Source organism: Pithys albifrons, chromosome 4 (genome assembly GCF_047495875.1).
Source record: "Pithys albifrons albifrons isolate INPA30051 chromosome 4, PitAlb_v1, whole genome shotgun sequence".
Lineage (NCBI taxonomy): Eukaryota > Metazoa > Chordata > Aves > Passeriformes > Thamnophilidae > Pithys > Pithys albifrons.
This window is the reverse complement of record NC_092461.1, coordinates 41,928,421-42,000,509: the sequence shown is the minus strand read 5'-3', so window position 1 is coordinate 42,000,509 and position 72,089 is coordinate 41,928,421. Positions and strand designations below refer to the sequence as shown.

Sequence of the window (72,089 nt, the reverse complement as noted above, 5' to 3'; positions counted from 1 at the left end):
AAAAAAAAAGAAAAGAGTAAGAGAAAGGCAAAAGCTGGCAATTTGCTCCCTGTTTCCTTTTCTAGGCAACACTCAGTTCTCTTCTCAAAAAGATGGGATTATTTTCAATGAAAATAGCCCCATGGCAATGGCTGTCTTGTGCCGCATTCCTGAAAAAGCTTTTGAGGTACACAGCAAGCTGGCATATATGGCAGTTAAAAACAGCAAAGTGTGAGGCATTTTCTAGGAACAACTTGGTTTTAACTGGGTTGTTGTGTCAGTGCTAAAAACTTACACTAGGTAATGCTGATCCACAGTTGAGTAACTGGGGCAATAAAGGCCAAGTTGTGTAATTCATCAGCTTCTTGGATCCAAAGAGAACCAGATCAAGCATGAACAAACCAATGAATTTCCAGGGCAGCAAGGTGCTTGGCCTAGTAAAACTAGTCATGGCCCTATTGCTTACTTTCTATCCTTGCAAGGCTGGAAGCAGGCTGGCTATTACTGCTGCTGAGAAAGGGTGTGGAACTATGGGGAGGCAGCAGCTAACACAGTGAGAGAAAGAGCATCAGTTGGTGGTCCATGCCCTGTGGCAGCACCAGAAACACCAGGTTCTGCTCTCCTGGGCTCTGCCTTCCAGGGATGTCCCAACTCTATCCTTTTTTCCAGCTTGCTCTCACCTAAAGACTGCAAGCTCAGTTTTGTTTAATCTGCAAAGGAAGTCTCAAGTGGTCTGTTTATACAGACAAGATGGGATTTGACCTGTTCTGAGTAAACTGATAAGCAAGAACATGAGGGTAGAAGTAAGCAGAGAATCTAAAACTTTGACTGTCTTTAAAAATGTGATTTTTAACTGTCATTAAAAATGTGATCAGAGGGAGAAGACTAATGGAGTAGGGACTGGCTCTGTGGAAGCTGATTTCACATGGACTCATGGGAGCTCAGCACTTCAAAAGACTGGCTCTAGATCTTGCTATCTGTACCAGGTCCCAGCTCATTTCCTTTGAAATCCAGATGCAGGAACTACTAAGGTGTTGGATCAGATCCAGGTTGAGAAACTGGAATGAGATGAAACCTGAAGAGTACTGGGAGTTTCCCATAGCAATTTAAATGAAAAACGTTTCCTTATCATTATTTCTGACAAATGATGCTTATAAACTCTGTGACATTGGATGGTGCCCCAAAATAGCATTTACTGTGGTCTCCAGTATAGATGTCCATCTCTCAGCTTTAATTGCACTTACGCAATTCCACTCTTGGAAAATGACAAACTCTCTCAGAAACCAGATATGCTGTTATGCACATTTCCTTCTGAAAATATAAAATGTTTTACCACATCCTATAAGCTGTTCAAATCTATAACTAAACTTCCCTCTTAGTGCCTCAAGTTTGATCTGAAGACCCTTTAATTTCAACACATAATTCTATTTTTCTTGGTTTTAAAAATTCCTCATTTTAGTGTACATTAAATTTCTGAAGTTTATCAGCCTGAGCTACAAAGCACATATGTGGGGGTTTAAATACATAAATTCAAAAGATAGTGAGTCTACTTCTTACTGATGGCAGTCTAATTCCTCACTGAAGCCAACAAAATTCATGGGTCTCTGAGATCATGTCAGAATGGCAGGGACACAGGCTGGGAAAATTAAATCAAGCAGATCGGGTAAAAGGAGAATCAAGAATAATTTAAATTATTTCTGTGTTATTAAAGAAATAATGTATGTTCCATTCATTCCCATTTTCAAATAATACAAGTCAGCAGAGGTTCACTGAGCCTACTGAAGGCTTGGTATGACTCAGGCAGTGCAATAGGAGAGGAGGGTGTTTCTATTGAAGTCAATGGATGTTTAGATATGCAGATAAATAATTTTTGTCTTGAAGATTCTATTTCACAAGAGAAGGGACACTTGCCTAGTTTGGACCTGGGTGAAAAAAGACATGTCTGAGAATGGTGGAATATGAGGGAGCCCTCAATGTTCCTGCAGGACACCTGGGAGAGTGGCCATGGCTACAGTTTCACACTACAGCTGCACTCAACTTCCAGGGTTTCTGCCAAAAAAGGAGGCCAAACGAGATCTTACACTCTGACCATGTTGATCTCACCTTCACCTTGTGCTGGCTCAGCTGTTTACTCATCGTACTTTTCACTACACTGAGTCAGCTCACTCACTGAAAATGTGTATTTGCCTTATTGATATTTCTCTGTTTAGGGAGTTAAATTCCTTCAATGCAGGGTCAAAAGAGTGTTCAACGTAAGGCAGAGGGGAGGGAGATGTGCAGGACAGTGCTGGGAGCTGAGGGGAGGAGGCAGGACAGGGAAGAGGGTACTAAGTCAGACAGGAAGATGATGTTAAGAAATCCTGTCCTCACTAGCCATATATAGTGCAAAAGCAAAAATATACACTGTTATAGGAAATTTGCTAAGGACACTGAAAGTGAAATTAGAGCAAATCTTGAGTCTTTCCATTGATGTAACTGTGACGTGTTCATACACTGGAAATACAAACTGGGCTGTTTGCTTATTTCTTAAAGTCTGTGATTCCCTCTGGTGACAAACTCTCTCAGTAGATACTGTGCATGTACAAGTGCTGAAAACATTCTCCCTGTTCAGGGTCAGTGAGTGTGCCAGGCTGCAAAGGTAATCCTGTGGCTATCTGCAAGGTTATTCCAGGAGGTCAGGGCGTTCAGTTGCTCCTGCAGGGTTCTCAAGGCTTCAGGATTGTGCACATCTCCTTATCCCTTTACTTTAACACCCTGGACAGGCAGAAATCACCAGTACTCTTCACACTGTCTCTGGAGGTTGGAAGGGTCTCTCTATTGCCTCAGGTGGGACTAAGAGCATGAGTCATGTTGCTCAGCAGAACTGTGTCATGTATGATCAGAGGGTAAAACTGCATATCAAATTCCACACAAATCCTTTGTGATGGGACACTGGTTATGCATAGGAATGATAAATTCATCCAAGGCAAGCTGTGGAAAGCACCCATGTGATATACTAATGAAGAGTAAACATTCTTTGCCCCTCACAGCAGATTAGTCATGGCCTGTGGCTTCTCAAGGACTTTTGGTTGGTAGTGGGCTTATTTTTCATTTCAGAGTATCTGATGTAGGAGGACAACTGTGTTGTAGCCCAGCACAAGCAGTGTCTCATTTGAAAGGGTGGGCATGCCCTGGAGTGTGGAGGAAGATAAGAGAGGATGAGAGAACATTAACATTTCTGCAGTATTTTTGCCCAGGAGGCAGGAACTGGAGCTGACCTGAGACAGTGACTTACCAGAACACCTGACAAAGTCTCTCTGTAATACCCTGCATGGACCCAGGGAGTCTCTGAGCAGAGTTCCAAGAGAACAGACTATGTGCTGAGGAAGATACACATGTGTGAGCCCAGATAGGAATCTCCTCCTGGCTTTAGCCCTTAGGCAGCCTGCAGGTGTGCTCTCACCCTGAAACAAGGCTGTCTCTAGAGATAAATGTGGGCTCTCTAACCCCCAGGAATCATACCCTGGTTCTCTAAAAAAACAGAGTCAGCCATTGATCACAAGACTTGGAGAGTTACTACATGTGTGTGAACAATATATATGAACCTGAAAACATCTTCAATTCATGAATACAAACCAGATAAGGTGACTGCGAAAGATTCAGCAGGGAAGTCTAAGCCACTTGAAGGTTGGTAAAATCTTACTAACTGTTACCAAATGTAATCTCTCAACATTGCGTTCTTTAGTGAAGTCCTAAAAAGGCAGAGTGCCTTTCAACTGCCTAAATATCCTGCTGGTGTTTAGACCTTCAGCATTTTCCTGAGCTTGTTTATAGGAAAAGGAAGGTCTGTGGTTCCCTCTCAATTGCAATCAAAATTTTCTAATGGCTGAAAAAGTCACTTTGTGCTTATAGTTTCTTCTTTTCTTTTGCCTCACACAGTCTCAAGCTGGAAGAGTCCAGTAATTTACTGCTTCAGATGTTCATTTTAGGAATGTGGTATTTTAAACCTATGACACAAAAGAAATTAATCAACTTGAGGGAATACTAACAAGGCTTAGAAATGGTCTTACTTCAGTTACTGATTCCAAGTGCTTCTTCCCCTATGCTTCAAATGCCAGTGTAGTACATTATCTGACATCCTTGCAACCACAGTTTTAAGGTGAAGAGAGAGGGAGCTGAATACCCCTCCTGTATTCCAGGAGGAAATAGTGACCGACTTACTGAGCCAGCTGGATCCTAACAAGTCTATGGGACCAGATGGGATCCATCCCAGGGTGATGAAGGAGCTGGCAGAAGAGCTTGCCAAACCGCTCTCCATCATCTTCCAACAGTCCTGGCTCTCTGGGGAGGTCCCAGATGATTGGAGGTTGGCGAATGTCACCCCAATCCACAAAAAGGGCTGCAAGCAGGACCCTGGCAACTACAGGCCTGTCAGCCTGACCTCTGTGCCTGGCAGGGTTATGGAGCAGTTCATCCTGAGTGCAATCACACAGCACCTTCAGGGTGGACAAGGGATTAGACCCAGCCAGCATGGGTTTAGGAGGGGCAGGTCCTGTCTGACCAACCTGATCTCTTTCTACGATCAGGTGACCCACCTGGTGGATGAGGGGAAGGCTGTGGATGTGGTCTATCTGGACTTCAGCATGGCCTTTGATACTGTCTCCCATAATATACTCCTGAAAAAGCTGGTAGCCCATGGCTTAGACAAGTGTACCCTCTCCTGGATTAAGAGCTGGCTGGAGGGTCGGGCCCAGAGAGTGCTGGTGAACGGAGCTGCATCCAGCTGGCGGCCAGTCACCAGTGGTGTTCCCCAGGGGTCTGTGTTGGGTCCAGTCCTGTTTAACATCTTTATTGATGATTTAGATGAGGGGATTGAGTCCATCATCAGCAAATTTGCTGATGACACCAAGTTGGGAGGGAGTGTCGACCTGCTGGAAGGCAGGAGGGCTCTGCAGAGGGATCTGGATAGACTTGAGAGATGGGCTGATTCCAATGGGATGAAGTTCAACAAGGCCAAGTGCCGGGTCCTGCACTTTGGCCACAACAACCCCCTGCAGCGCTACAGGCTGGGCACAGAGTGGCTGGAGAGCAGCCAGGCAGAAAAGGACCTTGGAGTACTAATTGACAGGAAGCTCAACATGAGTCAACAGTGTGCCCAGGTGGCCAAGAAGGCCAATGGGATCCTGGCCTGTATCAAAAATAGCGTGGCCAGCAGGACCAGGGAAGTGATCCTTCCCCTGTACTCTGCATTGGTGAGGCCACACCTTGAGTACTGTGTTCAGTTCTGGGCCCCTCAGTTCAGAAAGGATATTGAGATGCTGGAGCGGGTCCAGAGAAGAGCAACAAGGCTGGTGAAGGGACTGGAGCACAAGTCCTATGGGGAGAGGCTGAGGGAGCTGGGGTTGTTTAGCCTGGAGAAGAGGAGGCTCAGAGGTGACCTCATCACTGTCTATAACTACCTGAAGGGAAGTTATAGCCAGGTGGGGGCTGGTCTCTTCTCCCAGGCACTCAGCAATAGAACAAGGGGGCATGGGCTTAAGCTCTGCCAGGGGAAATTTAAGTTGGATATCAGAAAAAAATTTTTTACAGAGAGAGTAATCAGGCATTGGAATGGGCTGCCCGGAGAGGTGGTGGATTCACCATCCCTAGAGATCTTTAAATGCAGATTGGACGTGGCGCTGGGTGCCATGATCTAGTAAATGAGCTAGAGTTGGACCAAGGGTTGGACTCGATGATCTTGGAGGTCTTTTCCAACCCAATCGATTCTATGATTCTATGATTCTATGATTCTATGATTCTATGATTCTAAAATCTTCTAATTAGGTTAAAATTTAACCAGATACTGCCATGAGTGTAAAGCAGCCCAAAGGACAGGCTAACCTCTAGGTATAGATTACAAACATGAGGTCAGAGATCAGAAAACTCATGTTGCACAGCACAATAGTGCAAAATTTAAAAAACCCAGCTCAGAGTACTATCAGGACAGATTTAAAAAAAAAAAAGTGGCTAATACAGTAGGATGGCCTGTCCACCTGAAGTCCCAAAGGAAAGAGAGGGATACTTATTATAAATTAGAAACAAAGCCAGCTCAATCACTGCTCAAAACAGTCACTCAACCTCTCACAACCCTTTTCAGGTGGTTGCAAATCATAGCGAGACCACAAGAGGGGAGCACAACCCAAGAGTTCATGTTACATGCCAAAATTTGAGATCACTGTACACAACAGCTAAAGGAGGACACAACACATTTTAACACCATATTACCAAGCACTGGGCTTAATCCGGTCTTAAATTAACAATGAGATGGTACCACCAACTAATACGGGTTTGTTTCTACCCTTGTTTTGTAATGGCCTACCTATTCTCAGATGAAATGGGAAGAAAAGAAGGATTGCCCTCCTTTACAGACAATTTACTCTTCTTCCCATTTTTCTGGATAGGGAAACTAACACCGAGCATAATAGGCTGCATGCCAAGGTGATAAAGTTTAATTACCTCTCACTTAGGCTTTTTGATGTTTTAAGTAAAAATTTGAACTATACAAGGTATCAATAAAAGTTGAGGTACTCCATAACCTCTCAAAATCTCCAGAGCAAACTTTCCAACAGCCTTCATTCCTTTCACCTGTTGGCTCTCAGTCTCATGGTCCATACAGGACAATCTAACTTCCTTTCCCTCAGCCCCACAAGTGAAAAGCTTGCTCCAATGTCTCTCAGAGACATCTGTAGCTTTCATTGGCTCAAAATGTTGGAACTGAGATAGGAATGAAACGTATTTGGAAAGTAATCACAGCTTCTTCACTTGTATATTGACTTTTTTTCCTGGAGTCTATTTCTAAGATTACTGTCTAAGCAATGCTTCTTAACAAAAAAAAAAAAAAAGGCAACTTGCACAGAGGTCTTCCTTATGCAACTAACAAGATCCTTTAACCCCATGGAGCAGCCTGCAGGCCACAGGGAATGTAACTAGCCAGCCTGAGAGATGATGAGGACTGCCAGAGTGAGAAGCCTTAGTTTGAAAGGTCAGGAGGAACTTGGTGTGATTCCCACAGACCAAAGAAACTCCCTCAGCAGCTTCTAGACCAGACCCAGAATTACAGCATATCTTACACAAAGGAATTCACTGCGCAGGGAAAGGCTGGACATGAAAAGCCTCCCACATTTCCCTCCCTTGTTAGAGAGCACAGTCCACTTGTTAAATATTCTCATATTGTATTTATAGTCAAGATTCACCCAGCTTTTCCAGCCTAGAATCACACCCTGCTTCCTTTCTATTATCACACATTTTTCCTCCTGTAGGATTTGCAGACCATGACCAAAACACCCCTAAACCTCCTCCCGGAATTTCATTTCACAAGTCATTTGTCAGCCTCCGGGAACATTTGCTGAACTTCTAAACTACTGAGAAGTGACTTTTATATCTTTCTCAGGGGTTCCACACATGGGTTTGGAAAGGAAATTATCTTGTTAACACTGAGGTCAACAGCAAAATTAAACTACATTTTCTAGCTCTTCTGTTTGCTGATCAGTAGAATCATAGAATGGCTTGGGTTGGAAGGGACATTAAAGATCATCTAATTCCAATGGCCCCTTAGGATAGGCAGAGACACCCTTCACTACACCATGTTGCTCACAGCTCCACTCAACCTGGCCTTGAACACTGCCAGGGGTGAGGCTTCCACAACTTCTCTGGGCAACCTGACCCAGTGCCTCAACACCCTCACAGTAAAGATTTTCTTCCTCTTATCTAATCTAAACCTACTCTCCTTCAATTTAAACTCATTCCCTCTTGTCCAACCACTACATGCCCTTGTAACAACCTTCTTCATCTTTTTTGTCGGCTCCCTTCAGGTACTGGCAGGCCACAATTAGATCATCCAGGGCCTTCTCTTTTTCAGGCAGAACAATCCCAGTTCTCTCAGCCTTTCCTCATTGGAGAAGTGCTCCATCCCTCTTCTGCACTTGCTCCAACAGGTCCTTGTCCTTCCTGTGCTGGGAGTCCCAGAGCTGGGTGCAGCATTCCTGCTGGGGTTCACCAGAGCAAAGTAGAGGGGTAGAATCCCCTCCCTCACCCTGCTGCCCAAGCTGCTTTGGATGCAGCCCAGGACACAGGTGCCTTTCTGGGTTGCAAGTGCACATTGTCAGCTCAAGTCAAGCCTCTCATTTACTGGCACCACCAAGTCCTCCTAAGCAGGGCTGAAACCCAGTACAAGCAGACATCCTTCATCAGCTTCAGGCTCAGATCCACAGCTTCAGCTGGATATTTAAGAAGCTTGGCTTTGGAAATTTATACTGACTTTTATAGTATTTTAAAGACCCAGTGAAAATAGAGGTGTTTAAAATTTCTCTTGTTGACTGCTTATAGCCTTTTATCTTCCAACTTTGTCTTGTGGCAGCTGGTGTTAAAAACAAAGTGCCTGAGTGAGCTAGCCCCCACACCACATCATGTTTCCTCCTTGTCCACCCCTGTAGCAACTGCTTCCTCCCTCCAACACAGACTGAAGTTCAGCCCTTTATCTTTCTCAGCTTGGACCACTGAACTTCTCTCCCAAAAGGCATCCTGACCAACAGGGTGTCTACCCTTCACAAGATAGTCCCAACACTGAAGGGTTTTTTTTGCATAAAGGGACAGACTCAGTCCATGTAACTGGCATGGAAAGGTGCCAAACATCTAAAACTACATTTTATATGTTGCAATTAATATGCAGCACATCTCATCTGGTATCATTCCACAGATCAGCCCATGACATGGGCTACAGAAGTGGAAAAAGGTAAATCAGGAATAAGCAGGCAGTATTTCTCAGAAAAAAACGAGACAACTGTAATGATCAGTCTTAAATCAACCATGGGAAGGTACTTTCTCTCCAGCACATAAAAAATCACTGAGCTCTTTGACACAGGATAGTTATTATAAGGGCCAAAATTACACATGAGTTTAAAAGGCACAAGGCTAATCAGTGGAGGGAAGAATCAGTAGTTCATGAGAAGTCTGGATGCAGTGCTTGGCTCAGGTGAGCCCTTAAACCACTGCTTGTGAGAGGCTGGAAGTGGCTGCCTGGGTCATCGCCATCCTCACTACACGCAGTTCCCCGAACACCTTCTGCTAGGGCTGGAGGCACCATCCCCAGTGAGACAGATTATTGGTCTTGTCATGAACTGGTGTTCTGTCCTCACTTCTCATTTGCTGACATCCAGGCAGACTTCCCTCCCTTGGCTCTCCATTTGCTGAATCAAAGCCTCTTCTTCCCTTATGGGCTGCAGGCACAGACACAGCTGGCTGTAACTAACATGTGAGATCCTGGCTGAGCCAAGAGGCTGTGACACAGCTTGCCCCTGCACAGCAAGGCTTATTGTCAGCAAGGGCAGGGAACAGTGGGAGAGGCTTTGGAAGGCTGCCTGAATTCAGTCCTGCCTGTTTGGTGCAGGTGGGTTGGGTCACATCCTTGCATTTTGCAGGGATAAAAAAAAGAAGAAAAAAAAAGAGAGTGAGCAAGCATCTTCTTGGGATTTGGCTCAAAACTAAAAAGTAGAAACTAAGAAAATCAACTTTAGTTGTGCCTCAAATTTTCAGCATAATGTGAAGCAACATTCTGTGCTACCTATGGAAGGAGGTAACATTTCTTTCCAAATAATGGCTGCTTTGCACTTTTACACTGTAAGCTGCACAGAGAGAGACTGTCTCTTACAACATTGAAAGTGCTTGTACAGCACTATTCAGGAACCTGTGTAATAGGGTCTTGACCTCATTTGGAGAAATCTCTGTACTACTGTAATAAATGCAATGATTTTGCCTCTTCCAAATACATTGGGTATGACCTTTTCCAAATAAATCATTGGGGTAATTGCAAAACAAGTTTCTTATATCAACATACAAATGTCATCTGTCAAAAACTGAGGGCAAGAATTGTGCCATAGCATGTACTAAGGTCTATGTTCGTATCTATTTCAACATATTTACATTCCACACATTCTGAAAGCATCTGCATACCTTGAACACAGAGTCACTAGGAAGAGAATCACTAGGAAGAATTAATAAACACCTATTGCCTCCCCTAGCAGTTTGTCTGTGTGCTCGCAAGTTTCCCCAGAGAGAATGATTGGCTTATTTATCTGCTTTATAGCTAATGAGGCTTAAAGTGTAGGAGTAGAAATTTGTGTTGCAGAATTCTCACCTTGTAATAGCCTTCCTGAAAGGGAAAGTTTTTAGCTTTTCCTGATGATGGTCAGATTCATCATCTCTTCTCTGGAAATTTATACCATGACTACTGTGCCTTCAATGTGAAATAAAAAGAGATTAGTAGGAAAAAAACCTGTGAATTTGCTTTCTGAGCATGTAGAGTGGTACTAACTGCACTGTGAGAAATGTATCATGTTGCTTTATTTTCTGTTTCTTGGAAGGGGATGAAGGTGGAAAAGGAGACAGAGGAGAAGTAGGCAAACAAGGAAAGGTTGGACCAAAAGGACCAAAAGGTATTTATGACAGTTTGTGGGCTCTTACTGGTATATGAATATCATTATACACAACTGTGCTGGTGCTTATGATTGGTGATGTTTAATGCTTTTCACTCCTGTTGCACCAGTGGATTTCACAATCCTGTCAAATATTAATCAGTGAACCTAACAATATTAAGAGAGCTTGGTGCAATTCCTACCAATACTTAAGACAACAATATGGCTCTCATGAGTGTGATTCAGAAAACCCAGATCATGTGTATAATCAGAAAGATTACTGATTTCTTACTCAAATGATCCTTTAGTTGAAACTAAATTTTGAGAGTTATTTCCTTGTAACTCATCGGGATGCTCAATAAAATTGGGTCTCAGTTGTCTGTATTCCACAGAAAAGCAAACAAAGCCATACACTAAACAAAGAACTTCCTTTGATTAAACATCATCTGAGCTGAGAAAAAGGAGTCACAGATGTTTCAGGACTTGGCTCAATTAAACATCCCATAGCCACAGCGTGACCTGTGGAGAGCATTTGGAGACACCAAATGTGATGGTGTCAGCCTTGTTTGCATACTGTAATTCAGAAGTTTAATTTACCCTTAGAGTTTGATGATAATGCATATCCACAGTCTTTATTCCTTGACAGTGGTTTAAGACTAATCAGGAAAGTTTCTACTTTTATAGAAACTTTAAAATCATCCTGTTATAATTGTTACAATAAAAAAACTTTTTCCATTTTTAAATGCATTCTTATGATTTTGCTTCTTACCTTAAAATGAACATCAGGTCAGACACAAGGGAATCAGTTAACCAACTATTTGCAAAACATCTTATTGATGTCGAATTCAGTGTGCAAACTGAGATGCTCTAGATTGTCCTGTCATCATTAGACAGCTATTTTAGAACTTAAACTATTAATCCATTAAAAAGTACATCCATTATTTTGGTGCTCTGAAGACTGGGAAAGTACATACAGCAAAAATAGCTTCCTACTTGCAGTTCTGCTTTGAGAATTCCCAGCAAAGCTGCAAGGACATTATGTCAAGGAAGAAGTAAAGACTTTTGTCTGAGGTGAAGAAAAATGAAAACAAAATCTGATGTCAGCCTGGTTTAACTGTGAAGTGGAATTAGTATTTGAATATTTACTGGCAGTTTTAGTTTGTACTTTCTGTAAGAAAATATGATATTTCTGGGCATTTGAACAGGCAGTTCTACTAAGGTGACTTGCACGTTTCTGCTGTCATACTCCACAGTAGCAGAGATCTGTGCTTTACTGCTCCAAACACCCTCAAGGCTGCACTCATTCTAACTTTGCCACACATGCAGACTGGCCACACTCAGAAAAAACAGCACCAGTGGATACCTAAACAGTTCCTTTGGGAAAGAAATTACAGAAACAATCCATATTCATTTCCTCTTAATTTCTTATCTTAGGAGACAAAGGACCAGCAGGGGATATTGGTGAACAGGGAATGCTTGGAAAAATTGGTCCAATTGGTGGAAAGGGTAAGCTCTGGTCTGGGAGTTTTCTTGGGTTTTTCCCCTCAAGGTAAATATGTGTTTTGTGAGAGTTCCAGAGATGGAGTAATATCAGATAATGACTGTGATCAATGCCCTCCAAATAAAGTTATGCATAAAGATTGGTGATGAGAGCTAACTGAGATACTCTTATTTCCCACCTGCGCTATATCTGACTTACTTGGCTAAAATAAATTGGTTTATGAGTTAAAAAATCAATCCTCTTTGATGGATCTAGTTGAAGCTGTCTCTGCTCATTGCAGGGGGCTGGACCAGATGATCTCTGAAGGTCCCCTGGAATCCAAACTATTTTATGGTAAAAGAGGAAGCGAAAAATCCATCCCCTGTGAGATAAATCCTCTGAATGTTCTAAAAGAGAAAAACAAATTTGTGTCTCTGATTTGGATGCTGAAGGCCTAAGTCAATGTTCTGCTGCTGTTCAGGATGCCACACCTTGTCATCTGCACCATTGTGGGTCACATGAGCACAGGACAGCTCAGTAAGAGAGAGATTTAGGAATTTTAAGGAGGCACTTATATAGGCATGGATGACAACTGCTTGCAAATCAAGGTAGACTCCAAGTCTACTTGGAAAAAATTTCATTAAATTATCCTCTATTTGTCTAAAAAGATGCTACTTAAGAAGGTATATTGCTTCTGCCACAAGGAGAACTGCCTTGAAAGCTGCTTAGGGGCCCCATCACCCCCAGGGGAACTCTGTGGTCTCTAACTAGGGCAACGACCCAGGTACCTGGGTGAGTGGGTGGAACAATCTGGTGAGTTTCTCAAACCAGTGTTTTTAATAAACCTTTGATGGCCTCTAGCCAGCCTCAGTATCAGAGAAGAAGAAAAGACTGTGGTCTGAGGGACTAATTTTCAGAAGTATCCAGATAACTGAAAACTCAGAGAGTTATCTCCTAAGATGTCTTCAACCAACAAGGAAACAAAAAATTAGGTATCTCACAAATTACTTTTCTTTATCTGAAATTAAACCAATCTTCTGAGCCTTTAAATCAAGCTCTCTTTTAATCTGAATGCACAATTTATTGTCCCCTTAAAGTTTTTCTAATTTTCTTTATTTTCAGAAGCAAAGGTCACTAAGTCACTGTTTAAATCTACAGTTAAACATTTGAGTTCTTAATGAAGCAACCCTGAAATTCAAGCTTGGAAGTGTGCAGTGTCGAGCAATGCTAATTATAATAACAGCCAACATCTACATTCTTAAAAAACCCACAATCATATAAAAGTAAAAAAGTTCAGCAAAAGATGGCTCTCAATAAGGCAGAGCAAGCACTAGTATTTTTTGACCTCTAAATTCATAAAAGAAGAGCTGGCATGAATTTCAGATAAAGTCCAGCTGTTCCTGATCCAAATTACAGGTGAGATCTTTTTAAAAGCTAGTCACCTCCACTGATAAAGTATCAGAGCGTGTGGATAAGTATTTCCATCATTTCTATGATTTACAAAAGAAGAGGAAAGCAGTTGGATGAAAATAAATCACATTTCCATAAACTGTAACTGAAATGAATTGTTGCTCCTTACTGACCTCCCCCTGGGCAGCTGCCAACTGCTGCCCACACATACAATCTGTTGCACACATAAATTCAGTGGCTTTAGTGCACATCAGCCTCGTCTGGTGCCTCAGCCCACCACTGAGGTACCAAAGTCAGGGAAGGGCTTGGTCCTGCAGCCTATGAGAGAAACCAAATCTCACTTCTCCAAGATTTCTTGAGTGCTTTCAGCCTCTCAGGATCATTTTGCAGTTTATATTTAAAGTAAGCAGTACCAGGAACCAGCAGCACACAAGATGCTTGTGTTATCAGTGAGTTAGCTATTAAGGGTTCTGATTTCCATACACCAGAATTAATCATGGTTTGTTTAACTTGGCATGTCTTCCAGTATAGTACATCAGAGCTGCCTATCAGAAGCACATTGTTAATATATTATTAAACAGGTTTTCAAGTACACTGCCCTGACAGGTGCACTGTCTGAGATCTGAGAATATATTTTCGTCTTTATTCAGGTGACAAAGGAGCCAAGGGCTTATCAGGCGTTTCTGGAAAAAAAGGAAAAGCAGGTACGCTATGCATCCTTCTCTGAAGAATGGTCAAGGCTGCTGGAGTTTTGATTTCAGGGTTTGTTTGTCGGGATTTCAGGAAATTTTGAGGCCTATGGGAAAACTTAAGAATAAACAGGAAGAGACTGAGAAGGTTTTCTTGAGCAAAATGAGAGCTAGGGTAGGGGCATGACTGATGCCTATGCATCCACCAACATACACAAAATATGAAAAGTCACCCAAATTAATGAGCAATGTTTGTTATCACAAAAACTAACACACAGATAGGCCAGCAGTTTACATTTATACTGGACACTAGAAGGAAGTTTCTTAATACTAAAGAAATTAAGTCCTTTAACAGTTTCCTAATAGGACCATGGGGATAAAAAAAGAAAATAAAGCATAATCTCTTGTCAAATGAGTGCAATGCATTTTCTTACATGAGAAAAATTTGAGTCTGATGAATTAGAAAGTTCTTCTGAGTTTTGATGACCTTGAATGGTTACCCACCTTGAACTTACACTTGTGTTTATTTCTAAGAGATTATATAGGTAATGCCAGTTTGGTTCTTAATGAGAGACCATGAGCAACTTATTTTCTTCCTAAGAATAACAGAAGAACAAACAAAACCTATACCAAGACAAATTTCAGTTTACCAAAAAACCAAACCAAACCAAACAAACCCCCAACAAATCCAAAACCCAAAATAACTGAGACTTCAGTGCTTGAAAGCTATTAATTATTTGAGCCGATACTGACTTACTGCTGTATGACAGCTGCATGTAGCAATTCACTAACATAGTCCTCTACCAAAGTTTTGCTAATTCCACCCCCATGCATACTTGCAAAGTTCATTCACTGGGAAAGCAGCAGTTCCCCATTTCATGGATGCTGTTGTTTTTCTTAGAAGGCTGGGGAACCTGTGCTGATTAAGCATACAAAGGTAGACCTTTGGTATTCAGATGTAAGGTTGTAGTGATCCCCCTGACAAGCTACACCTCTGAAGCTAGACAGAATCAATAATGAGAGGGGCGGAGGATGTGTAAATTCCACACTGACATGGGTCGAAAGAAGATGACCAACTCTTCCAGCCACATTTTTACAAGCAGAGATTCTTAAGCCAGTTAGCAAGGGATTGTACAGAGTCAAAATATTAAGCATTTTGATCAACAGAAGTATAGCCAGTGAGGCAAGGTGAGACTGGCTGCCGAAAAGTAGAGCCTGGGTCTTCAGAAGGTTTTGAAGTGGGCTACAGGTAATTCTCCATGCACACGCACAAATCCTTCTAAACTGATGAATCCTCTATCCTTTGTATTGCATCAGGCACAGTCTGTGACTGTGGAAGATATCGCAGGTTTGTTGGACAACTGAATATCAATGTTGCTCGTCTTAACACATCCATCAAGTTTGTAAAGAATGGTAAGGATCCTTATGTATTTGATGGGATTTATTTGGCTCCAATAACAGTTATCACACAACATAAGGAAAAAGTTTGTGTCAATCTCCTCCAGAAAGGCAGGAAAAGCAAGAGGAACCTCTTGATCTTTCTGCACCCTAGGAAGGCTGGAGACATAGTACTGCTAGTGCTCCCCTCAGTGCAAGCATCATTTTCCTGTAACAAGGGACCAACACTCAAAAACATGGGTTATGAGAAGCCACACTGCAGTGCAAACTGGCCCAATGAAAGGAAGGAGGAGAGTTTCCTGGCATAGCAGAAATTTTGAGAAGGCTCCACCACTTCTTCCAGGACTAGGACTGTGTCAGTAAATTAAGTGCATTTGAGACTGTTCTCTGTCACTGTAAGTATCCAGCACAGAATATCTATACTGTAAATCATACAAAACTAAATAACACATTATCAAGGAGTGTCCCTCTAGTAACATCTAAGCTGTGCCTGGGGTAACTCCTGAATTGTTTGGGAGAGTGTTAATTTTTCTAGGCCAAACACTGCACAGGCCCCATCCAGCAATCCATCAGCAGTGACAATCAACTTTCAGCTGCCCAAGCATGTTCCTTGGTACTGCTTGGTTCACTAGGTTATACCCTGGTTGAGAGGTCTGCCTTTTAAAGCTGCTGAGCAGCGACAGTTTTCTTCCTAGTCAATGCCACATACTGCTAAAGCAGTTCTGAATATCAGGCTGTACTGGGGTGATCCAGAGTTAGACACTGCTATTTGACCATTTAGCATGCCTTAATTTGGTTACTACTAGAAGTCATAGGAGACACTCCAATCAGGACTGAATACTTCTTGTCCTAATGCGTGCAAGGTGCTTGCCAGTCCCATTAGTTGCATTGCACTCTGATCATGTCCTCATTGTTCATCACAAATTCAGTGGCGGGAATACTTTTGCTCCTTTCCTTTTATTGATTCTACTGTAAAAATAATCTCACTGTCATGTTAGAATAGCAACACCTTCAGCATCTGTTGACATGCCATTAAGCAATTTTTCTTCTCCTTTAAAGTAATAGCAGGTATCAGGGAAACAGATGAGAAATTCTACTACATCGTGAAAGAAGAGAAGAATTACAGAGAAGCCTTGATCCACTGCAGGGACAGAGGAGGAACATTGGCCATGCCTAAAGATGAGGCAACCAATGCTCTGATTGCTGACTACATCTCCAGCAGCGGCCTCTTCAGAGCCTTCATTGGGCTGAATGACATGGAAAAAGAAGGACACTTTGTGTATGCAGACAACAGCCCAGTGCAGAACTACAGTAACTGGAAGCAAGGGGAGCCCCACGATGCAGGTGGCCGTGAGGACTGCGTGGAAATGCTCAGCACAGGAGAGTGGAATGACTCTGAGTGCCAAGTCACCATCTACTTCGTATGTGAATTCCTCAAGAAGAGGAAATAAAAGTGACAGAGAATGTGCCTGGCACCTCCTGTACATACAATAAACCATCCTCATTCATCTGCTGTAGGGAGAGCAAACCAGGAATAGCAAACTGGGAATAGGCCTCAATCCAGCCTTCACGTCACAGGGCTAAGCAAGAGTAACTACTGTTTACTCATTAGTGACGATAAAGTCAGCAGGGGGCATCCAGCCAGTTGCAAATTTTTATTACATTTCTACATGAATTTTAGGGTGGGCATTTTTATGTGTAATTTAGGGGTAAATTTAGAGCACACAGAGGAGAATATAATCTCATGCATGCCAGAAATAGTAAGCTCATTGGTATATTAATTACTGATGTGATCTGCAAAGTCCACAGATGGAAAGAGTATGTTTTTCATTAATCTGTGACCTGTGCAAGAAGTCCCAGTAATCTCCCTGGTGACTTCAGTGCTGGGAGAACAGGTTTTCAGTTTCTCTTGTAAAATCAACCTTTTGTTAGAATTGTAGAGTAATTTTAGGTGGAAGGGTTCTCTGGAGGTCATCTGGTTGAATCATCCATGTAAGGCAGGGCCAATTTCAAATGCAAAATTTAGAATACTCTCCTTCATTTGCCTGTGCAATTATGTTGCCTGATATGCATTTATCTGGACTTCTATAAAGTCTTTGACATGGACCCCATAACATCCTACTCTTTAAATTGAAGAGAGATGGATTTGATGGGTAATAGATGAATAAAGAATTGATTGGACAATTGCATCCAGAGGTTAGTGGTCAGTGGCTCAGAGTCCTGATGGACATCAGTGACAAGTGGTGTCCCTCAGGGGTCCATATTGGGACCAGTGTTATTTCATTGCTCCATTAATCACATGGGCAAAAGGATCGAGTGTACTCTCAGCGAATTTGCAGATGACACCAAGCTGAGTGGTGCAGCTGACAGACCTGAAGGACAGGATGCCATCCAGAGGAACCTGGACAAATTTGAGAAGTGTGCCCATGGGAATCCCATGAGGTTTAACAAGACCAAGTGCAAGGTGCTGCATGTGGGTCAGGGCAACCCCTGGTATCAAAAGAAGCTGGGGATGAACAGATCTAGAGCAGCCCAGCTGAGAAGGACTAGGGAATGCTGGTGGATGAGAGGCTGGACATGAGCTGGCAATGTGCACTCGCAGCCCAGAAACCAAACATATCCTGGGCAGCAATCCAAAGCAGCGTGGACAGCACGGCAAGGGAGGGGATTCTGCCCCTCTACTTTGCTCTGGTGAGACCCCACCAGGAATTCTGTATCCAGGTCTGGGGTCCCCAGCACAGGAAGGACATGGAGCTTCTGGAGCAAATCCAAAGGAGGACCATCAAGATAACTGGAGGGATGGAGCACTCCTCCATTGAGGAAAGGCTGAGAGAATTGGGATTGTTCAGCTTGACAAGGAGAAGGCACTGGGTGACCATGGCCTGCCAGTACCTGAAGGGAGCCCACAAGAAAGATGGAGAGAGACGTTTTGCAAGGACAATGGAGAACGAGTTTAAATTGAAGGAGAGTAGGTTTAGATTAGATAAGAGGAAGAAATTCTGTACTGTGAGGTTGTTGAGGCACTGAATCAGGTTGCCCAGAGAAGTTGTGGATGTCCCATCCCTGGCAGCAGTCAAGGCCAGGTTGGGTGAACCTGTGAGCAACCTGGTCTCCCAAAATCTGTGATAAATACAGAAAAATCTACGACAAAGAGAACAGCTCAAAGAAAGCACACCATTCTTCTAGGGTGTATACAGGCATGTTCAGGGTAAGTTACGCCTTGTGTGTTGCTGGTTTAACAAGTGATTCTAGGAAACACTAACTCAGAACGCAGTGACATTTGATGCCTCAGGCTAAAATCACCTGTGCCTTTGCAATGCAGGGAACAGATATGGAACAGGTTTTATCCCCCAAGAACCCAGATTCAAGTGTGGATGAGCATGCACTGCAGAGGGACTCCCCAAAAATGATGAGCAGTGAATATGAAGGCTCTGCTATCAGTGCATGGCTGCTCAGATCTCCATGTCAGAAGGCCCACAATGGATCACATTTTCATATATTTCACAATATTGACAGCTTTTTTTCTTCAGACACAGCAACCACTTTGCCTTCAGAAGTGAGCTTGTTCTTAATCATGTTTTGCCTTTTCTCGGAGCAGGAGATGGCAAGAGAAATCCCAGGGCCATTGCAATGAAAGTTTTCTTTCCCATTTGACACTAAAAATTAAGGAATGGTAACTGGAAGATAAGAAGAATACTAGAAACTAGGCACTGTGCAGCAATGGACCCTGCAGATCACTCTGAGCTTTAGTTGCACAGTCTTTCTCTGGATATATAAAGAGCTTGTGTCATGTGAAAGGGAGGAGGGAGACAGAAATACAAAGATTTCTAGTCTTAACTGTATTAATTAAAAGTTATTAGCTGTAAGCGCTTTCAGACAATCAAATCCTTATGTACCCCAACACTGTCTTGTAACTGACAGCACACAGGTTGGAAGGGGTTCTGACCTCTGATATGAAGCCACACTTCAGCCAGGGAGAAAACTATTAGCAATAAGCGCTTCTAGACAATCAGAGCCTTATGTTTCCAACGCTGTCTGTCAACTAACAGACAGCCCACAGGTTGGAAGGGTTTCTGACTTCTAATATGAAGTCACCCTTAAGCCAGAAAAGAACTTTTCTCACAACCGCTCCTGAAATAACATTTATTACTACAAATATGTGACAGTTATTGTGGGTTCTGCTTTGCCAGCGATAACGTCCAGCTGCAAGATTGTATTTAATTGATATTAAAAGACTCCGAAAGAAACCAGCACAAAACACATTCTACAGAGACAAACACACCAAACTCAAGTTACAATACAGCAATGTATCCCATTTTCACAACAGACAGAAACTAGCAACAAAGAACTACTAACTAAAAACACAGCCACCTAAAGCATTTATCTAGACACTCAATAACATAGGACAATAAAATATCTTGCAAACCACTCTCTCTGTAACAAAAAATGAAAGAACAGAGCTTCTTTTTATCAATACACATGTTGAAAAAGAAACTGCACATTGAAAGTAAAGCAAGTTACTGTAGTTGCAAAACAGAGCTGGTCTTATAAAGTAATAGCACAAACCAATAACCAATATAAAGTAGCAAAATGTGAAGCAAGTTACTGCTATTAGTATTAGGGTAGCAAAACACATTTAGTAAAGGAAATGTTTTTAAAGTAAGAATCAAAGTAGCTGTTAGAAAGGAAGAAAGTAAAGTTAAGAAAGTAAACTTAGAAAAAATAGAAACACATGGTCTTCTCACCCCTACATTGTTCCAGGAGGAGGAGGAGACAGGACAAGCTGCAGCAGTTACCTTCACAGAGACACTGGCATTTTCCCCTCTCTGCTGGAGTTTGAACACACACTTTTTATACCTTTTTTTTTCCTTCATGTGGCTTTGTGACCAATAGTCAAACTATTGGGGGTGGGGGGTGGGGGGTGGGGGGGGGTGTGATGGTGATGCAGATGCCTGAGTCAAGGTGGCTCCTAGAGCAGTCATAGAAGATATCGCAAAGGAAGGCTGTGCTATTTCTTAACACTTCATCCTTTGTTCATCTTATCAGTTTGAAAGCCTTTGTCTTCGGCCAGGACCATCCCTGCAGGGGGCTGGGGCATCTCCCTCAACCCATCAGGCTTTTTCAGGGGCCGTCACCCCACAGCTTGCCGTGCCATCAGCTGGTAAAGCAGAGGGTCAGTTCCAAGTCTTCCTCCTGTTGCTTTGTACAGCACTGCAAAGGCAACCAGACAACAGTCATACTTCCTTAACCTCACCCTCAACAGGAAAATACTCCAAACCACTTACCTGGTTGTTAGTTTGACTCCAGGCTCACCTCTTAGCAATGACCAATGCAGGAACATCCCAGAAGACTCTGTGACTCAGAACCACTCTGGTAATCCAGTTTCTCTAACACTTGTTCCTCCAGAAAACCACTTGTTGCTACCAGCAGTAAATTATCTGTGTTGCTACACACCCTCCAGAAAACTAATCAGACCCATGAATGAAGGGTGGGACCACATTTCATTTCTTCCCTATTGTGCTCTGACAGTATTTGGGCAAACACGTTCATTTAGCACAACATAACACAACCTGAATTGTTCTCTCTCTGGAAACTGACATTCCCAAAAATTAAACAAAATTACACTTTTAGGAACTACTAATAAACTCATTAAGCTAAACACTTCTGGTTTAGAATCATTAATGGATAATGATGAAGAGTTAATGACTAACTCAAGGCTACGTTTCTTGAGGAAAAGTAATGCCATTTAGAAGTTCAAGCTCAGGGCTGCCCACCTCACTCACAGCAGATCAGTTCCTATCATTCATGCAGCAGTGGCATAGTAACATGTCTGTGGGTTGGCACCATTTCTCCTCACCTTCTCTTTAGTTCTGACCCAAAAAGCCAGCAACCCATGATTGTCAGACTGGGGTGCTATATCCTAAAATCCTCTAGCCATACTGAGACCACTGGGTGACAAAATTTAGAGGTGTCCTTAATGCTATACCCATCATGAAAAAGACATATTCCTGTTCTTTAGGAGGAAATTCAGACTTGGGAGAAGGTGAAGGAGAAGCAATACTTTGCTGCAGGATCAAGCTCTGCCTCAGATTAGACCAGGTGCTCTCCTACATATTCAAAATCAGGGACTACATATCTAAATCAAAACCTTAGGGTTTTCTTAGGTGACCATGAGTTATGAGTAATCCTGGAGCAGCTCCACGTACAGGAAGGAATGACAGTCACAGCCTCTGGCTGCACGGCTGAGGGAAGTGAGCGAAGACCTTGTGTCAGGTTTCTACAATGGAAAGGCTGGAACTGCCCTCTTCCACTCCTACCACACCAGCTTCATCCTTTCTTTAACAGAAAAAAGTAAACAAAACCAACCCCTTTACACACTATGTAGTAATGTAACATTGGGCAAGGCTAAGCCAGCTGAAACAAGCAGACTTGGGGTGGCAGTTCCTTTGCTAACTACAGAAGGACAGTAGAGGGGCACAGCAGATGTTTAAGCCATCCAGGCATTAAGTGTGATCAGGTGATTATGCAATCCATTTCTGCAGCACCAGGTCTCAGTTAATAAATTCTGCCAAGAAACCTAACTCACAGGCCAGGCCAAATAAATAAGGCTATCCCAGAGGGGAAACCTGGCAGGCAGGTGCATACAGCCCTGCATCAGGCCATGTGGACACAGGCTTGAGCCTTCACTAACTGAAATATTATAGCTGTGTTTTGCAGGAAAAATATGCTTGTTATAATTAGGAATTTGGAATATATTAAAAGTTTCACTGCTAGCCAATGGAAATTCACTGTGGTGGATAAAGTGTCTTAGGCTTCTGTGCTAAGTGGATGAAACAAGGAACACAGGAAATCGTGTCTGACTACTCATGATTTATGGTCTGTTAGTGCTTGACACCTAAACCATTTTATCCAATCCAAGTATTATTTTTTCTCATGTTTTTCTTTTCATTATTGCCAGACCGAACATTTCTCATTTCAATTTATACCTGCTGTTTCTTGTCCTCCTACCAGTTACCACTGTGAAAAGCCTGGCTTTGTCTTCTTGAAGACTCCCTAATAGGTCCTGGCAGGCTACTATCAGGTCTACCCAAAGCCACCTCTTCAGGCTGAATAAATCCAGTTCGTTTAGCTCCTCACATGGCTCTGACTCTAACCATCTTGGGGAGACTCAGCACAATCTGGCTCCAATTTTTCAATGCCTTTCCTGAAGGGGCTCAAAAGGACATAGTGTGGTCTAACAGGCACTGAGCGGGAGCATAATCCCTTCCCATAAGCTCCTGGCTGAGGTCCCTTTAGCACAGTCAGGATGCTGTTACCTTCTTTGCTGCCAGGACACACTCCTGACATACAGGCAGGCAGCATGATGTCTGCCAGGACTCTCCAAAGCCTTTGCAGTAAAGCCAGTCACCTGCAGCATCTATTGATGCAAGAGCTCAGCACTCCCAAGTGATGGAAACTTTCATTTGTCCTTGCTGAATTTCATAAGGTTCCTCTTGGCCCATTCCTCCAGCCTGCCTATGTTCCTCTGCCCACTGCATATCCACTGTTCCCTCCAGCTGGGTGTCATCTGCAAACCTGAAGAAAGTGGACTTCATCACCTCCTCAAGGTAACTGGTAAAGATGTTAAACAGGACAGTTCCAGTATTTAGATCCCTGTGGCACTCTACTAGGAAAAGAGGTAAATGTTCTCTGGATAGAGAACAACTCATTTAACCATTCTCCTCTGAGCCAAATCATCCACAGACAATAAAATCCTAACTTGGATATAAGAATGTTGTTGGAGACAATACCAAAAGCCTTGCTAAATTTGAGGTAAGGTACATCCACTGCTCTCTCCTTATCTACAAATCCAGTATGGAATCATAAATACAATCAGGTGGTCAGGCATGATTTACCTTTGGTAGATCCATGTTGATTTTTTCCAATCACCTCTTCTCCTTCATAGGCTGAGAAATGTCCTTCAAGAGGACCCATTCCTTTAAGTTCCATAGGGACCAAGGTGATGCTGATCAGTTTATAGCTCCCCAGATTGTCTTTGGCCTTTTTGAAGAAGGATGCAACATTACCTATTTCCAGTTATTAAGAACCTTCTATTACCTCCACTACTCTTCTGATGTGATAGAATGGCCCTGCAGAGACATCTAATCAGTTTTTTTGGCACCTTGGATGTGGTCTGTGTGATCCCATGGACTTTTCTGTTCCAACTCTCTCAAGTAAGTCCTCTTTGAACCCTTTCCCTAAGCACAGAGCAATGGGATAATTTACTAGTAAAGATGGCAAATAAACCTTTGAACATCTCCATTTTATCCATGTCTGCTGTCACTACATCACCTCCTCCATTCCACAGCAGTAGTGGAAGCTCTTGTTGCACTTTCCGTATCTCAACTCTATTTAGGCTTTGGAGCTACTGAGGCTACCTCTACAAACTCAGGGAATGTTTCTAAATTATTGCATTGTAGCCTGTTCCTGCTTCCATTCCCTCTACACTCCATTTTGCATTGGAGCTCCACCAAGCTCCATGTTTAGCAATGCAAAACTCCTGATACATTTGCTTGTGGATATACAATGAATCCAAGGCAGCTGCTTAAGATCTTGCTACATCATAGCAGGAATACTTTGGCAGACTTCCTGCTCTTGGACAGCCAGGAATTTATGATGTTCTGTGTTCTGAAGACTGACACCTGACTCAGTGAAAGCATTATCATCCTGTTCTCCCCAGGCTCATAACACACACAAGGCACAGATAGCTATGGTAAATCTAATGTTTTAAAAACTAATTCTAATGAAAATGGTCACAGAATTAATATATCCTATTAAGAATACATTTTTCTCAAGCACTTAAAGCAATCTCACATGGGCATTCAGCAGGCCCACTTCTTTCTTTCTTTCCACTTCTTTCACTGCCTTTAATTAATTAAAAAAAAAAATTTAGCACTTAGAGCAATGGATTGCCACATTCTTGACCACAGCCACAAGAATATAAAGACATCCCTATTTAGTTTCACATATAGTCTTAAATAGTACATTGCAGTTGGCAGTTCAGCTGACTGAAATGGTTAATGAGATCCAGTTTGACACTATGTATGATGATAAAAATAGTAAATGTCTCACAGACAGAAGGATTAACACGGTTATTTGGAAAGCATTGCTCTAGATTGCCTTGATTTAATGTTTGCACAGGTACAGAAGCTGTGAATTGCTATTTCTTTTTTTCCTCTCTCTTTTGACATTTATTAAAGTCGTATGTAACCTACTCAACATGGGGAAGAAAGAATGAGCAAGATCAAAGCAGTAACTTAATCTGGGTCTCTTTTATGTTTGTGGTAAGGGAGAACACTAAATTGTAAGACTTCTCTGCCTACCTGCTGCATGTAGCGTGCCCAACTGCAGACCCAAGGCCCCACCCATTCCTGGCCTGAAAAGGTTTCTCCATGTGGATCTTTCAACATAAGGAGGAAAAGTTTCACTTGATTGTCATTAGGTGGGTGGGACCAGGAACTTGCGCCACCCTGTTTTGCAGAGAGCAGCGGCAACCTACCGAAGCAGATTGGCTCACCACACAAAACTCTCCATGCCTGGGCAGTGCATGTGGACATGTGCATTTTTGAGTTCTGAATCCCTAGGACCCTTGGTGCTGTATCTCAGCATCCTCAGTGATGTACTTATGCTTAAATTCCATGGAGGTCCTGTGACTGATCAAGTGTAGATCTGCAGAACCTGGGGCAGTGAAGGGACTGTACCTTTTCACTGGTGTGATACATCATGGGTGCATCTGCAGAGCCATGACCCTCTCAGATGATGCAATTTCATTAAACATCTCCTCTTTTGTCATATTTATCTTTGTTCATGTGGTTTACAAAATAGACATAACTTTATAAAAGTGGCCAGATGCCAATCATTGTTTTGATTTTATTAATGCAGACATAGTTCAATCCTTAAGAGTATGACAAATGTAAGTAATGCCTTTTTGGAAACAGATTTCAATCATGAATACCCTGTTCATTTTTACCCCTTACTAGATGTTTCAAGCTTTTGTTATCTTACTAATCCCTCAGCAATGAATTGTCTAACAGGAGAGTCTAATTTTCCCACCTTCATACAACAGAAGGCTTTATATGAGTTGCCCCTCAACATTCCCTGAGCACATGGAGCACTCCACTATGTGGAAGGTGGAAGGAGTAACAATGATGATCAATCATTCAGTAGAAGATTAAGTAAAGGTGCTTGGCATGTGAACTCGTCAATTTTTTTCCCACTGTGAGCCAGTTTCTAGGTCTTGAAAATGCTTTAAATGCAAGCTCACATATGCAAGAGAGAGCTTTCTCAGAACCTGAAGAAGCAGAAATACATTTTCTGCAAAACCAAGGACAAAACAGAGCACAAATGATTCATATGATCTGTTTTGAGATATGTATTTTAGTACAAAACAAATTGTTCCTCAGAGGTGGCTATTTCTTTCCTGTTTGTAGTGGGGGATCTAGCCAGGTAACTAGAGATACACACAGGCACTTGGTCAGCTGAAACCCAGCTTGGTGTCTTTCTCTATGCACCAGAAACCCAAAAGGAATTCATGCAAGGTAAAGTATTTCTTTTTGAGTATAGCTAGATGTAGAAATGCATGAACAAAACATTAGTCCTGTACAAAAAATTGCACCTTCAAAGTACCCTATAAACACTAGCTACACAACAATTAGACTATCCTATTAGTAAAATAAGGCACAGCATACTGACCTATTTACTCTTTTGCTATTATGTAAAATTAATGAGCTGTGTTTTTTGACCACTGATTCATCCTTCTTCCAAATACCTATGGATTAAAATTTAAGCTACTTAAATAACTCCACAAAACTACTGGGAAGCAGAAAATGGCAAAGCCATTCAAGTATTTGAAATGCACTGCTAAAGATTGTAAACACTTCAAAGGATATGGGAACATAAGGTCCTATTCCAAATCAGATTCCAGGGTAGAAGAATAATTTCATTTAAAGGTGCAGGAAGGCTGCTGTTTAAAGTTTGTTTAGTTTTATTTACTAATTACTGCCTTGTAAATGAATTATAAAATTTTCCAGATACATAATTCTCTACCCTCATCCAGTACCTCTGAAAACAATGTGCAAGTCTATTGTGAGGAGGTATTTACTGTAGTGTATGAAAACACCCACTACATAAGAGCATGTGCAAGAAGTGGAAAGATGTCAGGAAACAAAGCATAAAGACATTAATGAATACCAGAAACCATCAACAACTGTGAAAGAAATAAAATATTCATTACATGTGTGAATAAATTCTGTGATTGGCACATTTAAAGTCATGGAGGGAATGTGAGATAGTTGGTCTTTAACTTATTTTTCATAGTCTAAACCACATCTTTGCAGAGTGTGTCTCCACATGAGGACAGCATGAACCACCTCACCTTCCTTGATGATTCATAAGCTAAACCTGCTAGTAGAACCACAGATTGTTTTCTATCCAGAAATTGCATACATACTGTGTGTAACACTTATTTCTTCATGAAGGATGCCAGGCCAACAGGAATGCAGTTTAACTGGTTTAGGATTTATGAAAGAAAAAAAAAATAAAATCTGTTTGCCTCCCTGTGAATCAAAACCTACTCGATCAAATGCTTGAACTTACCAAAGCATTGTGAAAGAATCTGGGCTTGGGTTCAGTAGGAACTAAATAGATGAGATAGGCCTGAAAACATATATTCACGGTAATTCCCTGAAATAAAGATACTGTTCTTATGTATATTAACTTCTGATGTAGCTTCAGCACTTAGTGAATCAGAAACAGCTACTATTTGGAACTTGCCATCAGTATCAGGGCTGGTTTTCAGAGGATGTAAGCACATCAATGGGAAGCATTTCTCAATCTGACATCAGAAAATCAAGCACTAGAAATTGGGTTCCTGTTCTATAAGGAGTATCCAGCTTCTGAAAACTCCCGAGTGTCCTATGGGCAGGCAAGTTCATAAGCTAAAGTTCAAGGTTACAGAGTGTGTATTTGTGCTTACTCTAAGTAAAAAAAGTGAGATAAATGCTGTATATTGTGATCCATTCATCTCAGTTAAGACCCTTGGAGTCCCCCAGGATGTAAAATGCTGTAAACTTCATTCAAGAAAATACACTCCAGATAACATTTTCCCTAAAATCACCTATACAAAAGAACATTCAAATACCTTCTTATGAACAGTTTGAATTTCGTAATGAAATCAATTTCTTCCAGTACAAAGAGATCACTGTGATAATTTAATTCTTCCCTTTACTGCATATGGGCACAGCAGTAAAGTGTCTAAAGATGTAGAAGCATTGCTCAGACCATCAGCATTTCTTATCTAAAATAATCCTAATAATGGCTTTCCATCTATCATCTTAAAAGAGAAAAAGCATCCATGCACTGTACATTCCATAAAGAAAATAGAATGTGGCAGGGTGTCTGACTGATAAGTTTTGTGTTTATTTTTAAACTGTTCTGTTAGTACTAAAATTAATTAATTTCAGCACAAACCTTATAAATCGAAGAGAAACAAGGAATAGTTTTGCCTTGATCTGACCCCCTCTGTACCTTTGCTTTCATTAGCTTTGATACAAAGGAGGCAGAGGGAAACCATGGCTGGGGGAATGAGGTCACTTCATTGGGCAGCAGCTAAGTTACACTGGCTTATGTGCAGTTTGACCTACCACGAGGAAGTTTGTGAACACCAGAGGCACTGGACGCTTGGAGTGATGCATAGTCAGTAAAATGATTTCAGGTCTGTCTGTGATTCGGTAGCTGAATACTCCCTCTCAGCCTTGTAATTCCAGTAGTTACTCTAAGTAACAACACATGTCAGTAGAATAAGACCTTGCTGTTTTAAACAAACTGAAACTAACTATCAATATTGATTGTATATCCCTCAAAGATGTTCATACATACAAATAGCTCTTTCCCATCCTACTAACAGTCATCAGATAAGGCCTAATTATATGCATACATTTTAACAGTGAAAAGTCCTTCTTATTTACAACTAAATGTCTTGAGTGCTTTGAAATCTATAGGCTCACCCCTCTTGCAGCAGCATTTTTATATTTACAACCATTACTGTGCTTTTTTTACAACCATATTTTAATGTCTCCCTGCTTCTCCATCCTGAATAAATTCATCACAAAATAAAGTCACCATTGTCTTTTGCTCAATTATCCTTTGCTATCTATTGGATTTTTAGCCAGGAATTTGCTCAATAAAACAAACAGTCCCCAAAAGGCAAACAAGCTGCAACTGAGGAAAAGGGTGACTTCCCATCATTACTGATAGTTCACCAAAACAATAGATTCATACTCCTGACCAACCACAGGTAAGATTAGAGGCCAGTACATTATGAGTAAAGATTAGTACATCAAGTCTTGAGGAATAACAGAGTAAGTAGAGACCCACACTACCAGCAGTGCCAATAGCATGGTGCTGTGATGCATCCTGCACTGGCAGCACTTAGCACATGCTGCTGAACTTCAGCTACTCTACAACCAGCTGGACTGGTCCTCCTTTACGTCGTGAAGCAGGAGGGGGACAGGGAATAACCGAAAACATTACGTATTGCTGCTGTGCAGGCCATCTGCTGGTTTGCCTGGGCAATTCTGTCATAAACAGTTGGTGCCATTTACTCATCTCTCATCTACAAGAAAATTATGCTCCCAGTTTGTAACTCTGAGACTTCCACATTCCCTTCTGGGGATGATCTGTACAAATAGTTTTTCCTGTTGGGTCACCTATGCCAAGAGCAGCACATTGACTGCTCGAGTTGTTTTCCCATTAGGCAACTTTGTTCTTCTCTGCCATGCCTGTCTCTACATACCCCATCTCCTGCACCATGCCAGTTCCAGATTCCCTCTCTGCTACTATGACTAGGCTACTATTTTGCATTTTTACCTTTGCTGCACCCTCACACATCTAAAAGCAGTTCCTCAAAGTTAATTAATGGAGAATCCACCCTTTGACTGCACCTTTTACTATGGTGGTAGAGAACAGCAGTGCCACCAACTCAAACAAATTAAGTGCTGGTGACCTTAGGAACATGGAAATGATGTTATCAGAACAGGTCAGAAAACTCAGACTGTTCTGAGTAACACCAGCTTACTCCTCCAAGGAGGGCCCCTGGCTCGACACCAGCCTCCCAGCTATGTGATGATACCTGTGTGAAAGGACCCTCAAATACCCTTAACCAGCCAGCTAAGGATTTCTTGGTTTAAAGGGTGTCCTGAGACTGTGGAGAGCCAAAGCAGCCAGGTCAATGCCTTTTATCCCACAACTCCGGGCACAGAACACACTTCTGTGGGAAGAGGCCATATTCAGAGTACCACCACAGCCTTATGAGCCAGCCAGAAATCCATGCTTACAGCAGCTCTGAGACTGCTTTAAGCTACTCTAGGGATTGGTTTGGTAACCAGCCATCCCTGGGACTCAAGGACCAAACAGGTGGCACATTTATCTTCACCTCCTCTCTTTAGCACACATTCCAAGCTCAGTTTAACTGGATGAAGTGAGAGATTTCAACAGCTATTTCTCCCTTTTCCTCAACACTGTAGTCGTATTTGCACACTAATTCATTATATGCATAGGTGCCACCCTGACCCTGAAGTTCTGTTACCACTGAGTAAATACAGTATACAAATGACGCTAAAAGGTTTCCTTATCACTTATCTTATGAAACAAGTTCTATGCCTATTTAATTCACTGGCTAAAGAAGTATGACTCCAGAGTTTGTACCAGTGTGAGATCAGAACCCTGCATGCAATTTCCAGGAGCATGTTAAATTAATTCATCCATAAACAAAACAGTCTGCATTTTATATGACCACCCTCAGGCTTTCTGGTTTTTGATGTGTAACTAATTATGGGATTTAAGAGAGTTGGTATTTTTTCTTAAGAAAGAGCAATTTTGCAAATCTAAAAGAAACACACATGACTTTTGGAGGCAACTTCCTCCAGAACAAGAAAGTAACATGAATCAAGAAGCAGAGCCTAATACTATCAGAAAAACCTTGCTTTGCTCTCCTCTGGCTTGGGAAAATCTGTTTACGTGTAAACAGAGCCACAGGAGAATAAGGTTACTGTCATTTATTGTTTTTTTCTTTACTAGCCCTTAGGCCATTTTGACAGACCACCCTTGTGCACACTGCAACATGGAACATGAGATTACATCTCTTCCTGAAGTGCTGCTGATAACGTACTCAGATAAGGTGTTAAGGACCATGAATTCTTACATGGACAACACTTTCTCCTGTTACTCTAGTACCCTTACTAGTATTCACCTTTTCCAGAAGTGTCATGCCACACATCCCAAAAGGTAGTCTGAGTCTTGCAGCATAGGACTACTGTATAAGTAATTTTCACATTGAGCATGACATATGTCTATGGTTTTTCAAAATACTGTTTTATCTTTTATTATGGCTGACTACAGATTTTAATAGCTTCTGCATTTTTAATGGTTGCTCACTTGGGGGAGAATTACCACATTCCAAAACAGATATTTTAATTTCTATATATAAGATATGTGTATATTACATCACTATACAAGGAATTTAAATCATCAATTATTCTTCATAATCTAAAATTGATAGCAACTGGTTTTGTAGTTCTGTGATGATGCCAGCTTGGTGTTAGGTTGCCATAACCACAAGAATATGAAAAGGAGAGAGTGTGGACTTTACATTACTGTCATTTTAGAGCAGATTTTAGTCCCTTTGGTTGTATAGACAGACCTTCCTATGGAGAGTGAATCAATATACTTCTGTCTACTTGGTGACTCTGGTGGACTTGAAGCAGTATCATTAGTTTACCTTGTCACATGCCAAGATGCAATTAGTTATATAAAAATGCTATTAAAAAGCAGTCCAACACAAACATGTGCTTTTGACATGGAAATTTAAAAACGCAATCCTGACACTAATCTCTTAAAGAATCCAGATCTTTGAAGATTCAAACAGTTCATGAATCCATAAAAAAGCAATCCCACATGACGCTGTAGTGCATCCTGACTGAACACAGTTAAAACAATTTAAATAGCCAATTTCATTTAAATTATTAGGATTCAGGAAAAAGCACTGCAACCAATCTTTTTAGTATACCCATAGGCACCTTCCAGTGAAATCTAGACTTCATTGTGAAAACATACTAAAATTCTAGAACATAAATGTTAAAAGGAATGTGAAGGTTAAAAGGAAGGGTATTTACAAGCAAGAAAAAGTGAATGCACATGGTACGTAATCATTAGTAAAATCCAATGCTGTTGGAGTTCACAGACATTTGTTGCGCAGCTGAATAAGAACACTGGAAATGTTTATGATCAAGTCTTATTTGTACTTCCTTTGTATAAGATAAGGATAATCATAAACTGATCAACTTAGCTTTCCACCCACTCAGATTTCTTCCTCTGCAGGGTAGTCTCAGCAGATTTAGGGCCAGACTGTGAAATTAATTGGACATATGGTCTCCACAATGCAACCCCAAGAACAAACCACCTACACCTAATTACTTAGGCACAAGTCTGAATCGCTGCTTTCCAAAAAACACCCAAATCAGGTCCTGCAGGCATGTACTTCAGAGCCTGTAGTCCTTTCCTGAAGATAAAAGGATGGGACACAAGGTTCACTTTTAAAATAGGTCTAGAGGAGAAATATTATGTCATTGGATTACTGATGGGGTAAAGCACTCAGAAAAGAGGGGAGGCTGAGCTAAGTGCCTTTCTCAGCCTAACATGGATTTAATCCCACATCTCCTACCTAAGAGTGCAAGAGGCATCCAGCTACAAGAGGCATAGGGACAAGAGAGCACAAGAAAGAATGTAAACTGTTGCATCTACCTCCTTTAGAAGCCATTATTTCAAAGTCAAGCAGCTATTACTGCATTTTAAAAGCATCACAAACCTCTTTACATTCTTGGTATGGTAGAAGCATAGAAGCATGGATGAGTCGTGTTTACTGGAGCCAACTGCTCTCCACCTAGAGCTTGGATTGGGGGTGGAAAGACAGGCGTCAGGCTGTGGCATTTCTCACATGACAAAAGGACATACCCTTGCATGAAACCTTCTTAAAATGTAATCTTTAAAAGCTGTATGTGTTGAAGATAAACATCCAGAAACATAGCATGGGATAACAGTGGGTGACACAGTGCTCAGTTATCCCGCAGTCAGGACACCCCTTCCTAAGTCGCACTGGGAGAAATAACAAAACTGCTGCATAATGCCCCATCCTTCATCTGGGGAAGATGTGAATGCAAAGAAGTGTAAAAAAAAATGCATTATAAGTGGTCTCTGGTGAATGTGTACCCCTTTAGATCTTCACCTACCCAAAACTTCTACAATATTTTTCATTTACTTTTAAGTAGTTGTGCACGGTTGAGCTGGACTGAACTAAAAGAAACACGTGAAATGTTTTCAGTATTTTGAATGAGCAATTAAGTAGTTCCTTTAAACACAAAAACAATGTGCAACTTGCAATTTCGAAGCCCCAAATATCTTTAACAGGAAGGGAAATAACAACCTTTTGCAAGGTGACACTAGGAAATCACGCCCCAAGACTGGAGGGGCTGATTTAGGACTTGTGAACGCGGAGCGCTGCACTCCGAGGAGGGGAACTGGCGCTGGTCGGGTCCGGCAGCAGGTGCAGTGCCGAGCGTGGCGGGGGCGGTGCGGGGGCCGGGCCGGGCCGGGCAGGGGCGGGGGCGGTGCGGGGGCCGGGCTGGGGGCCGGGGCGGACGGGACCGACTCGCCCGCACCTGCCCCCGCCCTTGCCGCCGCCTCCTCGCCCACCTGGCCGCGGCACGGGCGGCCCCGCCGCGCTCGGCACCGCTCCCGCCGCCGCAGCAACATGTTGCCCAGGGGAGCCTCGTCCATGCCGCCGCCTCCCAACCCCGCTCCCTACTTCCCGCCTCCCCGGGTCACGCTGCCCTCCGGCCTGGAGATCCTGCGCACCTTCTCGGGAGCCGTCATCGTGCTGGAGATCGTGAGTGCGCTGAGGGGACCGGGCAGGGGTGGGGAGAAGCGGCCACCGCCTCGCCTCGCTCTTCCTTGCTCTCCGTGCCGCTGCCCCGGGGGCGGCCGAGCCGCAGCTCCGCGCCCCGCGCTGCTCACCTGCCATTTTGTGCGCGGGGCAGGTGCGGGCGGCGGGGCCGGGGTTCGGTGTCCCGGGGTGGGGGGTTGTCCCGGGGGGGGCGGTGTTCGGGACCCGTGTCCCGGGGGGGCTCGGTGTCCCGGGAGGGCCGGGGTTCCGTGTCCCGGGGACGGAGGGGGGGGCGGTGTCCCGGTGGGGCCGGGGTTCGGGACCCGTGTCCCGATGTCCCGGGGGGGCCGGTGTCCCAAGGGGGCTGATGTTCGGTACTCGTGTCCCAAAGGGGCGGTGTCCCAAAGGGGCCGATGTTCGGGGCTGGTGTCCAGGTGTCCCGGAGGGGCCGGTGTCCCAGCGTCCCAGTGTCCGGGGCTCTGCTCCGCCGGACGCGCTCACCTCGGGCCGGGGGCGGCCCCACGAGGGTGGGTTTCGCGGCATTGTCGAGGACTTTTAACCCCGCTGCGACCCAGACCCAAAAGCGCCCCATGGAGAGTTGCTCCGCGTTTTGCCCGCGCGTGTTATGGGTCCTGTGCGGGCTCTTGCAGATGTGTTTCATGTCATACGTGTGTAAGTCCTCACTGGTGTACACTGGGCTGAGACCTTTGAGCTATGGCCGCGTATGAGGCTCTGCAGTGCCCTCCTACTGATTAGCAGGAGTAAAAGGAGAAAGAAAAAATAAAAAAGAAAACCCAAAACCTTGGTACAACCTACCTGATTTTATTTATTGTTTTGCTTTTTTTTTTTAGGGTCAGAGCAGAATGCTGCTTGGGTCCCAGCTTGTGAGCTGCATCCCACCCTATAAGATATGCAGCTCCACCTGAGCAAAGAGCTTGAAACACAAGTCCAGGCACTATATCAGGCCCTGAGTCAGTAGGGACAAAAGGTTAAATAGGTTGGCCCACCTATTGTGTTTCTGACAGCTGAGCTGAAGTGGACAGGTGTAGTGTGAGGGAAATAGCACAACACTGGGTGTTGACATTAGCAGTCTCTACAATACCTTTCTAAATTTATTTTTAAAGAACCCTGCAAGTGTGCACATTCAATATAATGAAAATATTTCATGTCTCTGTTTTTTTGTTTAACAGACACTTTCTCTGCTATCCCTTTTGCTTCCTCACTGTCCCTTACTATCTGGTTACGGAGTAACAGATTTGCACCTGCAGTCTTCTGAAACTAGAGAAAGTTGGTTCTTTACAGCAGCTAAAAAAGGAACCCTACAGAACAACTTTTAACACATAAACCCTTGGGAGTTTTGAACTGAGACTAGCAATGCATCTTTACATATATGTTACTGCAAAGTAACGTGAGAGAGGAACCAACTAATTTTATAGCAGGTGTTTTTTGAACAGTATCTCTCATCCAGCCGCGATACAAAAGAAAGGTTCTCTGATTCTGAAAATGTAGCCTCTGACTTCCTGGTTGTAAATCTGTAGAATTTAAACAGGAAAGGAGTCACTTGCTTGGAAATTGGTTGTAGTTGTCGCTATTCAGCAGATCGGATTATAAAGTTAAATATTTCTGTAATAAATGAACATACTTCAGATGGCAATTGTGATTTCACTGCATTTATCCTTTTTTGTTAAGAGGCAGGATTTGCAGGAAGGAATAGGATCTTTCCTTATGCCCAGAGTTTATTACACCAGGGAAGTCTTAGAGTACATATAAATTCTTCTTCTGCCCATCATGGCACAGCATCCCTCTCACTCATTCACTGTGATCAGTATGCTGAAATGAAAATTGGCAGTACTGAATTCTTCCTCAAGTTATGAGATTCTGGAAAGCTGTATATTTTTTCATGTTTACAACATCATTTACAACATGCCTTATTCTGTATGCTAGTTTTCTCTTTCACTTTATTGCTCAATGTGTTCTCTTTCAGTTTATTACTACAAAGACATTGAAAAAGAGAAGTAGTTTCATCTCTTTTATATCTCATCTGATTAGGACTACAAAACTAAACAGTATGAGATTAAGTCAAAGTCTGAAGTATATCCTTCTCATGATAATTTTTTTGTTTTCACATTTCTTTTATTTTCCTCCAAACTAGAGCAAGGGTAAAATTTTCAGCAGCAGCAGCACACACGTCACCTGGGTTCATAAATCCCATTTTCAAGACTATTTTAAGAACTTTCTGGATTTTCAGAGTGGCTTCATCTTATCACCATTTAGTAACTATCATTTCTGAGAAGAGGATTTTGCCTCCATGAGTACTTTGAAAGTACTTGATGATGTGTAATGTGTGATATCAGTTCTTAGGCAGAAAGGACTGAAGAAAAGTTCTCTCTCAGTTCATTCTCTGTATTCCTTCCCTTGCAGCTGTTTGGAACAATAGCCTGGATTTTGGTTGCTTCTACCCAAATCCCACTGCCAGTGTTGCAGGGATGGGTAATGTTTGTCGCGGTGACTGCCTGGTTCCTGTCCATTGTGTTTCTCTCTGTGTTCCTCTTCGGTTATGCAAATAGAATTGCTGTCAACTGGAACCAGGCGGTAAGATTTTTTCTCTGTTTAAGGATTCCCTTTGTTTTATAAACTGAAAATCCTTTAATGAGAAAGTGCTGATCCTAAGTGTTAATGCCTGGCTTTCTGTTTCAGTGGAAAGATTTTCAAAACAGATGAATTCAAAACTAGAAAAAGAAAGAATAGGATTCCAAAGGTGACAGAGGAAATACAGGACCTGTTTTATGATGGAGGCTTTTGACACTCTTTGAAGGAGTACACTTGTCCTCTGTGAGCACATAAAATGCTTGAGCAGCAGGAAGAGGACTAGTTTAACAGGGCATGACAACAAATTTGTTTAAATGGCCAGAAATTATTGTGGACTGGAAATCAGAGAATTTCTTGCTATCACAGTAGTGATAGTAACACCTTGTGAATAATGCAGTGTAGAAAAATACATCTAATATTGTAGAGGAAGGGATGTATTTGTGAACATTCTGTGTGATCTGGCTGTCTGAGATAGCACAGACTGGACTTTAGCACCCAGAAGGTCCCCTCCATTTCCTAAGAGAGTCTACGAGTGATGTGTGGGTTGATTCCTTAAAACTAAGGCAGCAATGGTGAGTGGCTATCAGACCTTAGGTGGTCAAAGGCAGAATGATCTGCAGTATGATATAGCTTAACATCTTATCAGGGTACTTGAGGTTTACCTTTCTTAGAGGAAGCTTGGTGAGACTACAGCTATAATTATACTCTACTCAACTATTCTTCATTATGAAGACAAAACCTGATTCCTGCTGATTCCTCAATTGTTGTGGCTTATGCTAGTGGTTCTCACAGATTGTACCTTCCTATTAAAAAAGGGAATTTGTTTACTCTAGTTTTTGCCAACCACATGGGCACCTCAGGTTTCTGACTGCTAATTTATGTGCTCCTTTTATGTCATTAATTGTTTTTTACTTTGGGTTTTAGTAGCCAAATAATTGAGCATGAGATGATATCACACACTCTCTTATATTATTGAAAGTGAGGAATAAGGGCTGGCAAAACTGATCAGAATTGAAATTTTCAAAAAATCTTCCCAAAGGACTGCAACTTTTAAAACACTAAATTATGGCTGTCTGTAATTGCTAATCACCTTCACCTTCCTCCTCCATGGCTTAGTTTTCCTGTTGACACTTTCCTTGATCATAGCTGGAATTGCATGCTTAAGTGTTATCATCTGTGGAATCTGTTTGGTTATTCATGGACAGTCCCTTAAAACAAAAGATCTTTAAAGCAAATCATAGAGCTTCATGAGTTTGGACCTCTGATAACTTCAAAGCCTATCAGTGATAACAGACTGGATTCTATTAAAAACAAACTTTAGGACTTTGACAGTGAATACACATAAATACAGCATCAGCTTTCCTGCACAATACAGGCAGTAATTATGTTAATAATGAGTTATGATCCTAGAGACCTTTACAGGGTTTTATGCTGCAACATCCTCACAAATTATGATGCAACAAAGCCCTTGAGCATGTGCATAACTGAAGTAAATTAATAGTGTCATGGGTTTCATTGAAACTGTTTGCCAGTTTACAATCATGCATCTATTTAAGAGTTGCTGGGTAAGGACAAAGGCTTTTATAGGTTGAAAATACTATACGAATTTCATCTGATGACAACTGTGTGTGTGTTACACATTGGCTACTTCATATTGACAGTGATTTGTTGTACTGTTAATTTATTTCTCTTGTATATAATAAATTACTGGAAAACTTTCTATGTCAGGAAGTTGCTATATGACTTGTATAAAGGCTGCATCTGTAGCTTCATCTGAAAAGGTGTCATAACTCAGTCAACATATTAAATAAAAAATCTCTAACTTGGTAGCTGAAACCCAGCCCTTTTCAGCTGTCAACAAAATTAAGATTAGATAGATCATTTCACCACTATTTTTAGGTACCCAAATGTTATATAGCTTCTTGGCACTAAACTCTTTAGTAGCATTTGACAGGTTGGCTTGAGGTTTTTTTTACCTTCTGTTGCAAATAAGTAATTAATTACTGGAAACACTTAAACTATTTTTGTTACTATAAATGCAGCCCTGCATATATTAATACCTTATGTTGTAACATTTATGCTAATAAAGATATTTAAAAAGTAAGATGCTACACAGTGGAAAAGATGGATTTTATGGAGAGCCACATCACTGTACATCACAGTATTAGACCAGATGGTATGACAAATACTGTCCTTTACAGCCTGACTCACAACATAATCATTTACAAAATTAGATATGAACCATCTTATCATATAGATCTGGACGTATTTTACATACACTTTGTATGAGGTTCTAATGATTATACAAGTGTGGAGGCAAGGGAGAGTTGGGTACCATGCTGACAATTACTAAAACCAAAAAAAATTTCCTCATAAGATCTTGGGGTTTTTGATCACAGAAACCATAACCACATGAACATGAAGCCTTATTGATGCTATATAGCTTCACTGTAATTGCATCCAGGAGGAGGAAATTAGAGGGTTTTGCAGGAGAAGGAAGGAAATGAGTTTGTCTTCTGAAAGTGTCTCTTCTGAATGCAGTCTGTCCTGATCTAGGTGGAATGGGGAACTGTAGTAGCAGCTTATATGGTAACTTACCAAAACTGACAAGGGTGTGATTTAAGTAGCATTAGCTGCTATCAAAAATGGGACAAGTACTGAGTTTAAAAAGAAAATTTTTTTCAATAAAAAGAAAATCTCACATCTACAAAGGAACCGCGTGTTTCTAAACAGGGAAATGCAGCACATTCTCACTTTGAAATCAGGCAGGCAGTAGGTCAGGATGTAACAGGGCAATTTCTAGTGCATAAAAATGCTGTCTGCTGCTGTGCTGGACACACAGAGTGTACCCTGTGTTCTTACTCTTGGCATACCTGTAGTCCATTACAGTCAAGTAAAGTTCATAAAGAATTCATTATGCTGAAAATAGACTCCCTATCATAATATAATCAAAAAGCATATAAATCCTTGTGTATAGTCTAAAAATTGTGTCTGTAGCTTTTGCAGACTTGCACAGTTATAGGCACAAAGTATATGTTGTATGGACTCAGGAATTGAGTGCAGTGCAAATGTCAGCTTTTCAGACTCAATAGCAGAAGGAGATGTTGGAAAATATTTTAGACATTTTAAAACTGTATTGGCATGTTTTTTTAGATCTTGCTGCTGGAACACTGGACTCTGAAATAGAACCTGCAAAGATACTTAGGCACCAGACTCTTTTCATGTGTGTCAGTAATAGAACCCAGAATTCATAGGTGTTTAAACCTTATGTTCAGTTAACGTTCACCACAGAGGAGAGAATTGCCTAGAGAGGTCCAGGAGAGAAGCATATTTAAAGGAAATCCTAGCACCTGACCTCTCAAGTCACAGGCATTTTATTCCACAGTGTCATGAAAATTTTTTTTAATTACTGGCTATTGGGTAGAGCCAAGTCAGGAAGTCTTGAGGAAATGCCTCAATTCTAGGTTTCTGATTGTATTGGGAAGTAATTTTCAGCTGTGTCAAGGGTGAGGTGTTTCTGGGCATTTACAGAAACAAAATTTAAGCATGGAGGGGGTTATAGCTAAGGAGGGATTTGTGGGACTACAAGATTGTATTGTACTGCTTGGTATGTGATAAATTTGGCCTTTATGTCCCTTCTTTTTTATCTAAGAGGTTAGTATGTGTACATAGACATGAGCACATACCTCTAAATGAGAAAGAATACAAGGTTTGGGGAGAGGGAAAGCTGCCTATTATCACTAATAATGTGAGTTGCTTATAATTGCAAGCTACTGTGGAAACATGTCCAGGTTAAGCTCTCGGATGGATTTAACACAGCTTATCTAAAGTTATCAGTGCTCATTTCATGTTTCAGTGTTGGATTTTGTTCGTACTGAGACGAGAAGAATTACATGTGTGTTGCAGCCCAGACTGATTCTGTTATTTGCTCTTTAGGACTTTATTTTCCATGGGGCTACTTTTGTCTTTTATTTTGGAGCTTTTCTACTGCAAGCAGCAACTACATCTCTGCATCACTTTCCCCGCAAATTCAATTCGACCGCACAAGAGAGGATTCTAACTGGTCATGAGTATAACATAAGCATAGCAGCTTCGGTATGTATTTTGTGTATTTGTATCAGGGGAACAGAAGTCCTTGTAAGTCCTTGTAGCCAACCATTTGACTTGGGAACTTAACAGCAAGCTAGAATAGAAAGAGGACCTGTGAGAGAAAGGATTGTCTTCAAGACCAGCAATTAGTGCCTAAGAACAACATGCAAAAACTGTTGGCATAAGCTAATGTGATAGCTACTCTTCACTGCAGTGTAGAGTTGCTACTCTTCACCATAGTGTTTTAAATATATGATCCCTACACTTTATAATTTTTAGATAAGGTAATTTGTAAAAAAAGGTGTGGTTATTTGAATCAAAATAAAACAACTGAGCCTTTATCAAGGAATGAAGTATGCCTGTGCTCAAATTTTCAGTTGCCTTTTTTGGTACACCATTTAGATAGTCCTGAGCATGCCATAGAGAAAAAAAAAACTTGGATTAGATCTTTGTGAAGCTCCACATATGTGCTTACTACATCAGACATAAAATTTATCTGTCAGGGCCCTGCTGTCTCTTATGGCAATTATTAGGGTGTTCTTCTTGATATTCTAAGCTCAGAATGAATTTTTGTCACTGTAGTTGCATTATCACTGAATCACTGTATCTGCTAATGTGGGTGTGCATAGCTGAATCAGAAAATACACCAGGCTCTAGTGCTCTCCCTGGCTGGACTCCTCAGAGGCAAGTAGAGATATGCCATGTAGACTTAGCTTAAAGAACTGAAACTAATGCTCTTACTTTTTTGTTCAATCCAGAGGGTCTTGCATACCTCAAGGAACAGTATATATTTATTAGGCTTCTAAAACCCTTTGCATGTATCTTAAAACAAACTTAAACTTAAAAGTACACCAAAAATTTTGCATGGTTAACACCTTCAGTTCATCTTAGGATAAAAACAGATGAACACTCTGAAGAGTTGAAGTGGGCATGTCAGTCTTCAAGTCCAGAGTTCCTCACCATTACCCACCTGCCAGTAAAACATTCAAGCACATCTGATCTGTCTGGCCATATGGCACAAGGACAGAGGTGATGTCTCAGAGCTATGACTGTAGCAAGGGAGATCTTTCTACTAAGTAGGTATCTCATTGTAGTATTCTACCCTGAAGTGTACCTCTTCAATCCTAGTTTAGTGTGTGCAGATCCCACTGAATATTTGGTCACTTTAGTAATTTTGTCTGACAACAGGATACTGAGGACTCCAAGTGACCCTATCCCCCTTCCATGCTACTTTTTTAAGAGAGAATTCAGTTCTTCAAGCCCCTCAAATCCCTGTCAAGATGGGGAAGGAGGAGACTCTTTTGTAACCTGCCTCAGTATCTTCGATTATGAGATGCTTGTAAATGGTGAATCAGATAACTGTAGTCTTTAAGTGTCTCTGCATTTTTTTTTTGCAAAAGTGTATATTTAGCAAGTCAGAACATGCAGAAAAAAATGTAATCCTTTGAAATACTTCATTAAAACAGTCCTGTAAGCTACCTGGCAAAAAATATAAATTATTGCTAACATCGTCTTTTAAAATTGCTTTCATATACCATGATTTAAAGAATATGTGTTCATTTTGTACAGGTGATACTTGTGTAGTGTAGCATCTGTTCAAGACTTTATTGTCAAATTAACACTTGTATGGAAAGGAAGGGGTAGGTTATTATGATTGAATTTGTATCCTCAAAGAGACAGAATCCATCATTATGTATTCTGTTTCTTTGTGGCATAACCTTCAGTTCAAATCTGTCCAATTCAATTCTTGGAGCAGGAGCGGTTTCCTGGTATTGCTCAGGAAGTTGTTCTGATGGCTGGATATCTGGTCAAGGAGGCCAGATTCATAGTTGTTTCTGTATTTCTACAAGTAAAAGAGCTCTGCTGTTTAGAGGGATGTCTTCTTAGATGTTTGATGGTAAAGGCGTTCACTTGAAAACAAATATTAGATTAATGTTTGATCAGTCTAGATAAGAGAAAACTGAGAAATGCAGTGCATGTACACATGTTTTCTTTGTACTGTAACTTCGCAGAAATTCTGTTTCATATTCTATTTCAAAATGTCTTCTGAAGCAAGCAAGTGGAGGGTAATAATTTTGTGTAGTAATAAAATGGGGTTATAACAAAGAAGTTCCTGAGAGGACTTCAGAGGGTCCCAAGCCTCTTTACCTTAAGCATTTTGATTGCGGCGGGAGTGGGAGGGCAGGGGGGTTGGGGGTAACTTTTGAATCACTTGTGTTCCTATATTCATTTAGAATAGAAAAAAATTGTAGAAAAATGTGATTAACTTTTTTCTTTTTTCTTCTTTTTTCCCTTGCTCCTTCTCTAGATTTTTGCCTTTGCAACAGCAGTTTGTTACGGTTTCAGCACAGCCCTGGCACTAAGGAGATGGAGGCTAAATAACAGTTGAAGAGAGGTTAACACCCATGTGTTCCACTTCAGATCAAATTAAGTGCTATTTGTCTGTTTTACTGTAATCTAATTCCAAAAAGACTTTTTTTTTTCCTGCTTAAAATCAGTTTTAAATGCAAATAACCCCTAATCAGGATTTTCTCAACAAGTTTCTATCTCTTCCCTTTCTAATATTTACTTTTATTGTGTACACATTATAAGTGTACTCATTGTATGGTATTAGGGAGTTCAGGGATAAACAGATGTTTTTAGCAGACAACAGAATTCTAGTGCTACATCAGTAGAGGAAGAAAATGAAAACTAAGCCAAGATGTTAACTGCATAGGCAGCTAAAATGCTTCCCCCTTGTTAAATCCTGGGATTGGGCCTTAAATGTTTTGCAGCATTACCATGCACTCCACACAGGTCTAGTCTTGAGGTTCCATGTAGAATCATGGATGTTCTGTGTGCTGCTCTTTGCATGGTCAGAGCCCAAGCTGGCTTTGAGATACCAACTTAGTATGTATTTATATATATAAAATTAACTTGGATGTACAGAGAAAATATTTTAAATAACCATCCAGTGAAATCTTTTTATACTCTTTTATAGCTATATTTGGCTATGGTCATCTGATCCTTAAAGCTTACTATGTTCCATACAAGAAAAAATCTTTTGTGGGCTGTTAATCAGTAGTTCATTAGTTTTAGGAAGTTAGCTTAATCAGATCTATTTATACGGCAAAACAAAACAGTGCATTTGTGTTGTGTGTATATACATGATATATTTTTGTTTAACAGCAATATTTGCATTGTTTTACTTTGTTGAAGTACAGCTTTGTTTTGGTTACTTCAGCTGCTGCATTTGTTAGGTATTATGTGAGTCAATGTCATTTGAATGGAATGTTACCAAATGGTGAATAATGTCGGACCTCAATACTTGCAATGTGTTACTTGCTGCATTCTAAACCTGCGGTCTTGTAAAGGTGTTTTTATTTGGACAGATGCCTGTGCAACATCTCACTGAAAGCAGTGGAATGCAAAGCAGTCCGCCTACTGTGGAATTTGCTTTTCACACAAATGAAGTTTAACTGATCCTTTCGTGAGCATCCTGTTGTATAATGACATGCAATATTATAAATAGATAATTGATTTAGCAAAACTAAATGATGACATTGTGCTCCGCTCCCTTACACTCATGCCCTTTTGCAGATGGTGAAACATATTTTTTATAATGGTAGCAAATAATTTTTGCTCTTGTGAATAGTGCCAAATAGATAAACTGGGAGAATAAAAGCTCCCTGTCTTTTTTAAACACATTGCTCACTACATCTTGCCAGTTCACCTGAATATTCTGCAGAGGCCAGCAATGGTTGGGTAAGGGAAGACAGGATTCCCTTAATTCCTGGGCTTACTCATTCTCCTTGAGCCAACAACAGTGTCTGCCATGGAAGTTACTTTATCAAACTTGTCAGGTACAAGGATCTGTAAGAGGCAGCCACCCTGAGCAGTGCCCTGCAGTCCCTGCCAACCCAGGACAGGTTCTTATGGGTGACGCAACAGTGAGTGGCAGCCGATCTGGCTACAGAACCACTTGGTCATCCTGAGCTACTACAACAGGATGTTTTCGTATATCTGTTTTCTGAATCTTTTTTTTCCCCAAAGATTTTGTACTCTGATTTTCATTTTTCTAATACTCTGTTGCATTGAAAATTGTTGTAAAGATTTTATATAGAGCCATAAACTTTTAAAAATGCTTCATATTGCATAAAATACATTTACACTGGACTATATGGATGAAAGTATATAACAAAGACTTATGCTAAGCAGCATTAAAGTTATTGATATATTTATGGCAGTAGTCTGGTTACTAACACTGTCTTTGGAAAGTGTCAAAAAACTACCTTGCGACTTCAACTGACTGATTCTAGACATACAAAATTAAGGCTAAAATTTCTTGAGGAGGCACAATTGCATTGGGGCTTGTTGTATATATCTGTGACTAGTTTTACAGCTCTTTTGCCATGTGATGCTGCATGAATATGAGTGAGAAGAGTATGTGACAAGAACACTTCAAATGGGTGCTGATCTTTGATGTGGTTGCTCCTGTATCCTGCACCCTGACTGCGCTGCACAGCACAGACTCTGCATGCCACAGCTACAGTCTTGGCAGCCAGCTGGGATGATGGAGGGCAGATCCTAATGTTTAGCCATTTAAATCTACAGAGTATGAATCGCACACATGGTGTCAATTAAAAGGCTGTCCAAGTTTAGTCAGCATTTGTACCTTACCTCCAAGTTCAAACCTGAGCTGTAAAGGTCATGATTGATGGGTGCTATTCAAGTCTCTTAATCTACTTGTAGGAGTCCAGATAGCAGAGTGTAGTTAATGTAGCATGGAAACTGTTTGCATAGTGAGGAAAGACTGAACTTTTCCTCTCAAGTATCAAAGACAAACAAAGGACAGAGAAGAGATACAGGTAAAAACTACAGTAATGAAGAATGACTTTCACAACTAAAGTGAAATGAAAGAATGGAATTTTAGTATGCAAAAGGTTTCACTGTACTTGGAGAAACATGTAAGGAAGGACACACCAGAACATGCAGATACATTCTTTGAAAAAAAGAAAAAAAAAAAGGAAAAAAGTCAGTAGTTAATTTGATATTACTTTGTACTGGAAGCTAAAAAGATGGGTGTGACTCAGAAATGGTATGTGCATGTTGGATGTCTCTATGCAAATACTCTGATATGGGAATAATTCATAATCCTTGTGATCAGTATTACAGGAGATAGGTGCAAGCTGGTTCTAGTAATTTTCACTCTTCCTTGTACAAAAATTTGCCCAAGCCTATGACCTTGAAGGACACAAGCTTAGACCTCTCCAAAGAACAGAAGGTGTAGGAAGTGACACAAGAAAAAAATTATCTCATTTAATTTAAGGTGAAAGAAAGAAGACCACCGATGCCAAGAACTGTTTTCATCAACCATCTCGATGTGATGTTGCAGTGCAGCAATGTCTAAGGTACCGTGCAGGTCCCTACTCTTGGAAAATATTATATGGTGTTTTGAATGCCACTGTGTGGTAGCTGCTGTTAAATATGGAGAAGGAGCCTCAAAGAAGACTTTCCTTCAAAAGCTGCAGGGATAAGCAACAGTTTATTGCTTTTTGCTAAAGAGAAATGAAAGTGCATGTTTTAGAAAGCTAAAGCTTTGTTAGAATTTTGTCAGAAATTATGCACAGCAAGTGCTTCACAGGAGTCCTGTCTCTGTTTCTGCCTCACTGAATGTCTAGAAATAATCCAAAATTACATGGGTCCTGTGTTGATTATTGATCTACAAGGATCAGTCTGTTCAGATTCTCATTCTCTGACTCTGTACCTTGGTTATAACTCCTGATGTGTGTAAAATGACACTACTGTAAAATACAGCTGTAACAGCTGTAAAAGGTGGGAGAGACAGAAACAGTGATCACACAAATCTGTGCCCTTCATAAAAATTAAAGAAAAAGCCCTGGATAATCACTAAACCAGCATCTTCTTTCTTTGTTGCTTCCAAAACCAGATGACAATGCTGACTCCCACTGTACTGCCTCTAATCATTATATTTTTGCATTTGCTTTATAACTTCAAAAAATGTTGACACTCATAATTTCTCCATCTTAATTTGAAAAAAATAATATTCAGAGTTTAAAACTGATAGCTTATTTGTTCCATTTTTGTCTAGATACTGTGAAATTGGTCTCTGAACACAAATGTCCTGATGCCTTTCTTGGTGATACAGAAAGGCTTCCCAGGTTTTTGTCTATAGATAATAGTGAACCATGAGTTCTCATACTGAGATACAAACAGAACTTTGCTATTTTCAATCTTACAAAGAGAAAAACTTGAAAGTTAGAGCATGTTGAATTTCATTCTTAGCTGTAATTTGTACAGTTGGTCATGACAACATTAGTCTTTGTTGAAACACAGAGAAAACCATCAGAAGTAAAAGTGAATCTGATACACTAAAATCAGTAAATAGCAATGGAAAGTCTTTAATTTTTTTTTAAGCAGCTGAGTTTAGCATGACTGTACCCCTTTCTCCCACTGGCTTAAGTTTCTTTTGGTCAATTATGGTGTTTATCTAGATACCTTTATAACCTGACCAGCTCAGAATTTATTGTATTTATCCTCAAGGTGCTCTTGGAAAGAGGAAAAGTGCTATTTCCATTTCACAGGTGGGAAACTCAGAGACACTGAACAACATGCTTGCCAAGGGCCTCTCACAGGAGATCTGTGGTGGAGCAGAAAAAGGAAACCTGGTTTCTCAGGTGAGAGTTTCCTGTGCCCTGCCCAGCAGCCCCTACTGCTGCCCTCTGTGGGCTGGAAGGAAGCAGTGTAGTGTGGATAGCATGTGATCTGTCCCACTCCTGTGTCTGTCCTGGTGACATTTCTCTGGCAATTAGTTACGTGGTGTCAAAAAGTAGAATGACTGTGGAGGATTATAAGTCAAAGAGAGGTTTAACATGCCAAATTGGCTTTCCTAGATCAAGCATCACAGTTTCATGGTGTTCTGACAAATTTTGGTTATCCAGTTGTAAATAGGCTACATGGAGTTCCTGTTTGAGATATTGATCTACTGCCTTCATCTTAAGAGAGGAAACAGGTCCTCAGGAATCTGCAGGTTTCAGCTGCTCCCTCCTATACAGCATGTTTAAGCCCTAAATTCTTGGTGCTAGCAAAGTATTAGCTGCCTTAAACCTGTCAGGACACAGCACCTTTCAGTTCAGAAACCTGAGCTAAGTTTTGGCAACTAACCTGTAAAGCTGTTCAAGGGAACCCAGTGATCAAACATGATTATGCCTCAGTGTGGCTTTAACACCATTCTTGCCATGGGGCTGTGTCTTGGTTTGAGGGGAAAAACCAAAATGTTTTACCCACAAGCAGGGGAGGGGCCTCCTCCACAATAATCACACCACTCTTTATCAAATTTAAGAAAAGGAATTTTAATACAAGAAGGATAACTGATATATATATATATATATATATGTAAACAGACTAGTGCAACCCACTTCCCCAACACCACAAGAGAAAAAAAAAAACAACAACAACAAAACCCAGCAGGTTTTCCTCCGGGAGAAAAGGTTATACTTAAGTGTCTTTGTCACAGCCCGGCTGGCTGCAGAGTGAGTTTCAGTCCCTCTCCAGCGAGACAGACGAGCAGTGGGCTTTCAGATGGACTCAGTCTCTTCCCCCTGTGTTCCCCGTCCAAGAAGCAGAAAGGTACGAGCAACCAGCAGCAAATCCAAGGCAGGCAGCAGCACGGCAGGAAAAAAGGTAGTCCAAAGTAGGCAGCGGCAAGACAGCCAGGGAAAAACCCCAGCAGTAACCAGCAGGGCAGCCTGCCTCCTTGGAGCCCCCACTCCCCCGTTCCGCCGAGCCAAGACTAAGGAGAAATATCCAAAAAAAAAAACCAAAAGAGACAAACCTGCCCCCACCCCAGCGATCACAGTTAACTGCTTCTTTTGTTAACCGCTGGCCTGGGCAGTTAAGTGGCAGGGGAGAGAATTTACATAATAATCCCAAACTACAACAGGCTGTTGCAAATATCTGTAAGGATTCTGGAGATTCTGGACAAAATATCAAACACTTAATGTCCAGACTTACTGTGCATGTCTCCAGAGAGACTCTTATGCAGAGAGACTCAGTGATCCTTGTGGGTCCCTTCTGACTCAGAATATTGTGTCATTCTGTGATACAAATATCTCAAAGGTGGGTGCTGAGAGGATGATGCCAGACTCTTTTCAGTAGTGCCCAGTGACAGCATGAGGAGCAGTAGCCATAAATTAAAGCACACAAAGTTTTGCCTCAACGTGAGGAAGAACTTCTTTCCATTGAGGGTGGCAGAGCACTGGAACAGGCTGTCAAGGGAGAGCGTGGAGTCTCCATCTCTGGAAACATTCAAAACCCACCTGGATGTGTTCCTGTGTCATGTGGTCCAGGTGACCCTGCCTTGATAGGGTGCTTGGACTACATGATCTCTAGAGATTTCTTCCAACCCTTACAATTTTGTGATTCTGTGTTTCTGAACTCTGTAGATCCATACAAGATTTTATTGTGATTGAACCATTGCTAGTAATTGTAAAAGAAGGACTGGAGATTTTAATCTCATTCAAATACTTTTTCCTGTTCATATCAACGAGGTGTGGCCTATGTCCTTGGCCACTGTTGTGACACAATAGATCAGAACCCAAAGAACAGCTCTGCTTCCTTTGCAGAGAAAAGCATCATAGTATCATAGAATAGTTTGGGTTGAAAGGGATCTTAAAAGTTCTGCAGTCCTCCTGCTGCAGCACTGGGGCATTCCACAGCTCCATGACCATGTACAAAGGTGCTGGGGCTTCCTGGTGAACTGATTATAGGCTTGGGCAGTTCTGTTTGCAGTGCCCACCATTAGCTGGCTTATAACATTACTTTGCTATAAGTGGTGTTTTGGGTTCAATAAGCATTACCAAACAATGATGCAAAACATGTTTTATTTCTATAAACACTTTGCTGACTTGTTTTTTCCCCACACAAGGATCACAGCCATTTTAATTTGTGATTACTTTTCAAGTTGAAGACATAGTTTAACATAATAATGTAATTAATGATACTCTTACTCTTCACAAATTGCTGGGCCTGGAGGTATTTCCAGACTTGTGGATCAAGGTGATCTCCCTACCTTGGTTACAGCTCTGTGCTACGGTAAGACCTAAAAAAGCATTTTCTCTCTGCCTTTCCTCTGTTTTTGGAAAGAAAGAAGGGACCTCCCTGGACAAGCCCGAACCCAGTGTGGTGTATTGGAATATGATTCCCTGTTCAGTAGCATAAGAAGGTAGGTCTTAAGGTGGTTCCATCCGGATAAGATACAAAGTTATGGCAAATGGGGAAATGAAGTGGGAGGGCTACCAGTTAGAAAAGGAGAATAAGACCTTAGTACTTGGCTATGGTTGTTTGCTGTATGAAATCTGGCATTGAGTCTGGCACTTAGCTCTATAGTATGCCTGTTTTTCAAACTGTAAATGCTTTGGCCTGGGATCTAAACCCTGGGGAACCTGTAGGGCCAGATTAGAGCTTTGGGCTTTTGGAATAAGAGGCAAGATGAATCATCACCAGATGCTTTAACCCAAAATTCAGGAGCAGAGGAGAAGGGGGATTGTTTTCAGATCCACTTTCTAATTTGGTATCAGCTCTAAGGGTTCGGAGAATGACAGGAGTAGTTCTCCTCTACCTCTGTTCCTGGCTCCAATTGCTGTGGACCCTCCATGCACTGGGGGACAGAAAGGAGGAGGACTTGGACAGAGGTGTCATCTGAATTCTGAGACATGCCTGACTTACCCATGGCAGTGGCAGCTGTTCCAGGACCAAGTCCAAGGTCCAGCCCCTGACCTGTTATAAAAACTAAATATATATAATAATGAAATTGTCAAACAACAAGCCTGAGTCTTAGCTGAGGCAAATGTTCTTAGAAAAAGATGAGTTACCTCAGAGAGAAACTTAATGGTGAACAAGAGGCCAAAATGCTCTTTTAGTTATATAAATGCAACTTCCAGTCACCAGCAAGGAATTTCACCAATGGAAGTAAGACCAGAATTTTCCCTCAGCACTAATAGAGCTGACCTTTGAAACAAGTGGTATTACAAAGTCCTTGGCCTTGTGTCATTTGGTGTTTCCCTTAAGGATCCTGCTGTGAGGGTGAGTTGCTACTGGGATATGTTACTGCTGCCATTAAGGGGCACATAGCCTTTGTGACCATGGCAGACTTAGAAAGTGTGAAGACTCTAGTAGGCTCTCAGCATTTGTAAAATCTCATTATTTTGGAGGATTAGCTTTATGGCTTGTGAATGGTTTAGGGTTGGCAATTGGACAGGGTATTTGAGGGGCAACGTTGCATAAAGATCTTAAGATGAAAAACTGCTACACCATCACCAAGTACAAGTGGTTTGTCAGGGATATGACTAGCACTGCTGGATGAAAGGATAGCAGGAGAAGAGATCCGTGCTGAATTTGCTTCCATCTGAAATACCGTAACTTTTTTGGTAAGAGTAGCCGCGCAGTCTGCAGCGCTGCTGCTGCAGCCCATGGGTGCCGGGGGCGGTCGGTGCCGGCAGATGGAGCCGCAGCGTCGGGAGCCACTCGCTGCCTGCCCCGTCCCGCCGCGGACACAGCCCTGCCAGCCCCACTGCAGCCTCCAACCTGCCCTCATTCCAAATAAACACAGCTCCCAGGAGTCCAGCTAGGAACACTCATTATAACTTAGGTGAATCATCTGAAAGGACCGGGCTTGCTTTTTCATCTTTTTGTTATAAGAAGACAGCAACAACTTCGTGCTGTACATGACTTGATACTTCTGTCACTATGGTTGTATTACAAATTTCATATTTATCAAAAATAATCCTAGTACACAAATATGATGCAAAGTCCCTTTTTGTGGAGCTGAGGCAGCTGGAGACAGTACCTTTCACTCTTCTGCCTGCAAGACGCAGTTGACTTTATTGACTTCTATAAATCATTTGTGATTGAAATCCATGTAGCCTCCACTAGGTCAGAGAAGTAGAAACAAGCCTTCAAACCTCAAGAGGATTTTGGAGGGATTACTTTTCCCTAGGGAGTTATAAAAATTAACCAGGTCAACTAATTTAAAATGGCAACTGAATCAGTTCATACCATGGAGTTGCTGTCAATGTTCTTTTAGACAAGTCAAGTTCTGTGCAGGCCATGAAGACATCACCAAACTGAGTTGGTACAAAGGTGGCAGATGAACTTTAATATAGCTAAATCCAGGGAAATGCATCTAGGAAAAAAATATCCACATCAGACTTGAAACTGAGTTACAACTTAGGAAAGAGATCTCTGAGCCTTTGCTGATAGTTCTCTGAAATCATTAACTCAGTATGCAATGGCAAACAAAATCCAATAAAATGTTGGAAATCATAAGAAAGTTATTGGGAACAGGACAGAGAGTGTAGTGTTACTGCTACATTAAAAAATAAACCAACCTACACTGATTCATTCTTCTAATAAATGGCAGCAAAAATGATTGAGGTGTTGAAGCTGCTGCCTTATGGAGACTGAAAATACTGGTACTCCACTCCGAAGTGAAGGACATGATGGAGTGGGATAATCATGATTTACCAAATGATGAGCATGCTGGTTAAACTGAACATGTAACTGTTGTTTACAAGGACCTTGTATGGGATCCAGGGGACACTGAGGCAATTAGCAAAAGATCAGTTAAAAGAGAAAAAAGAAAGTATTTGCTGGCACAGTGAGTAGTGAACATCTGAAGCTTGCTATCACAGGAGCTTGTGGAGAAAACAGTATTGGCATGTTCAGAAAGGAATTAGATATATTAATAGGTCTTTATGATAAAACGATGAGGCAGGAGCATAACTTTAGTATCACTAATCCAACAGTTGTGAATGCTGCATGTTAGGGGAGAGGACTACAGGTAACAACCAGCCTCACATGTTCTTCCTAAACAGAATATCTCCTTGCCACCTTTGGAAACAAGGCGGTGTGTGAGATGGCTCACTGTGTGACTGTCTCTTATATGCAGCTTGTGACTTCTTCCACGTGGCAAGGTTCCCCTGCAGGATACAGCCTCACCTGAGCACTCCGTCTGTGCTCCATCACCAAAATGCTGCGTTCAGTCTCTGGCTGATGCCTGGGGCCAGCTGATAGTTTAAAATAAAGCCAGTTAAATAAGATTTTAAGGAAAAGGTGCAACTTTTATATCCTAACATAAACAGAGCTGCTTGGTTTGGTACAAATGAATAACAGTGTTGGCTTCTGGTCCTTCACAAGGCAATGGGAGAACAAGAGGGAAGATCAGGTCATGCTCTTATACAGTTTTGGGAACAGTAAATGGGTGAATGGGTACAACACCTTCCCTTTGCCGGGAAGACTCTGGGGGGAGGGAGGAGGCAGTCCAGGGTTGGTAAAAAATCTAGGCTGACCTGAGACAATGCCCAAGTCAGCTGAAGAAGTTCTAACTTATCCTTTAGTACTGCTTTTCAGACTTGCCCCCAAAACAGTCTTCAGCAGTGACAAGGTGAAAGCTAATTGTAAAACTAAGTACATGTACAAAGTTATTGAAAAAAGATTAAGGACATTTTCATGTTATCTCCTAGGTACTTCCTGGCCTGTTTCTTTCTCCCTCAGCTCATTACCTTTTCATCTACAATTGTGCAAGTGCCGGGCTGCCTGCACACACATGTAAACACACATATGCACACACAAAGATGCAGACCTACACACACACACACTTCCTCATCCCACTCACGGTTTTCGCTAATTCCCTTCCCAGTCTCTCCATAGAATCCTGGTTCAGCCATTCCCTCTGCTCCATCTTTTTTCTTTTAATACAGTCACAATTTCCTCTGGGTAGTGTTTTCAAGTCCAGTATGCCTTTTCTGGTGTTTCATCCCTGCCTCTTCTCACAGTCCTTTTGCCATGTTTTAATCTTCCCTGTTGTCAGCCTTAGCTGACTTGCCACTTGTGTTAGACACAAGGTGGGGATGTCGTCCAAGTGCCTTAACAGGCCTGTGGGGCTTCAGGTAACCAAGGGGTTAGACTCTGCTGCTGGACATGCCACTATTTCCATGTGTTGAGTGAGTGGGCTCCCTCTCCCTTGTAAAACATGCAGCTGCTTAGTAATATAGGTACAAAATTCTGTTCTCACTATAGGCAAAGCAGTTTTTTCCAGTTGCTCTGTTTGAAAGGACTGAATGACTTCTGATGAAATCTTTCTTAGACAGTTCAACAGAAAAAAAGCAATCAGAATGGAGAATTTCAGCCTGAAAGTATTTCAAAGGAAAGTGTTACATTTCTTTAATGATAGGCAACCCTTTCTGTTCTGGCCAGAGCGTCTTTAAGCTTTCACAGCAAAAAGTCCCCTTGACACCAAAGCAACACTGCCTTTTTTGGATAAAATTTCAGCTGTATGATCATCACTGGAAAATGTTTGTATTGTTATTATCGATTTTTTTCATTTATAATCTAAATGCCATTTTTCTGAAGTAAATGAGAATGAGGTTTGCTTTTCAGACTGACTGAGAAAGTATTTGCCACTTTTAAAATCTCCCTCTTCCTTGAGCTATGTACCACTTTCCTGAAAGTCTGAGGCTGAGGACCTCTCCCCATACTGCTGTGGGGCAGCTCTCTTGGCTTGTTCAGCTGTGCCAGCTCACATCAGCTGAGCATCCAGGCTGGTCTTTAATTAAGTTCCTTTTGAATCTTTAAGCTTTAGGGTTTCTTACCAAGCAATCAACATGAGGATGAGGGACAGCTGACATTAAGAGATACAAGTATATGGGGCAGGTGAAGGGGACACACTTCCAGGACCAGTGTTTCAGAGGCTCACAATAACACACTTCCCTCAGAGTATTCTTTATTTGAATATCCACTAAAGGATAGCAAATAACCACCGGATTCAGCATAAGTCTGGGTATTCAACACAGAGGCTGCACAGCTTCCTGGATTGTCTTTAACAGGAGGTGAGGCAGTCCTGGAAAGCTTTCCATTTTCCAGCCTGTTGGCTTTAGCAATAATGTCATGTAAGTCCAAAGGGAGACAAGTGACCTTCTAGCTTATGCTATTGTGCTGGTAACACACATAAACAAAGCCTGTAGTTAGAGGGGGAAGAATTTCACCAAAAATAAGGTTTAAGGAGAAGTCCTTTCCTTTTCACCTTCTCATATAACCCTCCTGTGATGAAAGCTCTTCCAAGTGACTGGTGTTTTCATTCTTCATGCCCCTAAGGGATTTAAACTCACCTCATCTACTGTCAAAAGAGATGCTTAAACACGAAACTCTCATCTAGGCTGGAATAGCTCATAAACATACATACACTTGCTGAAGGTGAACCATAGTGAACAAAAGGCTGTTGTGTTCACATGGTGGCAGGCATCAATAAATTTCAGGTGATAACCATTTTCCCATCATATACTTGTCATCCATTACCAAATGACTATAGAATATCCCTGACAGGCTATAGGTGGAAATGTTAGTAGGTGTGGAAGATGATCAAATGCTTGTATTATTATGTCATTACTAGTGCCCATAGCCACTATCAGCCTGGATGAATTTTCTACTCTTCTGCCATCACACATTATGCTGAGATCTGGCTGCAGATGTAGTCTCAGGTGAGTCTGCTTCCCACAGCAATTTTGGACATCCCCACCTGGACTGCTACTGCCATCCCAAAAATGCTGCTGCATGTCCCATCCTGGCCTGCTGGCCACATGGAGTGTACCTGTCCTGCAGGGAGCTGGCAGCTCTCTCTCTCCATAGATGTGGGCAAAGCATACTGAGCAACACATCCAGCAGAAAGGAGGAAAAAACTATTTAAAGTATTTCCTATCTTTAACATTTGAAAAATCTAGACTGTTCCAGTGTTATAGTGTGCCCCTTGTGGTTTACCCTACGACTCGGTCCAGCGCTCCCTTTGATGTATTGCCCGCAGCATAATAAACTTCACTGAAGAACAAAAAAACAGCTTGTCTCTGTGAAAGCCACAAATATATGAACTGGAAATGTTAACCAAACTGAAGCTGTACCATGTTTTTTGCAGGAGCAGATTCTTTTATATTAAGGGGCCTAAAAGTAGCCAAACAGAATGGTGGTCAACCTTGCTAGAATTTGCCTGGGTAGCAAATGTGTTTATAGCAGTTTTGTAAATTACTAAATTTTGATAAGTGCAGAAGAGGGAAAAGGACTTTCTTTAGAGCTAAGTGTCTTAGGTTTGTTTTTTCTCTCTTCAGACTCCTGATTTCAGCTTGTACAATATCAAAGAAACCAAACAAAAATATGAAAAATGTGACTTCTGGGAAATAATCAATTGTGGGAAGAGCAGAACTCAGGTCTGAGAACTATAATTGGAAAATAACTTCTGCAAGACCAAATCCCCAGCGCCCTATAAGTTTAAAAAGGAAATATTATGTCTACTCTATCCTGAACACTGGGAGATTTTTTCCTCTCACTGTATTAATTTCTATTTCTCATTCCTGGAAAGGGACCTCTTTTTTACGTATCTTCTAATTTTGTGGTGGGGATTGTGGATTTTGGTGAAATGCCGAAGTTTAAAGACTTTCAACACTGAAAGTTTCTAAGAAAGAAATTATGTCAGATAGTCTCTCTTGCCTCATATGACACTTGCCCTGAGATTTACTGCTGCTTTATTCTAGGATGCTGGAGGAAAGCTATGCTGCCACTGGGGGAGCAGCCTGTAGTTCATTTTTCAAACAGTCCTTCACTGTCCTCAGAGAAACAGAAAACTGATAAGAAAATGTAGTGCATCAGCTGTAGCAACATGCCACATGCATTAAATTCAGGGTATATTTTTAAAGCCATGTGTATGATGTGAAAGGCTAAAAGTCCCATTGTCTTTTTAAGTCATGAAGGGCCAGCTCCTCAGAGGCCAGAATTATGACCACTGTTGCCCTGCCTGAATATGGGTGCAGAGTGCCCAAACTGGAGTTTCCTGACAGGATTCAAAGTGAGAAGGCAGGTAAGGTGTTCCAGTGCATGGCCAGGAGACATTGTGGTGCCTATAGCTAATTTTAATTTCATTTTAAAGGTATCATATCACAAAATACACTAGAAAAGGGTACAAGAGATGAGGAAGAACACGCCAAATGTCTAAAAGGCAATTGCTGCTACTTGTGCTTCCCTTTCTATTCCTAATTTGAACAGTCCTGTGCAGTGTGTCACATTTGTTTCAAAGGGAGTTCCCATAGCACAGGGCACTGCACTCACCGAAATGCCTCACCTTGTCATCCCCAGCTTGCAGGCAAGGACTGTGCATATGTTGCTGTGTCCAGGGCACTGGTCCCCTCACCCACACCCAGCAGTATTGTTGAGGTGCAGCTTAATAGGAAATATCCTATTTCACTTTTTCTGTTGGCCTCTGGTCTAGCTTTTGAATTTCATGTGGGTTTGTGCTATACTGGAAGACCTGGATCAGAGACCAGTGCTAAATGTGCAAATTATTCCCTTAAACTGTTTCAGAACTTGCCATCAGAGAATTATAATGTGGGACAACCTGTGAGATGTATCTGCAAACAACCATAGTCAGGAATAATTCTTTCAAGACAAACAGGACCCCAGCTCACAGCTTACCTTCACTCAGTTGTAAGACTTGCTGTGAGAAGTCCTCCAAGTGTGCCTTGTGCCTACCAAGCAAGACACAAGCTATTTATTCACCTTATTCTATTAGGAAAGATGTGCAGTTCTATATGCTGAGCTCACACCCGCATTGTTGCTCTCTACATGTAGTCTATGTGTTGACTCAATAGGAAGCAGACCATGAAATCCCAAAAATCTATCTTGGAGGATGTCTGCATGTTCCCTGACAGCTGCCAGATCTCATGGGGATGAGAAGCTCTCTCCATAGAGTGCTGTGCTCTATCCCCTGAGAGTTCTTTGCTCTTTTACAGAGTGTTCAGTGATGACCCCAGTAGAAATCTTTTTGTGATTCTTAACTGAGCAAGATTCCCATTGCACAGTCAGCCTTTACCCATTTCAGGGAAAAAAATTTATTATTAGGGACAGAAATAAGGCATGCAAATCCATTCATTAATACACTCTGGCTTTTCCAAAGCATCTCCTCATCTAGGTTAATCAAAAGCCATGCAAAGCGAAGAGGATTAGAAAAGTATTTTTCCACAAGGAATTTCTTAATGATTTTTCTGCTCTAAAGCTCATCACTTATGTGCTGGTTTTGGCTGGAATAGAGTTAATTTTCTTCACAGTGGCTAGTATGGGGTTGTGTTTTGGATTTGTGCTGAAAACAAGGTTGATAATTTGGAGATGTTTTTGTTATTGCACAGAGCCAAGGTCTTTTGTGCTCCTCACCCCACCCAATCAGTGAGGAGGCTGGGGGTACACAAGCAGTTGAGAAGGGACAAATCTGGGATAACTGGTCTCAGCTGACTCAAGGGATATTCCATACCATATGGTGTTACCAAAAAAGGTATTTTTGATTATTACTTTGACTCTGTAATGCTCCAAGGCACTGAGAGTCCCAGAATGAAAAGCAGAACTGGGGTGCCAATGGAAAAGGCTCCAGTGCTGGTGTCTCAGGAAGGCTACAGACATGCCCTTGCAAGGAGTCTTCCAATGAAGTGCCAAGTACAAGTTGGCTTGGCTAGCAGGCATAAATTTCACCACAGAAATGTATACAGGCATAAACTGCAAGCCTCTGGCAAGTAATTTTTGTACAATTTCCTTGCCAAGTGCTCCTGTTGGGGCTTACATCAACAACTCTGCACACAAGTCAGAACAAAATCAGCTCCCAGTTCCAATGTTATTCTATCCCCATTTAGCTTTTCCTGAAATCACCTTGCATTTCATGGTTCCTTAGTTCAGCGGATGAGACTAAAGGCTTACAGAGGCCATATGATAAACCAGGGCAGTTTGACTCAAACTGAGCCAGTTCTGCAGAGCAGCAGTGACTCTCCCAACACATCATCACAGCACACATGGGTGTCCCCTTGCTGGGTAACTCGGACCTTGGACTGGAAGAGGGGCAGGATTTGCTATTTAGTCAAGAGCATTATTACAGAGGCCTGGTGAGAGAGGTGCCAGGTATGTTAGACATGGATAGTGCGGCAAAGAAGCCACACCACGTGGCTTCCAAGCCAAGTGACAGCAGGACACAATGTCCAATGACCTCAGCTGAAGTCCTTGGCATTTGCTGTCTTTGGGAAATACTGTGAAGAAGATAATCTGTAACAGCAGGTTTATGGCAAGAAACTATCATTTACAGTTAATTTTTCAGTAAGGTTTTATCCTCCATCCTATTCATGTTCCTAAGCAGTTTAAACCTTTTTTTATTAATCTGAGTGCTTAGCCAATATTTGACCCACCAAAGGTCATTCCTCTTAGAATAAGAAGCAGTTAATAAGTTTCAAGTACGCACTCAGAAAAAAATTGTATTTATAGAAAATAACTTTTTTTAAAAAAGCTTATTTTCACTAAGCTCACAACTGAAATAAACAGCAACAGCCACCAACCCCCACCCCCCACCCCCACCCTAAAATCTGCCCTCCAACAAGCTCTGGGCTCAAAAGCCTGTACTTCTTTCTCCTTTCTCCACTCCTTCCCTTTAGTTTCAGTGTCCCAGTGACTGGCTGCCTGTCTCCAACACTCCAATACATTTCTACTGCCTCAAAAAGGCAAAATCTCAGAAGTCTCTCTGACACATGCAAGGCACATTTCTCAGTCTCCTACCCTGCTGGTTATCACCACGGGCCCCTGGGGTCCTACTTGGATTCACTCTGCCCTGACGCTGACAGTGTCACTCAGGGTGGACCCAGCCCCATGATTGTGTTTCTTTGAGGGGAACACTGCTTCTACTGGCAGCTCCGAGCATACTGGGAGGAGCTAAGGCTACTGGTCCCCCTGCAAGACAGTTCCCGTGCAAGGAGACTTCTGTCAAGGAGCCTGTGAAGTGGTATGCATGTCCTAGATGTCTTGTCTCTAGACTGGTCACTTTGGAAAACAGTTACAACTCGGTAGGGGTTTTAACATCTTCATTAATGACCTACTGAGACAATGGGACAGTGAACACCCCCTCTGCAAATTTGCAGATGAAACAGAATTGGGAGGAGTGGGTGGGGTCATGTTGCCATCCATGATAATATTTCTCTTTCCTGATTTTTGATCAGATGGCTTTTCTTCAGGTATAAGGATTTAATCCCTTGCAGTAACTGCAAAGCACTCAGAGACTTTGTGTTAGATGTCCAATAAAGAAGTGATATTTAACCAAAGAAAACCACAGAATGACATTTTCAGTATTGGTGACATCCCATAAGTTAGGGCAACAGAAATATTTAACCTATTTCATTAATGATATGGAGCCAGATCCAGTTCTCCTCGAGGAACATCATAGTCTCTCCACTGACTTTCACATGTCTGGAGCACATATACAGTGTATGTAGTGTATCTTCACCACATCAGTAACTCATGGAATGTTCTCCTAACGTTTAGAGAGTGTATGGTACATTTTATGTATATTTATATATATATAAAAGGAGTATGATTTTACTGCCATGGCTAGGCATAAAAGTATTCATTAGGAAGTCTTACCTTGTACCTTGTACCTATTCCAAGGCTGAAGTCTACAGCAAAATGCAAATCTGGAGGAATGAAGGGAAGCCATTATTAGTTTTTCTATGAAAATGCTATTTTTATTAAAAGCAAAAGGTGAGCTGAAGGCACCAAACCTCTTTAAAATAACTTGGGGTTTAGTATCAATAATGGAAATATATACACTATGGCTGGAATAGGTCTAGCACCTCTCCCATCATTTCTGACTGTCATTAAATAAGAAGTTTAAGGCCAATGAATATAATAAATGAATGATCTTAATACTTTGCTCTTAAATTGTTTCCATTTCACAGGAAGTTCAAGTTTCCTTCAGTAAATGGTTTTATACTTTTCCAAGCATTCTTGCATTCTATTAAAATCTATTTTGTATGCATTAAGGCTTGGTTTATTTATTTGAGAACAGGAACACCACAGAAAAATCAAGAGTATGGTATTTTAAAGGTTACATTTCTTTAAAATAGTTAGCAAATCCTTCTCTCCTGCATTCTGGGTAGGGTATGTGCATCACTGCTTTCAGTTTCTTGGGCAGATAGTGCTCATTTCCTAAACAACAGCCTTACACAGATTTAGAAATGCAAGTCAGAAGTGCAAGTCTGAAATGCAAGTCAGATCAGAAGTGATGAAAACCCCTTGCAACCAGAGTTCCCCACTGCTTTCCATGGAGCTCTGGAAGGGACAGCAAGTCCTTGTGCAAGAATCAGATCCCAGGACTGGAGCCTCTTAATTGCCTCAGGCAGGGGGCTTTCCTGGAAGGTGTCCTGAACAGTGGAAGTTTGGTACACTTTACTGTTCTTTGATAGTCAAAACCTGGAGTCTCAAGAACTGAAAAATATGGGGGGGGGGGAGGGGGGGGAAGAAATAGGACATGTCAACTACTCCTAATGAATCTAGTTTACTATGTGTAAAGAAAAACATCTTTTTTATAAAACCACATAGTTATTTTTTTCTGGTTTTCTCAACAAATTAAACACCTTCTACTTCACAAGGATTGCACACCACTGTTCATTGCATATGCAGTATATCCTGCTAATTTATTGAAGAAGATAAAAGCCTAAGCATTCTTGCAGGAGTTAATTCTAGAAAATTAAAGTAGTGAAATCTACATTCACTTTACTGAAATTTTTCTGGTATCTATCATGAGTCCTTTATCATTAATTTACCTCAAACACTTGTTGGATTTTTGATACAAGCTCTAGGAAAATCCTCCACTCACTCTTCCATTTTCATTCCACTAGTCTAGAAGAAAGTTTGTTAACAGTCCTTCTTTGCCTATTTTTATATTCCTTTAGCACATACCACAAATATTTAACACGTTATCCAGGATCCTGGTTAAGTGCTCTGCACACAAACTCCAAACCCTAAGCCAGGGTCTTGGGAATGCTAGAAGAGGAAACCTTGGGTCCAGGGATTAGGAGGGAAGACAGGATGGGTGTTGGAGCCACTGCCAGCTGTCCCTGGGGTCCTGCCCTACAGGGAGGATCTGCTAATGGTCAGAGCTGACAAAAGCCACTGGGAGAGGCAGCTACAAGAAAGTGCTTTAATTCAGATATTACACAGGTTCCCAGTGCCATAGACTTATGGAGAAGACAGGAAGATGGAACTAGTAACTAGAAAGGCTTTAAAAATCCAGTAGGTGGAATACATCTTACATATATAAATATGTATATACATATATTAATATATAAATTATATTTACATATACATACATATGTATGTGTGTGTGTATGTGTGTGTCCGTAGAGAAAATATATATATATAAACACCCAACTCTGTAGAAGCCTACTGCCAACATCCTAAACAAAGGAATTCCCGGTAATATCCCATCTGCTTTTACCTGGGTTGTTTGGGAGACTGGAGAGTCTGTCCAGCCTTTCACATCATCTGAATGCTGTCTCACTTCTGCCTCCAAACAGGCAGGTGATCTTACCTTCACAAAGCACATCACTTCATGTTTTGTTCCTGGAAAACAGACCAGGGATATGGATGAAGCAAAGCCAAACTTGGCTTGCTCACCCTAAACCTGTGGAAGACGAGATTTTGGGGCAAAAGGAGGAATATTTTTGGTATCCACTTCTGGGAACTTTCTTTAAAATTCCTCCCATTTTTTGTGACCTGGTCTGGGCCAAGAATAAGAAAGAAATAAATGTGCTTCTTGGGAGCATTTCAGTAATACCTAGTGATAAGTTGTCTCTGGCAGAGATTATTTCAGCAGGATCCAGAGAGGATTTAAAGTCCAAACAGAGACAGGAAAGCAGCCCAGCGCTCCATTTGAATTGAGGGTAGAATTAAATCAAGTGGCACAGCAGCACACGAGAATCCCCATCAAATATCTCTAAGAAGGCAGTTTAACATGGAATTACATGGTGGCGTCTCCTTTTGAGAGTCTGCAGGGACATAAAGGGGAGTAAGTTACACAGGCACTTGCCTGTACTGTGTCTCCAAATCTCAGTAGCACACAATGAATGAGGAGAGAGTAGGGGAGGCACAACCACTCCTGGTTTGCTGTTTAAACATCTATGGCAGTAGGTGCAGTCTCAACCCTGCTTCCAGGGCTTTGGCCATGAAGGAAGCTCAGCATGACAGCAGAAGAAGCTTGCTGTGTGCCCATAAGAGCTTGAGGAACTACCTCCTGTTGTGGGATCCTCAGGGAAAGTGAAGTTTTGGGCCATCTCATAGCCTGCCTAAGACAGAACCTGGCTTTGCAGTTTTCTGTCTTCATCTTTCTAGAATCTGGCTCCTATTTTCATGTCAGGCCCAAGAACACACTGGGTAAGGTATGTTGCAATTCCATTACATGCTCAGTGAAAGGCAAACATAGGTGTGGTTGTGCAGGAGGATTGCTGCAGGTACAGCTGAAGTCATGCTGTCATCTCTGATGTTTTGTCCCCAGCACTGGCAGAATTCCTCCCAGCTGCACCTTGTCAAATTGGAGGCACGAAAAATTGAATCTGTAATTAAGAAAGCACTGAAAGCACATGTCTCTAGATTGGGATGCTTATCAGGTATACATCAGACTCCCTCTACCAGCAGAATCATGTTGAGAATCTATTTGTAGGATGTGGTTTATGAAGATTAATAAGACAGCCAAATTATGTCAACTTATGGCAAAATCCATGTATTTGTCTTTCAGTTCAGATTCCAAGAGGTTATTTTCTTTCTTGTAAGGCTATTTTTAATGGCAGAACCTATGTGTGCCCTACCCAGTCCTTCAAGGAATGCCAGGACAACTGAAAGCACTGTGATTATATGACCCACCAAAAGGTCAAATAAAAAAGTATATGGTACTGACTGGTATTTATTAGCCATTTCTAAACCTGGACTGAGCCAGGGAATTACAGTGATTTGTCTCCTAGCACTTTGGGCAGAAATCCTTGCTTCCTATTCCATCTGTGTATTATCTGTCTGAGTGTTAGACGAAAGATCCTGGTGTCATCTGCTGGTAAACAAATTCTGTTAAAACTCTACAAATATTAAACTCTATGTATCTTGACATTCTCACTGTTTCTTCTAGTGTTTCCCTAAACACGAAGCACTTAAGGCTGTGAGCAGCCACAGACCTATTGGTTACATCTGTTCAATTGTACAAGGGAAGTCTTAAGGCCAGGCTTTAACACCCATCCACAATAATTGCACTCGAGAGTATTTCAGAGTTCTTTCTGAGATACTTTGTTGGATTTCTTTTAAATGGGTCAGTCCCTGGGCATTTTCTGTGCTTTCAGGTCTATTCAAGGTAATGGGCATCAGTCTTTGGTGCACCTTTCCTCTATGCATATTCCCCTGCAGTGATACCACGTGGCTGACAGCAGACAGAAAAGTCACCCACTGAAGAGGATAAGTGGGGAAATCTTCTGCTAAGACACAGATTGCTGAAGCCTCTACTCCAGTTTCCTATGTCTCATAAATCCAGATTAAATCAAAAGCAGTCTATATAAACATGTGTATCTCTACATATATATAAATATGTAAAATTTGTACCTCTTGAAAGCACAGACTTGTTTTAAGACTGGAAAGCATAGGTACAATGTTGATGTAGACATGAGAGGAAGTCTTCTAAAGTAACCTTCATGAGCCCTTTTAAACCAAGGTTCAAGGCTGTTACCAGAAAATCCATTTATAACAGACATTGTGAAGGAGGATGACTCTGAGCTCTGTAATGTCTATTCATTCAAAATCCCAGAACATTCTCCAAAGGTAAAGAAATAAGACCACTGATGTCACCTGTGCATTTATAATTTTGTCAGCATATGTACATTTCTTTTGTTAGTCAAAGTAACAATTTTGCTAAATGCATTTGGTTCTGTTATCACATTCCTCTACACAGTTAGACATTGCTCATGCAAATGGCTTGCTCTTGGGCTCTCCATCCTCACAAGGAAGAAAGAGAGGTTCTGCTTTGTGCCAGCAACCACAAACTAGAGCCAGTGCTTGGTTGTGCTACTTGGGGAAGTTTAAAATATAAGGAATGTAACTGGTGCCCAAAACAGATTAATAAATGCCCAGGGCAAAGACAGGAGCAAAGGGGCTCAGCCAAGGCTGTGACTAACTACAGAAACCTGGGACCTGGCTACCCATACACAGAATAGAGGCTCAGTGACTGCAAAACTACTGGTTAAGAAAGCTTATTTTAGTTGCTGGTTTCACATAGCTTTGTCACTGACGACTTGAAAGCAAGGGCAGTTATAGGGAAAATAAAAAGATGCATTCATGTTATGGTCAGGTGTTTTCCTATTTTGGTGAGTAGCATTTTCTTCCCAAATCCAGGAATTAATTACTAATTAAATACACATTCTTACTTTCAGAATCTTAGAAATACAAATTCCTCCAAGCCAGTGAAGTCTGCTTGCCTGGAGACTTAAAACTCTCTGGTTGAAAAGCTGGAAGTTACAGACCAAAACTTGAAAAATGTGTGTGATCATATTAAACTACCATGTGTATTGCACTACAGATTTGAGCAGAACCTGTCTATGAAAGGCTAAGTGTATCCCTAAAATATTTCTCCATAATATAATAGTTTTCCATTTTCCTGCTTCCCTTTCTGCCAGAAGTATTGGCTAACAAACTGTGTATACAGAAAAACACACCAGCTAATTACAAACTCCAAGGTGTTTAACAGTTTTAACATTTAAACTTCTCTGTATTATTCAAATTTCAATGTGAGTTTTATTCCATTTTCTTTCTCACTTTGATCTTCAATATCTGATCCTGCTGAAGTGACTTTGAAAGATACCACACTGACATTTTTGACACATTGGCATAAAAGAAGAAAGAAGAGTGAAAGCTTACTGTCTTGTGTAGGAAGAAGTTAAACTACTGATTTTTTTTTTAATTGCAGCAAATAGCTAGAGGGGGATAGACACAATTCATCAGCACTTGATTTAAATGGCTGTATCTCCATCTTCTATGTGAACCAGTACATGCTTATTCCTGCAGTATGCAGACTTCATGCTTATCACCAAAAGCTTCAGAAATATGTGGGTGTAGTCAACATCTGAGATTGCTTTTGCTAAATGTTCTGGACTGTTGCAATCTCCTGATAATTCAGGCAAAGGGAAACACCTCTCACTGTATATGTAAGGGAAGAAATGCACAGTTATAATAAAATCAATGTGTTATTGTCTGGTATTTTCCATTTTTGAAATCCTAAATGAATATTTTCATCCCACCAGTATTTCCTTGGAGAGAGAAAGTAGATAGCTTTACCTCCACTGCACAAATGGGAAGACTGAAGCAGAAATATGTACCAAAAAACACACCTCTAATTCAGAAGTCTGTACCAATTAATCCTGAATACTCAGTGGAGTGGTCAGAACAGACCAGCATACTTCAGGAATGCCATAGTAACTCTTCACAGAGATATACCTGCATTTTTTATGCACAAAAAATAGAATGGAATAAAAGTACATCCGGGCTTATTGCCACATATTTCTGAATATTAAATATATCAATATATGCAAATTCTGAAGTTCATAACGACTCTGGTTTCTACAGTCAGTACCCAGTGCTGATTCAATCATCCTGTAGTCCACTTTTATTTATGACTTGACAAAGAAATATTATTTGCTCCATTTGTGAGCTACCTGTGGAGCAATATTTCAACTAGCTTGGCATAGATGATACCTCTTCCACTAAAGAATAAAACCTCAGAACAAGATTATGCCCAGCCTTGGTCTTCCCCTGACATCTCACTTTCTAGAAAATTATTGACATTGCTGCAGAACCAAGGGGTAGATTATTTTGTCCTCAATACCCTTTGAGATGTTGTGCTGGTTTGAAAGTGAACCAGCAGGGGAAATGAACTCACCACGAGAGAGATTATAAGTCAGAGCTAAAATTTAATAATAATATTACAATAACAACACTGACACACAAGGGAAATTGCTTTCAACTCACAAAACCCCAGCAGTATAACCCAGTGTCCTGGGGCACAAACCCAAGGGGGTTTGTTTGCCCTTATGCTGAGACCCCTGTGGTTCCCCTAAGTCCAGAGCAAAAGGAAAAGAAAAACCTGTTGGTGCAGGCAAGGGCTGTGGTCTGGGCGAGAGCGGGGATCTCCTGCTGTCGAGGTCCTGCTGCTGCTCTGGATCCGATGAGAAGTTCCCGAGGTCTTCTTACCCACCACTTATGTACCCTCAGGGAGCACTCAGTCCCTCCCCCTGGGCGGGGACTCACACAATGGGTGATTAACTCTGGGAGCCAGGGGGTGTTGAACTGTTGATGGCCCATTAGCAGCTCCGCCCCCCTCAGGCTGGGTGTGAAGTGATAATGGCTCCCTGGGCAGCTGCTGCTAATGGCCCATTGACCTTGGGGAATGAATAGAGGGGATAGAATACACAGCTTTGATCACCCCCACACAGGGTTAGCTGGTCCCTCCTGCTGAACTAGGACAGATGTGGACTTGTGAGAAACAAGAATATGGCTGCATAGGACAGGTGAGTCCCTTCAGTCTCTCCACTGCATGCCCAAGCTGTTCTGTGGTTTGTGAATCTCTGCTGGTGCCTCTGACCAGGGCACTCTGAACTGGGTACACTGAATAATTTGTGGCTCTGGAGAGTGCTGCCTGTTCCAACTGCTGTACAGCTAATTGCAAACAGATGACATGCACAGATGCTCAGCTCCCAGTAGCAGAGGTCTTTTAAATACAGGGAAGTGTCTGCGAACTCATAAACTCATAAAGGCCAGGAGGGAGGGTTACAATCTTGTCTAACCCAGTCTCATGTATGGTGCAAGCACAGAGTTTCTATAAACACTATTTACATCAGGCTCTAAGTGCTGGTAGAGCAAGTGAAGGTGAAGTTAATCCTTTTGCCCCCCTATCCTCATTTGGCCAAGATCCACCATCCCCAGAGGACTCGAGTGAGGTGTCCCTGGGTCTCCATGAGTGCTTCTGCTCCACGCAGGAATGAGCTAGAGCTGGGACTTTGCTTGGATCTTAGGGCAGACTGGAGATACTGTCCCCATAGCCTGAGTCTGTCCGCAGCCAAATCCAGGCAGCCACACTGACTCCACACCCATGAATCACAGGTGGCTGAACTGCCTCTGGCTGGCAACCCCTGGTTAACACTGTAGCTTTGAGAGAAGCAGTGTAGGACTGGCCTCAAATTCTCATCTGCTCTCTTTGGTGTCTCCTGGCCTCCTTCACCTTTCTCTAACACTCATCCATTTCCCTACTGGCTTCACTGTGGAGTCAGAAACTGAACTGTGACAGACAATTCATTGACATTTACTTTTTGTCACACACATATTTTTTCTTAGAAATTGAACTAATATACAGTGTGGGAGGAGAGATTTATCTCCTACCAAAATTCCTGGGTGAAGTTTGATAACCTTGAATCAAATATGCTGAGACACATCACATTTCCCCCCAGAAAGAGACAAACCCCCCAAAGATTCTGAAGTCTGGTGCTACAAATATAGACAGAGTGAGATTTTAAAATTCTGTCACCGTCATTCAATCAGTTAAGATCTACTGTTATTGTTATTTGAAGGTAAACTTCATGGTGAACATGCTTAAATTAATTTGGTTATGAATTTATACATACAGTTACACACACCTGTTTTTAAGGACAAGGATATTGATTTTGGCAAGGCAATAAATTCCAATAATACCTCTCTGCAGAATAAGGCAAAGACAATTCAAACCTGATTAATTTTTGTCTTCACAACATTTTGCTAAAACCATCATATTGTTGGCCGCATACTTCTGATTTATATTCAACAAGAGTAGTAAAAAGATTTTATAAAGGAGATAGCCAGTGACATTTTCCTATAAATCACAATGTTTTTTACTGCCACAAGATCCTATGGCTCAACTTCAAGTACAACTGTGCTGTAAACTCTGTAGATGAAGCCGCATTCCTTCTGAATGAGAACCATGTTTCCCTTTCTCACTGAGGGACTCCACATTCCTATCAGTGTCTAGCAGATAATAACAATATCCAAACAAAAGCAGTTTTTAGAGCTGCTAGAGCAGTGGTGGGAAAACATGTCCAAAGGGGATGTCACTCTATACCATACTATTCTTTTAAAATAAAAATAAAAGGGGATAGGCAAGGTGCATACTGGACAGTAAGTAAGTTCTTTCTGTCATGCTTCTGTTCATTCTCTTCTGGGATAAATTTTCCTGCTGGAAGGATATAGAAGAGAGCAATATTTAACTACCACCCTGGAACACAGTACTCTCATCTTTTATGTAATCCTTAAGACACTTGAATCAGGAAAAGGGAATTTGGAAATACCTATATTCACTTAACCTAACAAAGAAAAATCCATCAAGGATTGTTGAACTTAAAATAATACTACATACTGTTAGGCATGTATTTCCCAAGAAACATTGACATTTCTGTTCCCTGGTTCTTTCATTTTCTCATTTGAGAACCACACCCACTAAAGCCAGGCGTATGGAGCAGGGTCAAGGATGCAGCATTCTGATCTAGACTAGATTTAGGCAATGGCCTTTCCCCAAGGCTCAGGATATGCTCTTACTGTTCCAATAACTCACTGAAAGCTGAGATGAGCCTGCAGCCAAAACAGAACCTGACCATCACATACCCTTTATTTCCAACTCTAGACATCACCTGAACTCAGGTGGCAAGGGTTTCTGATCCTCCAACTCACTTCTGAGGCTCTGTGTTCCACCTGGCCATGACTTTGCTCTGTGCCACAATGAGACACGTGTACACATGTTCTTACTTCCACCTCACTTCCAGGATATGGAACTCAAAGCACCCACACTCTCCTTCTACACCAGGACTCCAGGAATGCATGAAGGGCAGTCCTGCTTCAGAGCTGTAGGCAAGTGTAGTTTTATCACTGGTCTCCCTTTCTTGTTTTGTTCCTCAAAGTCACAGCTTTGGGGACAGCTGAGAGCACGGATTATTTGCTAACTGGTATTGTGAAATAAAAATATAAATCTAAAAGACAAAAGTGTAAGAGGCACAGAATAAACATATTTTCTACTGGGAATTTGAAAGTCACTTCTATGGCTGATGGAGCAGATTGTGCTTATTCATAATTTAAATCCAGGGGATGGCAGTCTTGAATCTACCCTTCATAACATACTCTTCATCCTACCCTTTCTCCAACACAGTGTCAGATAGAAATGGGAATTGTGTAGAAGTCCAGACTTGGAATCCTCCAAAAACCTCAGTGTGAATAGGAGAAGGCTCAGATTTAAATCTCTAGTTGTAGACAATTTTGGAGTGGGGAGAAAATGCACTTACACCAATATGGTAATCAAAATAAATCAGCTGTAAATTGCTGGCATATGCATAAAGATGTTTTTTCACCGTATGTTAAAAATAAGAGCCACTTTCTTTGCTCATGCAACAATTATCATCACTAAATATAAGCAGAGATAGGAGGCTTTTTATGATGTGAAACTCAATATGAAGTCATATTCCCCTTTCCTTTCAAAAAGAATTGCTTTTCCACTTATATGGCTATAAATGCACCTAAATCAGGAAAATCTTACAGGTTAAGCTACTCTTGTGGGGACCAAGAAAAGAAATCTCTTCACTGTAGAGGCATGGACAGCAGCCTGGCAGCATGGCCAGATGAAAAACATGCAGCTACGTCACTCATCTCTGGGGCATGCACTGAGCTTTCCATACAGCCCATATTTCTGGTTTGTTTGGAAAAAATAGCAAGTTACAAATTATTAATTATGATAGTCATGGAGGAGCATGAAAAGGTTCAGGTTCAGCTTGCACTGACCTGTCAAAGAGTGGTCAGCTCTCACCCCTCAGACCAGCATCCCACTGATTTTCTGTCAGCTTTCTTTCCTCATGGCTATTTGGGACATAATACCAGTAGAAAATAATGGTCCTCTGCAGTTTAAAAGGACAATAATAAAGTCAGTGGACTAGACTGTGTTGCCTTTACCTCTTTTTTCCAAATTCAACCTCTCTTGAGGGTCCTTCTGTAATCTAGAGGGCCAAATTAGGATATTTAGAGACGACCTGGAGCCATCAGTGCTTTGTCAGAGCCTTGTGGTGTACTCAGCCTCTTGATTTCAGAGAGGTTTTCTTTCCTTGACTCCCTTTGCCACAATGTTCATCCTAAGCTGCTTGCCCTTTCCTGCTGAGAGTTTGGGATCTGCTCTTGCTCCTATGACTCTTTGAAGGTGCATCTCCTCCCACACTGCAAGTCCAGGCAGTGTGTGCCCGGGCACTTCAGCAGCTCAGGGACACGTTTGGCCTATGCAGCTACAGAGACTCAACATGCTTTTCATTGCATGGACTTAGCCAATGCAATCAGCAGCTTTACACAGTGGATTGTTTAGGGTTTTTTTCTTAATTTGAAACACTGAGAAGTAAAGAATTACTCTGAAGAAGTATAGAAGAATTACACTGAAATAGACAGTGCAGCTGAACAGTGAAAAAAATTGGATTGCACTTATGTTGAAATAGTTATGATAGTATTAATTCTAACTGATTTTTCTTAACATCCTCAAGTAGTTCTGATGAAATAAATCTTGCTCAAATTAATTTTCTTTCCTTCTACCCTGCGATACCTGTAGAGGCAACAAAAGTCAGGAAAGCATTAGGGTATTGAACACTGAATTTTGGCAGCAGGATAAAGGTGCTTTTCCCCCTCAAACCATCTGGAAGCAAAGCAGTGTTATTTGGCTATTGTTGCATTTGCTGCTCTCAAGGTTAGTTAATGCAGAGCAACATTTACATTTGGATCAGCACACAGAGGTGCAGCTTATTTAAAAAAAAAGAAAAGAAAATACACCTTTTCTGTACCACTGGTAGACAGCAATCTGAACTGATTTTATCATACAAGTCTGGGTGGGGGGAAACAGTGTGAGTGTAAGAACTGGAAAAGAAATGTCAGTGGGCAAAAAATGGGAAATCATTAGACCTGGAATCAATACCTGTGGTATCTTACTTGGGACTTGATGTGCATTATAAAGGTTTCAGTGCCACCTCATGAGCTGCTCCTCTGCAATGGGGAAGATGGAGACAGAAGTAATTTTAGGAGTTTGAGATGTTTTACTGAGATCCAGTTTCGGTACCCCCAACACAAGAAAGAGATTGGCAAATGAGCGAGCTCAGTTGAGATACATTGAGATGGTTAAGGCCTTGAGGAATGTGCCCTGGAGGAACAGAAAAAGTTGGGCTGGTTCAGTGTGGAGAAGCAATGGCTTTGGAGGGAGCCAACAGCAGTCCCCAGACAGTGCCCATGAAGAGGCTGTCAAGGATATAGGGAGCCAAGGTCTTCACTCCTGTGCCTGGTGGGTGGATGGGTGACTGGGTATAAGATGAAGGAGGAGAGATTCAAACATCTGGAATTTTCCCCCTGAGGGAGTCAGACACTGGAGCAGATGACCAAGAGGCTGTGTGGTCTCCATCCTGGAGGTGGTGGGTGAACCCCCACTGGGCTTGCTCAAAGCCTTCAGCAATCAAGTCTGACCCCAGAGCTGAACCTGCTTGGAGCAGGAGGCTGGGATAGAGACAACCCAAGTTCCCTTCCAATGTGAATTTTCCTGAGATCCTGTGGTTTATTATTTTTTTCCCAAACTACAAATATGAGAGCAGATAAACTCTATTTCACCTATTGTGTCCAGCAAATTCTTTTCTCTGACTTCTGAAATTTGCTGATAAGCATGTCATTTATTATGGTGATTTTTATGATTTGGCAGTACTTTCACAAAAACCATTCAGAAGTCATTTCATGTCAAAGCAGGCAATCATACACAATCATTTCAAATGGAAACCATGGGCCATGGTAAGCTGGGCTGTTCTCTGATTTTTGTGACTGTGAAATAAAATTTTAAGTAGTTGCCACCAAGAATTTAGTCTCCACATCCAATTAATCTGCACTTCTGTTCTATCGAATATAGCTTATGTATCTGTCTTAAAGAGTTTAGTTTAACTTTTTAGAGACTAGTGGACAATTTATGACTAGAAATATGGGCAAGTGCACTGATGCCAAGAAATGCTCCCAACGTATTAAGCTGCTCTGAATAATATTTCAATACAATTGAAGCTGCTGTTTTGATGTTCCTGAAACAGCAAATCCAGAAATATTTGCAAGCTGTTTTGACATTC

General features: G+C 41.5%; 2 protein-coding genes across 2 annotated transcripts in view; both read left to right on the top strand.

Moving 5' to 3' along the window:
- COLEC10 (collectin subfamily member 10) overlaps window positions 1-17,572 on the top strand; it is a 20,887-nt gene extending 3,315 nt beyond the window's left edge. Inside the window, exons 2-6 of the mRNA XM_071553943.1 lie at window positions 10,356-10,427; window positions 11,841-11,912; window positions 13,947-14,000; window positions 15,303-15,398; window positions 16,443-17,572. Of these exons, the coding sequence (XP_071410044.1) occupies window positions 10,356-10,427; window positions 11,841-11,912; window positions 13,947-14,000; window positions 15,303-15,398; window positions 16,443-16,834 (686 nt within the window). The 3' untranslated portion in view covers window positions 16,835-17,572. The remainder of the gene's footprint in view (window positions 1-10,355; window positions 10,428-11,840; window positions 11,913-13,946; window positions 14,001-15,302; window positions 15,399-16,442) is intronic.
- Window positions 17,573-32,973: 15,401 nt separating this feature from the next.
- On the top strand, window positions 32,974-44,255 carry MAL2 (mal, T cell differentiation protein 2). The gene is made up of 4 exons (XM_071553942.1): window positions 32,974-33,360; window positions 35,779-35,949; window positions 39,883-40,041; window positions 42,344-44,255. Exons 1-4 carry the CDS (start codon window positions 33,226-33,228, stop codon window positions 42,422-42,424), a joined length of 546 nt encoding a protein of 181 aa, XP_071410043.1. The 5' UTR covers window positions 32,974-33,225; the 3' UTR covers window positions 42,425-44,255.
- The last annotated feature ends 27,834 nt before the right edge of the window (window positions 44,256-72,089 follow it).

Excerpts from the sequence above, each read along its gene's own strand:
- MAL2 (XM_071553942.1), top strand. The coding sequence starts at position 33,226 with ATGTTGCCCAGGGGAGCCTCGTCCATGCCGCCGCCTCCCAACCCCGCT. Across the intron at positions 33,361-35,778 it reads CCGTCATCGTGCTGGAGATC|CTGTTTGGAACAATAGCCTG; the intron begins GTGAGTGCGCTG and ends CTTCCCTTGCAG. Across the intron at positions 35,950-39,882 it reads CTGTCAACTGGAACCAGGCG|GACTTTATTTTCCATGGGGC; the intron begins GTAAGATTTTTT and ends TTTGCTCTTTAG.